General features: G+C 34.7%; 1 non-coding gene across 1 annotated transcript; it reads left to right on the top strand.

Moving 5' to 3' along the window:
* The first annotated feature begins 31,760 nt into the window (after nucleotides 1-31,760).
* LOC133827840 (small nucleolar RNA R71) lies at nucleotides 31,761-31,867 on the top strand. Its single transcript, XR_009890491.1, has one exon. It is a non-coding gene; the product is annotated as a small nucleolar RNA R71 (small nucleolar RNA).
* The last annotated feature ends 40,222 nt before the right edge of the window (nucleotides 31,868-72,089 follow it).

Raw genomic sequence — 72,089 nt, 5'->3', positions numbered from 1 at the left:
ATCATCACACTTGACCTTCCCCAGGCGGTGTGGGATTGCACAGCTTACCATGTCTTTCCCCTTACGGATCACGGGATTCCGACTGTCACAGTGAAGCAGTTGTCTGGAGAATTATTAAGCAATCCAATATAGCTTATTCAACCATGGAAGCTAAATACATAGTTGCTTGTGAAGCAGCTAAAGAAGCAATTTGGGTGAAAAGTTCTACACGGATCTGGAAGTGGTTCCAGAAGTGAAGAAACCACTTGTTCTTTTCTATGCCAACAGTGGAGCAGTGGCCAATTCTAAAGAACCAAGAAGCCACAAGAGGGGAAAGCATATAGAGCGCAAATACCACTTAGTCAGAGAAATCGTACATAGAGGAGATGTGTCCATTCTGAAAATCGCATTAGAACACAACCTGGCAGACTCGTTTACGAAGACGCTTCCTACAAAGCAATTTGAGGGTCCTGTACGTCATATGGGATTGAGAGAAATGTCGTACTTGCTTTAAGTACAAGTGGGAGATTGTTAGGAGTATGTCCTAAAAGTATGTAAAAGACATTTATTATTTCAATGAATAAATAAATACAATGGTCTATTATTGTTATATTTAGATTATTAAATTATTGTTTGACTAATTTTTGTAAATATAAAAAAAAATCCATATTCATTATTGAGGATGTGATCTTGTATTAGTACGATAGAATTAAGATCACATGAATGAATAAAAATAGTCAACAACAAATTGAAGTTATGGAATTCTTTAATTGAGGTTGTAAGTACGGTTTACTGAGTATCATGTTGATACAAATAATCTAGATTCAGATTATTGATGTAGTAAGACATCTTGGTAAAAGTGCTTTATATAATTCGATTATATATGACAGGGACCGATATGAATAAAAGTCTTTATCCAAAAACCATTTAATAATAAAGATTTGTAATTCATATCATAACTGATGATCATTTATAGATCAACCTAAATCTTGAGTGTTCATGAACTCCTATTTATGTTTATTAAATCTTTTGATTCATTCGTTAAGGTCTCTTGATAGAATGAGGCTAATGACTTTTGTTTTATAGATTTAATATCATGGATGGCTGGGAACATGTATCAACAATACGAAATCTAATCCTTCCTAACAGATCGTATATTGGTTCCCTTAAGGGTTAATTCTGCAGCTGAATGATTTTGAGCTCAAATCTATAATTAAATTATAGATTAATTGTTCACTAGTGAATTAATGGTACTTAAGGAATAAGAAGTAAATTAGAAAGGTAAAATGGTAATTCTTCCATTATAATTTATGAACTTATTAATTAGAGGGTTGAACTATTGTAAGATGGTTATATCAATGGACAGCTCAAAATAAGATTTCTGTATAAGTATATCTATAACATAAAGAGTTCAATTATGAATTTATAGTGGAGAAATATCAGAATTAATAAACTAACTATAATGATTAAAGATTTTAATTATTTAGTTTTAATTTATTGGAGCTTAATGTTATAGGTCCATGGTCCAAAATGGCTCAAACAAACACTGACAAAGATAAATACAAAAATGGGCAAAAATGACTTATTTGATAAGTAAAATATTTTTCTACGCACTAAACATAATTATTGTATAATTATGTGTAATTAATTAATTATTTGATTTAACAAAAATATAATTAATTTTGAATTAATTTATTGTTGGGATTTTTGTGGTATTTAAATAATGATGAAAATTGAGAAAAATCACATGCCCTCCCTCGCATGAGGTGGGCATGTAGCACAGTGCACAGTCACCGTGCTACACGCACAAGAAGGTTCTAGAAGGATCTTGGTTCAACAATTTTAGTTATTTAAATATTAAATAAATAATGAGAGATTTTAATATGATTAAAGTATTATTATTTAAACAAAAATATGATAACTGATTAGTTTTTTTTTTCAAAATTGTTTAAAATAACTAATATTATTTATTTTTAATATATTGGATATATTAAATATAGGAGATCAATTTTTCAGAGCGATACTTTTTAGTGATAGAAAATATATCGTGAAATCTCCTTGAGAGAAAGAGAACAGTGCTACAAGTATAGGTCACTATTCTTCACAAATTTAGGTCCAAACTCTATCATATCTCACGTGTTGGGAACATATGATAAATAGATCTTGCCTATTGTTTGGTATAACGAGCGCACACTCGTTCTTTGTGTGTTGAGAACATTTTGGAAGATCCTGGTGTGAGATCTCAAGAATTTTTTACGTACGAAAGATAGCAGCAAGGAAAGACTTGAGGTAATTTTCTATTCATCTCTTTGATTCAATATATATATGCATAGGTTGCTATTGGGTCAAAAATAAAATGTGGGAACGTGAACCGCTAAAAAATTTAAGTCAAATTTCACTTCCTATAGTGACGACATGTCGTCTCTGTCGAGTAGACGCGTAGCACACAAGGGGATTCGTGTACTATTCATTATCCTACAGCGACGACATGTCATCGCTGCAGGGTCTCACTGTTTGAGTGAAACTGTGCGTTCAACACTGGCGATGACATTGTATTCCCTATAGCGACGACATGTCATCGCGATAGGTCCCAACGATATAACCCATCAGGTAGAGCCTTTCTTCCTTATTTCTGCTGCAATTTTAAAAAACGGAGACATTTTCTCTGTTTTCCTCCGCCTCCCAACGCCGACCAACCCCTCCCAGCGCCGCCTAGAGCCATTTTTGGCCCCCTTTTGTTAAGGTTAGTATTATTAAACCATAATGCTTTAATTTTTTCTTTTAAATTTAGTGTTTTTATGATTTTTTTTTGTGTGTATTTTTTATGAGTTTGTTAAATTTTCTATTGTTTTTTTGTTTGTTATCAGATTGTATTAGAGCATCTCAAGCTTTTGGGTATTGTTTTTAATTTTTAATATTTTTTTTGTTTTGTGATTAATAGTGTGTAGATAATTTTTAAATTAAATTAAATTCTAGTAGTTTTTAAAATAAATTTGTATGTATTGTTAATTTTATTATATTTGTGATTTTTAATTTTGTTTTATGTTAATTTATTTTAATTAAATGTTATGTAATAAAAAAATGTATGATAGGTTAAGTATATGTATATAAATGTGAATATGTTTATATGTATATAAATGTGAATTTGAAATTTATTTTTAAATTGTATGGTAGGTTTGATTAATATGGTTAGATGTTTATTATAATTTTTTGTTTTCAATTAAATATTAGATGATATAAAAAAATGCATATGATAGGTTTAGATATTAGATGATATAATTTTATTTATTAATATATGTATGTTTATTTTTTTATGTGTATATGAATGTATGTATAAAAAATGTGAATATGTTTTAATGATTTAATGTGGATGTGAATATTAGAATTTAAATAATAATTCAATTATTATGTTAAATAAATATACACTACAAAAAAAAGGCCATTTGCGTCAGTTTAGCACTGCCACAGTTGAGTTTTTGCGTCAGTGTACTATGTGACGCAATTGCCCATGACGCAAACCAGAGTGTCATTTGCGTCAGTGGGGCACTACCACAAACTGGCATTTGTGGCAGTGCCCCACTGACGCAAATGCCAGGCGTTTGCGTCAGTGGGGCACTGTCACAAATCTGGCATTTGTGGCAGTGCCCCACTGACGCAAATGACACTCTGGTTTGCGTTAGTGGGGCACTGCCACAAATGTTAAAAACGAGTATTTTTTGCGTCAGTTGGGCACTGTCACATAAAGTATTAACTAGGGAAGTTGCAAATGTTTATGCCAATTTCCCTGGCCTGTTTTGATAAAAATAATCAGCAGCAGAAACAGAAAAAACTGCAGCAGAAACAGAAAAACAACTATATGAACAGAAAAACAACAATATAAGTTTTTATAAACATTTATCTAGAGTTAACATTTGTGATCAAAACTATAAAAGTAATTCAAATATCAAAGTTAATATATGTACTCTTGTGTTCTAAATCCTAAGTGTCAAACCTACTTAAACTAAAATTTCCTCACCCACTTGCTCATTTGCTAATTGAGATACGCCATAATTGATTCAGTCTACTCATCCCGTATCTCGTTGATTTCGTCAGCCGAATATGGACTTGTATTCGTAAACTAATTAGAAAATATTTAAAATAATAAGTTACAAATAATCATCCAAATAAAATCATGAACAATAGTTTAAATGAAAATTAAAAAGCAAAACAATACCTCATTTTTCAAGTAGGCCTTCGGTCTAGGCTGTGAAATCAAGTCTCTAGCAAATTTCATAACGTAAAAGCCACACTCGGTTGGCCCAGTCTGGTTTCGACACTATTACAACATAGTTATCCAAAGTTAAGAATTATATTTAGTAAGTTATTATAATAGAAATATGTCAAAAAGTTGAATACGATAAGTAATATAATTTACTTACCTTAGGAACACAAACTTTTAGATTGATTGACTCTTTTAGTCTTCGGTGTGTATCATATTGATCCAACGCCCTACACACAATATTAATATTTACCCATATACGAGTTTGAACTAAAATCATAAATTAATTAAGTAAAATGAAAAACTTACATGATAATTATTTCCTTGATTTCCGGACGGAAATGTGAGTTTACAGGATCCAAAAAAGCTACCGAATGACTGTGGGGCTGAATTAATACTAACATCCAATGAAAGCTGCAATAAAAAACCTTGTGTAAGATATTTATCAATAAACAAAATATATGAATATAAAATTAAGTTGACTTACTTGTTGTTCCAAGGACAAATTAGAAATTGTGTCTCTAGCTCTATCTGTAGAAACCGATCAAAGAGATTTTTAGCACGTATTTCACTGGTTCCTGCATTAGTGGACACTAAAGCGGGATGCATGAAAGTGTACATGTGGTTCAATCCCTTCGTTTGCACCAAATCATCGAGGAATCTACATATAATTAAAAAAGTTAATAAACTATTAAATTTCAAGTTAAACTAAATAAACTAAGATTATAAACACCATTGTACCTCATATATAATGCTAGCTCGGTCTGTCCAATCATCTCATAGTTGCACAAGTGGAGGATATCATCTTTCCCTAATAGAGCGATAGTTTCAAATCCAAATACCCTTTCAACAATTGGAATCTCTACCACGCGGTCAGCTTGCCATTTATCAATAAACTTCACCAAACACCTCAATATTTTTGAGAAAGGCACTTCTGTAGGCTCCTGTGTCAATGCCTCTATTCTTTTTTTTTATTGTCTTGGTTGTTGAGTAGAGGGCGCAAGTGGCTCTTTCGTTTGTTGATTAGTAAGAACCCAATGTTGTGGCCATCCAACATCATACCCGACTGCTTTTCCAACCAATGTATAACCTTCCATTGTAAGCGGATATGGTAAACTAGCGTTCTCTTGAATGGCTACCTCAACTCTGACACGATAATTTCCAGAAGGCAGTTGAACGCTATGTATTTCTGTGCAACAGGTACTTACAAGTTTCCCCTCTGCAACTATATTTTGTGTCGAACCAAGACACAACTTACAATTAATCTGTTACATTCCAATTAATCTGTTAGACTTTTCGATAAACTAGTTTATTTTTACTGTATCAAATATATGCAATAATGAATTAATAAGAAACTATTACCTCCTCAGGAAAATTTGACTGTGGTGGTGGGGGAGCACATGGTGCCTGCGTCGGTGGTGGAGGAGAAAGTGGTAGCTGTGAGGGTGGTCGGTGAGCATATGATGTCCATGTCGGTGGTGGCGGAGCCTGTTGTGCCTGTGTTGGTGGTGGAGGGGCATATGGTGCGTGTGGTGTGTTTGAGGCTCCTCCTACACCCAAACTAGATGCATTTGATGATCCAAATGCACCGCTCTGTTGAGATACAATATGCGCCATCAACTGGTTTAACTTTTCCTCCTGTTGACGTGCCCTTTCTTCAGATTGACGCCATTTCTCTTCAAGGTCTTTATAACGAGCATCTTCCACACCTTTTTGTTTGTGATTGAATCTTTTTGGTGGTGGGACATGAAAAAATTGACGGGGAGCGACATGTGCACCGACCCCCCTAACACGTCCCCCATGCTCTGGAGTGCCTAATGCCATTGTTAGTATATCGTTTGAACCTTCCTCCACCAACTCGCCTTCTGCTACTTTTTGTCTGTATTCCGCCTGTATACATAGTAAATTAATCGATTAGAATTTTAACACACAGATTAATCATTACAATTATTTTAAAAATTCGAAGAACACTTACAATCTTATTGACCACATCTCGAGCTTCTTCATCAATAACTTCTCGATTCTTGTTCATCCGTGCCCGTGTCCACATCTCAGCTCTGTCATATTCGGTCAACTCATGACCCAATTCCTCTTCCATTTTTTGCTCTACCAGTGCATAACCACCATGCACTGAGTGATGTGGATACTTGTTCTGAGCCCGAGCATTTTTTTTTTCTCATCTCTTCCTAGTCTGGGGTTAGTATTTTTGCAACAAAATTCTTCCAATCTTCTGGTTTGTAATACTCGATGTACTCTGATGGTGGCTTGGCAAGAAGCTCAGGAGCTACATTCTTATATACATATATAAGATCTTTTGTTAGTCTTGTTTTCCAATTTCTCCATGTTTTTCCTGCTTCTTTGAGGACGTCTGTTTTTGAAGAATTTGGAAGTTTGAACGTTTCCTGCACAAACGAACCCAAAAATATTAAACTTTTTTCAATATATTAATTCGTTAAGATAAATTTAATAGTCAATATTATAGGTTACCTGTATTTGACCCCATAAAGTCTCTTTTTTATCCTTTGGCATTTGTTTCCAATTGTCGATATCTAAAGGAAGGGTTGTGCGTGATAGAAGACCGATGGTGCTGTTCATCTTGATCCCCCCTTTTCCCATCGCTCGACCAAAACGATTGTACTCGACCTCATAATTGCGACCCTCACTTCTTGCTTTGAATACATCACTACAGTTTGATTTACCCCTATATTTCTTTTCTTGTGTATTTGTTGGTGCGGTAGGATTAATCCCCTCTAGACCATTACCATGATCATCAACAAACGGATCGCCATCTTCATCATATGTTGGATCCATAATCAATGTACTTGCAATTTAGTAAACACAAATATTATCTGGTATAAACTTCACAAAATACATAAAAAACAAATCATAAAATTAATATATATACCTTTAATTTTCTACCCACAACCCTTCACCATTCTCGCGTATATAGTCATCATCATTGTCAATGGTGACATCAATAGGCGGTGAATCAATGGTAAACGTTTCTTGTTCAAGCATAATGTCATCGCTCCCAGACTCTTTGATCAGATAATCTTTCAGTTGACTTGTTAGGACAACTGACCATCGAGCATCTACTGGATCACTCGCATAAAATACTTGCTTGGCTTGTGATGCCATTATAAAGCGGTCAGATTTATGTCCTATTCGATTTAAGTCCACTAGTGTGAATCCTAAGTCATCTGTTTTGACCCCATTATCACTTTCACCCAATCACACAAGAAGACTGGAATTCGAATAGTCACATAATCTAGTTCCCAAATTTCTTTGATCACCCCATAAAATGTCATATCACAATTTATGGGATTTTTATCTTTGGAACTAGATATTTGAAAAGTCTGGGCGATAATAGTAACACCACTATTTTGTGTCTTTCTAATGTTATCACGTTCTACGGTGTTGAATTGAATACCGTGAATATAATAGCATTGATACTTAATTACGCTCATTGAAGGACCTCGTGCTATCCATTTTAGTGTTTCAGACACTTTGTTTGTGGTGTTAATCAGAACCTAGAATACAATAAAATAAAACAAAGTATATTAAATTCTAACAAGCTAAAATACAATAACACTCAAACAAGAACAACACAAGTATTTTACCTCATTCTCGAACCAAGTGTTGAAATTTCGATAATGTTCATCTTGTACCCATTTTTTATTCCGAGACTTATTAGGATAAGTAGTCTTGATCCAATTGAAATGTCCTCTTGAAGAAATATCATTTATATCATTGTCAATATAATGAAAGAGAAAAATAAGATTGATCATGCATATGTATAAGAACTTACTCGATGTATCGTTGAACATCGTCAATATTTTGTAAGACTAGGCGATGTGCTTCATCTCGATCAGATTTATTTACTTCAGAAACAACACCACCTCTACCACCTTTACTTATTTCAAACTCAATTTTAGAAAAACATAGTCCAATGCTCGCAACACCTGATAAGTATTCTGAGCAGAACTCCATTGCTTCTTCAACGATGTATGATTCAACTATGCAACCCTCAGGTCTACTTCTATTTCTAACATAACCTTTTAAAACCTTCATATACCGTTCAAATGGGTACATCCATCTCAAGTATACTGGTCCACACAATTTTACTTCTCTCACCAAATGAACTATTAAATGAACCATTATGTCAAAAAATGAAGGTGGGAAATACTGCTCCAACTCACACATAGTTATCACAATATTTGTTTGAAGATTGTCCAACTTCGACACATCTACCACTTTACAACAAATAGATTTAAAGAAAAAGCATAGTTTGGTAATTGCATATCGAACTTTTTTGGGCAACACAGAGTGGAAAGCTACCGGTAGAAGATGTTCAAGTAGTGTATGATGGTCATGAGACTTCATTCCAACTAAATTCAAATTTTTCATATCTACCAGAGAAGAAATATTTGAAGAATAACCTTCCGCTACTTTCACATCCGACAAAGAATGACATACACTTTGTTTTTCTTCTTTAGACAGGGTATAACATGCAGGTGGTAAATAGGTTCGTCTCTCACCAACCTCTGGTTGTAACTTACTGCGTATAGCCATTACTTTTAAATCCAACCGAGCTTTGATTCCATCCTTACTCCGACCAGGAATATTCAGCAATGTACTAATTAAGCTATCTGACACGTTTTTCTCAATGTGCATTACATCCAAGTTGTGCCGCAAAACCAAATGCTCCCAATACTAAAGCTCAAAAAAATAGATTTCTTCTTCCAACAACCTGTCGCACCATCTACAACCTCCTTTGTTTTTTCACGTCTAACATTTTTTCTCTTATTTGTAAAATTTCTAGGTTTTTCGAACTTGCATTGGACTTTGTTCAACTTTGTTAACAATTGTCCTCCAAGTAAAGGTGGTGGAGCCTTTCCAAATTGAAGTTTACCATTAAAGGCATCTGTCAAACTTCGAAATTTATGTTTTTCGGATAAGAACTTTCGGTGTCCCATATAACAAATCTTTCTAGAATGTTTTAAATATTTAGAATGAGTCCCTTCTTCACAAATGGGATATGCCTTGTACCCTTTCACACTAAATCCAGAAAGATTACCTAAGGCTGGAAAATCATTAATAGTCCACAACAACACTGCTTTAAGATTAAAATTTTCTTTCTTATAAGCATCGTAAGCATTAACCCCCTCATACCACAATGTGCTCAAATCATCAATTAAAGGAGGTAGGTATACATCAATATCATTTCCAGGTTGTTTAGGACCAGATATCAACAAGGTCAACATGGTAAACTTCCTCTTCATACACAACCATGGTGGTAGATTATAGATGACTAGCATTACAGGCCAACAACTATATTTACTACTAAGGGAATTGTGTGGATTAATTCCGTCAGCAGAAAGACCCAAACGAATATTCCTCGGTTCATTCCCAAATTCCGGCCATTTAACATCTACTGTTTTCCAAGCTGGCGAGTCAGCTGGATGTCTTAGCTTGCCATCCTTTACTCTATCTTTAGCATGCCAAATTAAATTTTTAGCATGATCATCATTTCGGTACAACCTAACCAAACGAGGTATCGGTGGAAGATACCATAAAACATTTGCAGGGACACCTTTTCTAACTACATCTGAATTTTTTTTCTTTTGCCATCTAGACTCGCCACATGTCGGACATGCAATTGCATCAACAAATCTCTTTCGATATAAGATGCAATCATTAGGACAAGCATATATTTTTTCATATTGCATGCCTAACGAACGCAATGTCTTCTTCGCTTCATAAAATGAAGACGACACTTCATTACCTTCGGGTAATAATTCTCCTAAAAATGTTAACAACTCTGTCATTCCCTTATCACTCCACCCATGTTTGGCTTTTAAGTTATACAACCTAAGCAGTGTTGATAATTTAGTGAACCTTATACAATTAGGGAAAATGGGTTTCTCAGCATCTTCTAAGATTGACTGAAATTTAATTGGATCCACATGTGATTCATATTGTGCATCATCAATCATCTCTGCAACATCATCAACTTCATAATCAACATCAAAATACTTATTATTCTTAGATGGTCCCTCATCAGCTCCTTTCATTCTTTCACTGTGCAAAAACCATACTTTATAACTTTTGTCTATTCCATTCCTAAATAAGTGGTCTTTTATTTTAAAAATTGGCATCCTCACAACGTTACCACACTTAACACATGGACAAGGAATACTATTAGGAGATTGAGTATTTCTTGCACAAAATTCCAAGAAAAACTCAACTCCATTCCTATATTTCATAGATAACCTATCCGCTGACATCCAATCTCTATCCATTGTCAAACTTCACACAACAAAAAAAACAAACAAACAAAGAAATAAACATTAACAATTAAGTTCGTGGATTACTTAATTGAAAAGTAAATAAAGGAAACAATATGTCCAAAAAAAATTGGGCAGCATTTCCCCTATTTCTATCACATTTCCCAAATTTAAAATGTGCATTTATACAGCACATGGTATACACAAAAATATTCAACTAATCAATCAAACATGCATAATTCTAAAATTACTAAATCCTAAAAAAAATTGACCAGCATTTCCCCTATTTCTATCATATTTCCCAAAATTTAAATAAACATATTTCATCACATAAACACAACAAACCAATTACTAATCAATCAAACATGCATAATTCCAAAAATTACTAAATCTTAAAAAAAAATTGGACAACATTTCCCCTATTTCTATCATATTTCCCAAAATTTAAATAAACATATATTCATCACATAAATACAACAAATCAAGTAATCAATCAAACATGCACAATTACAGCCTTATATCACCGCAGCACACAGTCCCAGATCCTATCTCCACTATTTTATAATTCGTACATGCTACTAAGTTCAATATATTAATTATACATTAAGGTTTAAAATATTACCTCTAATATAAAATCCTCCAAAGCTTGATCTCACCAACAAAGTTGTCAACAAAATACCTACTCAAATATAACAATATACAAAAAAATAATAAAAAAGTTAACAAAATATAAAGAAAAATATCATAAAGCTATATTGTAACTAAATAAACAATAAAATGCTTAAAGAAAACAAATAATTTGTTATATGTACACATTTGTTTACTTAAACCCGAAATAATTTTTTTTTTAAAAAAAAGTTAACAACTCACATAAATAAAAATCGACTATAAATATCCTAACTAAATCAATAATAAAATATAACTTAAAAAAACAAACAATTTTAATATATACCTATTTAACCAATTAAACCCAAAATTTAAAAATAATTTTAAAAAGTTAACAAAATATAAACAAAAATTTACTAATAATAATCAAACTAAACATTTAATAAAATGAAACTTATACAAAATATATACATTAATCTATATATATACTCATTTACATAGTAAATTCGAAATTTAATTAAATTTAAAAAAAAAAGTTAATAAAACTATCTAAAAATTAAAAATATGAAATATAGTCAATTTATAAAAAAAAATTCACAAAAATTATATTTAAATCATAAAAATTAATAAAATTACACTTACTTGTGGTAATTGTGCAATGTGGGTTCTTGATGTAGAAAACCCCAAAAATCCAATGAAGATTATGGGTTTTCAAATTATATCTTCAAAAAAAACTATACAAAAAAATAAAAATAAAAACTATATATAAGTTTCATAAACATATATAAATCATTATTTTAACATTAAAATTGAAAAAAAATGGCTGAAAACGTACCTAAATGGGAAGAACCTTGGTTGGGCGCTGCTGGTTTGGGAGGAAAACGGTCTGAAATTATGGTAGGAGTGAAATGGGGCTCGGCTGGGACGATGAGGGTTTTATTATGGGAGACCCAGTTGCGTCAGTGGCCCACTGATGGTAATGGACGTTTGCGTCAGTGCCCCACTGACGCAAACGCTCATTACCGTCAGTGGGCCACTGACGCCGTTAACAGCTCGTTTGCGTCAGTGCCCCACTGACACAAACGGTTCCATTAAACAGCGTCAGTGTACGTTATGACGCAATTGGGCCCTCATTTGTGGCAGTGTCCAACTGCTACAAATGCTAATTCTTGGTCAACAGCGTCAGTCAACTGCGTTGACTGACGCGTTTGACTGACACAATTGCCCTTTTTTGTAGTAGTGTATAATTAAATGTTTATAATGAGATTCATGTTGTTGATTTGAGATATAAATCTTTGAAATCAATTATATGTATGTTTTGGGACTGGTTTTGTAGTTTTTATGCAGGTTTTAAATTTTGGGATAGGTTAGATTATAGTGGTTATATTGTCGAAATTTTAGTAGTTTTAGAAATATTAAACATTACAATTTAATTTTTAATTAATTTTAAAACAATTAATTATAAATAAAAAGTACAAATTTTAACAATGTAATTTTAAAATTAGTGTTATTAGAAATTTTAAGATTGTAAATTTTAAATCAATTAATTAAAAAATTATAAAGTGTAAATCAAAATAATAATATTAAATATAAAATTATAAATATATAATTAAAAATAAAAAGTCAAATTTTAACAATGTAATTTTAAAATTAGTGTTATTAGAATTTTAATGATTGTAAATTTTAAATTAATGAATTAAAAAATTATAAAGCGTAAATTAAAATAATAATATTAAATAGTAAGTTAATAAATATATAATTAAAAATAAGAAATAAAAATTTTAACAAAGTAATTTTAAAATTTGATAATATACTCATAAAATTTACTAATGTATTCATAAAATTCAATAAGATATTATAAGTTAATTAAAACAATTAATGCTTTGGTGATAAAACATTTATCACCAAATAAAGGTAGTTTTTTTATGATTATCACATTGTGATAATTTATTTTCCACTTGAATCAGTTATGATGATTGACAAGAGTTCGATAACTAATAAACGACATAACTCTGATGAGTTTTGGAATGGTCTTCAAGCATTTATACAAAATGGCCAAGAATCATGTGAATGCTTTAGGAGAAGTTAGATGCCCATGCGTTCAATGTGTCAATATGCTAAATCAGAAACTGGATGTGGTGGAGGCTCACATACATAGATATGGGTTTCTGCAGCGATATGTGAAGTGGACCTACCATGGTGAAGTTGAAATGCCTCCAATAGTGGATGACGGGGCTCCAGTGACTGATGAGATGATTGACATCATCAATGATGTTATTGGTGAACAAGACATTAACGAAGAAGGCGTAAATGAAGGAATTTCAGATGGTGGTGGCAATAGTGCGGAGAATCAATTTGATGATTTGTTTCATGAGGTCGAAGATGGGTTATACCCTGGTTGTACATGGTTGTCTTCCTTGAACTTCTTGGCGAAGATGATGCACATGAAGGTTGTGAATAAATGGACAAATAGTTCATTTGATGAACTTTTGAAGTTTATGAAATTTGCATTCCCGAAGGAGAATAAGATTCCGTCTTCATTCTAAGAGTCTAAGAAAAAAAATGAGGAAGTTAGGGTTAGGTTATCAATCAATTCATGCTTGCAAGTACGACTGTCATTTGTTCTGGAAGGAGAATTCCCAAAAACAGAGTTATCCTGTATGTGGTGAGAGTCGATGGGTTGATAAAGACACAAAGGGGAAAAAAGTCGCCCACCAAGTGTTGCGGTACTTCCGTTTGACTCCTAGGCTGAATCATCTTTATGGTTCAAGGCATACAGCAAATGATATGACCTGGCATAGTACGGGATGTTTGAAAGAAGATGGTGTGCTGCACCATCCTGTTGATCGGGGTGCTTAGAAAAAATTTGATTTTAGAAATCCTGATTTTTCCAAAGAACCCAGAAACGTTCGATTGGGTTTGGCTGCTGATTGTTTTAATCCATTTGGTAACATGAGTTTATCTTACAGCATGTTGCCAGTAATATTCTGCACGTACAATATGCCTCCTTGGCTATGCATGAAAGAGTCATCATTCATGCTGACCTTATTAATTCCCTGTCCGAAATCACCTGGGAAGGACATGGATGTCTTTTTGAGACCTGTGGTAGACGAATTGAAGGAGTTATGGGATGAGGGAGTTCAAACCAGAGACGCTACAACGAACAGTGTATTCAGAATGTGTGCAGCACTATTATGGACTATCAATGATTTTCTAGCTCGTAGTAGTTTGTCTGGTTGGAGTGGCCAAGGATATATGGCATGCCCTTTATCAACGAAGACACTCCTTCATGTCGGGTAATTGGGAAGACTGCTTATGTTGGTCATAGATGATTCTTATCTTCTACGCATAAGTGGAGGAAGAGTCGCTTGTTTGATGGGAATTATGAAAAAGGACGTCCTCCAAGAAAATTCAATAGTCATGTAATGACCCACTAATCTAGACTAATTGGACCATTATCGAAACTATACATAAAACTTACATTTTTACGAAAATACCATAATTTATTGAGTAACTTGAAAAATAAGAGTTATTTACAAATAAACAGAATACTAAGAAGGATTTTGGGATCCCATTGTCTTTAAAACAAAACATGGTTTAAAATAAAAGACATTACATCATAATGCGGAAAATACACATAAAAACCATAAAAACATAAAAGGAGACTATATCCTCGAATCGAATAACGCTCGGCCCCTTGACTCCATTCATCATCGATACACATTCTCCAAGCGTCACGAATCTTTCCGCCTCTAAACTTATTTTCCTGCACATAAACAGAAAGGAGTGAGCCTAATGCCCAGTAAGGAAAATCTAACACAAAGTCACATACATAATTTCATAAGAAACATAAAGACTTAACATAATACATATAACATACACTTATTATAATGGCCATTATTACTTGGGGTCCCATAGACTAAAAAAGCATATGCCCATGGGATTAGTGGGGTCCTACTAGCTAAGTAGGTCATATGCCCATAACCCATTTGGGGTCTTGTTAGTCATATGGGTCATATGCCCAAGCCTACAAACATACACATATATCATAACACTTTTAATAACATAAAACATATAGATAACATAATCACATAACATGTTGATTCTAGCCTATTTCCTTACCAAAGTTACCGAGATTATGGACTGAGTTGGGATTGTTGGAACACTCCTAAAACCATAAGAAAGAGTAAGTCTAAAGAAAGGAGATGAAATGAAAGAGATGGAAAGACTAAACCATAGAAAACATACTTACCGAGTTATATGCTTAAAAGCTTGGATTCCCTAACCAAAATAAGAATAAGGTTAGGGGACTGAGTAGAAGGTTTTGAGAAAGGAAATAACATAAAAATACAGAAAAGAACTAGAGTTTTGGGTTTACCTCAAAGATTGCAAGATCAATCTAACCTTCACCGAAATACTATAGAACTCACTTCCCAAAGTGTTTGATAAGCTTATGATGTTTAAGCTTATAGTTTTTCCCCAAACCAAGTGTTTACACTCTCACACTCACTTAACACTAGCAGCCTCTGAACTTAGAGCAAATGGTGAATAATGGCTGGGTACTAGGTCCTATTTATAGAGTTTGGGAAGGAAAATATCTTGATTTTACTTGAATAAAAATAATGGCTTTTTAGGTGAAAATCATTTGAATAATCGTTCAGCAGAGGCTGAAGACTCGTTCAGAAGATGCTGGACTGTTGAAGGAGTTTGAATGGCTGAAGGGAAAAGAATTCAAATGTATTTGAATTCATGCTGGTGGAGGCGATATATTGCCCCCTATAGGCGATATATCGCCTGGACCTTTGTTCCCGAGGTGACCGTGCATCGATTCGTGTTTTCCGTATCTACGTGCTGCGATATATCGCCCTCTATAGCTGCGATATATCGGCATACGCTGAATATTTAAACACGAATTTACACATTTTTAGCTGAGTTTGAATGGAGTAAACAGCCTTGACTAAGCCCTCAACGTGCTCAAAGCTGCTGACTGACCCTATACATTCAAACTTTTACCCTTATTTAATTTAATCCTCAAAAATACTTAATCCTTAATTACCATTCAAAACATGTGCTTAAAATCCTATTGGTTGATGTCTAAACCTTATAATATAATAATATAATCCTTAATATCAGACTCATTAATCAAACCTTAGGTTATACTTAATATTCTTAAACTATAGGTTAAACTTAGAAAATCTATAAGTACTACTATGAGTGTCCAAATAACTCCCGGTCTGAACCAAAAATCCAAAGTAACAATGATAACACTAAACATACTATAATACTACTAAACAATTAGCTAAGTAAAGTTCTTGGACTCTACAAGTCAAGACATACTCGAACAATTAGCGCATGTTCCAGATCGTCTTCTGGGTAAACATGTCAGTTTCAGGGGTGTGAAAAGAAAGCGAGATCCAAAAGAGCTTAATTTGAGTAAAAATAGTATTTCTTTGAACTTGATTACTGGTGCGAACTTGAACTGAAGCACAATTTGGATGTAATGCTTGTAGAGAAAAATGTTTGCGACAGTTTACTCGGTACTTTTCTTATGAATGAGAAATCTAAAGACACCACCAACGCACAAGTAGACTTGAAGAATTGGGGTATCCGAGAAGAGTTGACTCTTAAGGAAGACGGTACGAAGTTGATCAAACCACATCTTATGTACTATTTCACACTAGATGATAGACGGTTTTTTTGTCAGTTCGTAAAAGGAGTTAGACTTCCTGATGGCTTCAGTTCAAATTTCTCTAAGAAAGTAACTGACAATGATGGCAACATTGTTGGGTTGAAATCTCATGATTGTCACATTCTTATGCAACGCCTGTTGCTAGTAGGAGTTCGATGCTACTTGGATAAGTCTATTTTGAAGACAATCATTGAGCTTTGCAATTTCTTTAAGCAAATTTGTGCTCGTACATTGGTTGTTAAGGACATGGAGAATGCAGAAGATCAAGTGATACAAATTTTGTGCAAGTTGTAGTTAATTTTTCGTCCAGCCTTTTTTGACATAATGATTCATTTAATTCTTCATTTACTGCAAGAAGCTATCCTTGGAGGACCAGTTTACATGAGGTCGATGTATCCGTTTGAGCGATATATGAAGAAGTTGAAAAATTATGTCAGAAATAAGGCGTGCCCTGAAGGTTCTATAGCGGAGGGTTATGTTGCCGATGAAGCTTTGACTTTTTGTTCGCAATATCTTCAGGGTGTACAGACTAAATTTTCATCCGGAAAGAAATACAGATATTGTTATTCCTAAAAGATAGTTGTCAGTTTTTGAATCACAATGTCATCGAAGTAGCAAAAAGAAAATTATATCCCTTGACTATCTTCATCAGAAAGAAGCGGAGGAGTTTGTACTCAACAATTGCCCTGAAATCCAACCATATATGGAATAAGTAGCTTAACACATGAATTCATTAAATTCAATTCATGGCAAACTGTTATCTCACCTTAATTCTTGTGCTATACAGTGAATGCCTTCGAGAAAATTCAAACATAAATCTTCAAAAAGATTTCCCTATCTGGTTCAAATTGAAGGTAAATTATTATCTGTAGATTTCTTAAGAAATTTGTATCGATTAATACTCATCTCCTTGTGTTTTTTTTTTTGTGTCATACTCTATAGACGGGTCGTTTACAGCAAGTATAATCAACTGAGTGTACTGATGAATTATTTGCTTTAGCAAACAGGTCTAATCAAAATGCATACTCTTACACGGCTTGCATTGTTAACAGTGTGAAAGTTTTGGTCCGCCAACGTGATGAAAGACGTACCACTCAAAATAGTGGAGTTTCAGTGCCAAGAACCGATGGTTTCACTTTCTATGGAAAACTTGAGGAGATTGTAGAGTTATGTTATTCCCATGGTTACTTGGTAGTATTGTTTCAATGCAAATGGTTCAACACCGATGCAAGCAAGGGTCGAAATGTGACTGAGAATAACATAACTAGTATCATGATTAATTCTGAATGGTACAAGAACAATCAATTTATTCTCGCCACTCAAGCAAAACATGATTTCTACTTGGAAGATCCTTCAAGAAACAAAAATTGGAAGGTAGTACAAGAAGTCAATCATCGAAAGATCTGGGATCATCCAAGTATCGATGATGATAACAAGGTTGATGTCGTACACGATAGCACTTCATCAAATTTTGTACTCACTGTGGAATTAGGAGAGTTGGAGATTATGCATTTGGATCGACCTGGTCACACCAGCATAATTGGGGAAACATCTCAATCTGTTCCAGATGTGGATGATGATTTCATCAATGACGATGATGATGACGAAATTAATGAAGATGATTTAGAAAGTACAGATAATGATGTAGGAATCGACATTGATGAGGAATAATATTTTCTTATGCATATTCATATTTGTATGTTTAATGTGTATGTTTTAATTTGAAGACTTTTCAATCAATATATGACTTTTCTCAACAATGTTTGTTTTTCAATAGTTTCAACTACATTACCGAAATTATTTAAGTTATGTAATTAACCTCCAACTATAACTGAGTTTAAGTTAATAATTAACTGCAAAGATATGTCTACTACTGTTGCTCGTTCTCATGGCGGTGATGGAGCGTATGCTCCTCCTTCTTTTGATCCCAGGCGAGTTCCTACTTCTTGTGAGACAGGTAATATAATATGATTAGTCTATCTTTTATCAATAAATGAAAATTTTTTATTATTTTATTCAATTTAATTGTATTGTTTAATTAACATATGCAGCGGCTGCCGCAAAAAGAAGAGGTCAGTCTCGATCCAAAAATTTGCATCAGCTCGTCAACGACAATAAAGGTCTGTTGGCTCTATAATTTGATATGAAGGAGGGAACTTACAAAGCAGTTGGTGATATTGGGACGTTGTTCACAAGACTTATTGGCAACCTTATTGGTCACCATGTCTCGTTGGATTATGACTCGTGGCAGAGTGTTCCGGATGAGCACAAGATATGTCACCATTTCCGTCCAACACAGTTGGCCCTCCGACGATAACACCTGAGGCTTTCCAGTCCATGATTCAACACTTCAGTCAAGCCTTTATGACCCAGAACAACAACTTCCAGAAAATGCAACAATATTTGCAAACAACAAATCCAAGCATCCAACCTCCACAATTTTAGCCTGTCAACTTGGACATGAACATGATACATTCCATGATGGCAAACTTTCAACCACAACAACCACACTAGCCACAACCACCACAGCCACCACCACAACAGCCTGACGATAATGACTTTGGAATTGATTTCGATGACATTTAGTTTTATTAAATTACTATTTTTAAATTATTAATATTTTGTGTTGTTTTTTTTATTTTATTTTGGAGACAATACTACTTATGTTTTATTATCTTACATTTTGGAGACTATGAATATCGTTAAATTGGTTTTATTATTTAATTAATAAAGTTTTTTTATTATTTAATTAAATAAGTTTATTTTCTTTATTTTTTTAATTAATATTTTACTAAATAAACTTTAATCAATATAACTAATTAAATATATATATACTTTAAAAATTGTATACCTACAACGACGACATGTCGTCACCGTAGGGTGACGCTGAACACGTAAATCTGAGTTTTCGTGCCACTACAGCGATGCCATGTCGTCGCTGAAGGCATACAACCCCACACACTCTTCTGCGATGACATGGCGTCGCTGTAGATGGAGCGGCCGTTGGACCTACAGCGACCACATGTCGTCGTTGTAGAAGTTTTTTGAAATTCAAACTTTCAATTCTTGCACCACCAACTACGACGAAATGTCGTCTCAATATCCCAGTCCAACTGAAAAAAATTATTTCCTACTGTGACCGACATGTCATCGCTGTAGTAAAACCCTACTACGACGATTGTGTTTTGTCATCGCCACAGATTGCTACACATACGGAGCTACAACGACGCCGTTATTGCGACGACATGTCGTCATTGTAGAGCATTTTTCTTGTTGTGTTGACTCATCTATGCGGTCTTCCTCTTTACTAAAGTATGAACCTGATGTAATAATTCTTTTTGAGAACCCATGAATAACTTCCTAGCATGGTCAAGGGTAGACCTTAGAATCTTAGGTTCAAAAGTTGGCTAGGGAAATACCAGACTATGTATAGTTTAAATGAGGTTTGGGATGAGGTAGTCGTTCAGTATGGCACAAATGATTATAGGGACCTTTTGAGGATGTCCCCCACCTTTAGGTAGGGGACTCCAGTGGCCTCATCATAAGACAGGAGAATTTCCTAGTCCCCTAGTTCGAGCTCTAATGAGTCATCTAGTTAGGTTCCTGATACTTAGTCTTTTTTAATATTGATATGTGTATGATTTTTCCTTTCTCGACTTAATTGATCTTCTTTGTTCTTTTCACGTGACATGGAGTCAGATTTGGACAACCTCCTGGGGAAAACTCTCAAGGCCCGGGGGCCAAGCGAGGACGCGGCACCTCGGAAAAGGTTGCCCCTTCGAAGTCCGCGAAGGTTGTGATGGACCAAAAACGAGTATGTTTTAAAAAATTATAATAAGCAATCGCATGAATCGTATATGAAATATAGTGTTCGTGTAAGCATGAGATCAAACCCAAAGGAGTTGTCTAAAATAAAAAAGAAAACTATTTAAAACCAAAATTAATAAATTCTAACATAGCTCCAAAGATTGATGAGATTTAATGTCCCGAACATAAAATAAAAGATTTAAAATAAATCTATTTAAGAGAATAAAAAAAAAGCAATTATGATTTGAAAATAAGTGTTAAAAGGAAAGATTATTAAGATACTAAAATCTACAAAATGTAAGTTTAATAATACTTATTAGTATATTGATTTCCAAGTTTTAGTGATAGTTAAAATAAGTCAAACTATATCATTTTCCATATAGATTTATAATTTTAAGCACAAACTATTTCTAAAAAGATAGGATTTTTCTTCACTTTTCAAAAAAATATAATTTCAAAGTATTTAATGTGAATCAACCTAATGAAACAACAAAAAAATCAAATAACATTATTTATAAGGCAAAACATAGTATTTTTGTTCTAAGCATTGGATGTGTACAATTTAATGACACATCTTACACAAAGAATATTATATTTTGCAAAATGAAGAACAAAGTGCAATATTATCTAACAATCCAAAACATGAGATATTAAAGATGAAAGACATATATGAAGAAGAAAAATCCATAAACTTTGTTGCATAAGGGAAATAAACATATAACATAAATATTACCTAGTTACAAGTTGCTTCATCATGATCTTAATAATCTTATGAAAAAGATTAGAAGCACATAACTAGAATAGAAATTACAAAATAAATAAAATACATACTTGAAAATGCTCTTGAAAAACACCAAAATGGAATAGAGAATGGTAGAAAGAAGTGGTAACCAAAAATTAAGCACCCCAAAATGGACTTGAAATTCCATATTTATAGCGAAAATGAGATTATTAAAATAATCCATTTAAATTAATTAAATTGATTAGATTAATTAAATTAATACTAATATTGCAAGTAGGGGTAAATTGTAGGAGTGATGATGATTTTGGGTAAAATGGTGTAGAAAATTGGGTAAAAATTGACATTTTTGGACAAAGTAACAAGGGGACAATTTATGGGCTCAAGGAAAATTGTACACATTTTCTGGGCTAGCAACAAGGCTGCAGGCGACTGTTTGGGGCGGATTGGGCTGAGTGGCTGTGGAAGCTTCGGGCCCAGGGGTGCAGCAGAGGGCAGCTGGCGTGTGGGCTGAGCTTCGGGCCTGGGGTTGTGGGCTTCGGTCTGGCAGGTGGCTGGCGGCCCATATGCGTGAGGGGGGGATGTAACGACCCACTAATCTAGACTATTTGGACCATTAACGAAACTATACATAAAATCCTTAAAAGAACTTACATTTGTGAAAATACCATAATTTTATTAAGTAACTTAACAAAAATAAGAGTTACTTACAAAGTAAATACCAAAAAGGATATGGGATCCCATTGTCTTTAAAACAAAACATAATTTAAAATAATAAGACATTACATAATTAGTGCGGAAAATACATGTAAAAAGACAGAAAACCGAAACTACATCCTCGAATCGAATAACGCTCGGCCCCTTGACTCCATTCATCATCGATACACATCCTCCAAGCGTCACGAATCTTACCGCCTCTAAAGCTTATTTTCCTGCACATAAAACAGAAAGGAATGAGCCTAATGCCCAGCAAGGAAAATCTAACACATAGTCATACACATAATTTCATAAAAACATAAAGACTTAACATAATACATATAACATACACTTATTATAATGGCCATTATTACTTGGGGTCCCATAGACTAAACAAGCATATGCCCATGGAATTAGTGGGGTCCTACTAGCTAAGTAGGTCATATGCCCATAACCCATTTGGGGTCTTGTTAGCCATATGGGTCATATGCCCAAGCCTACAAACATACATACATATCATAACACTTTTAATAACATAAAACATATAGATAACATAAGCACATAACATATTGATTCTAGCCTATTTTCCTTACCAAAGTTACCGGGATAAAATGGACTGAGTTGGGACTTTTTGGAACACTCCTAAAACCATAAGAAAGAGTGAGTCTAAAGAAAGGAGATGAAATGAAAGAGAATAGGAAGCCTAAACCATTAAAAGAAAATATGCTTACCACAACTTAAGTGCTTAAGAACTTGGATTCCCTAACCAAAATGAGAATGAGGTTAGGAAATTGAGTAGAAGACTAAGAGAAAGGAAACATAACATAAATCAACTGAACTAGAGTTTTGGTTACCTCAAAGACTTGAAAGACCAATCTATACCTCCACCGAAATACTATAGAACTCACTTCCCAAAGTGTTTGATAAGCTTATGATGTTTAAGCTTATAGTTTTTCCCCAAACCAAGTGTTTACACTCTCACTCTCACTTAACACTAGCAGCTTCTGAACTTAGAGCAAATGGTGAATAATGGCTGGGTACTAGGTCCTATTTATAGAGTTTGGGAATGAAAATATCTTGATTTTACTTGAATAAAAATAATGGCTTTTTAGGTGAAAATCATTTGAATAATCGTTCAGCAGAGGCTGAAGACTCGTTCAAAAGATGCTGGACTGTTGGAGGAGTTTGAATGGCTGAAAGGAAATGAATTCGAAAACATTTGAAAACATACTGGAGGAGGCGATATATCGCCCCCTGTAGGAGATATATCGCCTGGGCCAGTATGCCCGAGGCGACCGTGCATCGTTTCGTGTTTTCCGTATTTACGTGCTGCGATATATCGCCCCCTATAGCTGCGATATATCGGCACATGCTGAATAATTAAACACGAAATTACACATTTTTAGCTAAGTTTGAATGGAGTAAACAGCCTTGACTAAGCCCTCAACGTATTCAAAGCTGCTGACTGACCCTATAACATTCAAACTTTACCCTTATTTAATTTAATCCTCCAAAATACTTAATCCTTAATTACCATTCATAACATGTGCTTAAAATCCTATTGGTTGATGTCTAAACCTTATAATATAATAAATATAATCCTTAATATCAGTCACATTAATCAAACCTTAGGTTATACTTAATATTCTTAAACTATAGGTTAAACTTAGAAAATCTATAAGTACTACTATGAGTGTCCAAATAATTCCCGGTCTGAACCAAAAATCCAAGGTAACAAAGATAACACTAAACATACTATAATACTACTAACAATTAGCTAAGTAAAGTTCTCGGACTCTACAGGGGACTTCGGTGGGCCTGGGAGAAATGAAGCAGGCGTGGAACTGTAGTGGCAGCTGGGGCATCGGGTGGGCCTGGAGCAAGGGCTGGGGAGGCAGGCCATTTTCTTTTGTTTTTTTTCACAACAATGCCACTTTTTTTCATCATTTTTCTTTCTTTTCAAGAGCAAATAAAATACAACAAATTCCCTATAAAACAAACATAAATTAAATTAAAACTAAATATTTTCAATAATAAAATATACAACATAAGTTCCATGAAAATATTAATTAAAACTTAATTTACTTAAACATTTAAGCTCAAAATTGCATCTTTTTAATTCTAACTTAACAATATTAATTATAAATAATTAAACTACAACATATTATAATAAAATATATCTAAAAAAATCTAAAAAATTACAATAAGATTAATAAATTAAAAATTACTTAAAAACTTAATAAGTTACTTAAAAACTTAAAGACTAAGCAACGATTAGCATAAAAAATGTGGTAAAATAGCTCTAATTTGTATAGTTATCACACCCCCAAACTTAAACTTTTGCTAATCCTAAAGCAAAGGAAAATTAAAATACACATTTTTTTATCTGTGATATAAAAATAATTTTCTCAAAAATTGCACAATGAAAATAATTCTAAAAAATTATTATGATAAAAGTTAAGCTTATGTAATTAATTAAATTGTCAATTTTGCTTTTAAAAAAAGGTTTTCATTAAAATTATTTTTTCACTTAAACTTATAGGAAATAAGAGTGTTCTTGTTATGAAAAATGTAATTTTTATTACAAGCAAAATTGACCCAATAATTAAAGTCAAAACTTAAAATTATTCATATTTTTAAGAGAATTAAACTCAAACTCAATCAAGATTTTTATCATTTAAAATGAAAAATATCACCAATTTTTTTTTTATATTTAGTTGTTCTTTTTACTTTTTATGAAAATGAATTTTTTTGATTTTTTTAACAAGATAACAAGACAGCAATATATATATATATAGATATAAATATATATTGAAATGAAACACTACAAAACAAAATAAAACATTATTTATATATATATATATTTTTCAAAACAAACTTGATACAATTCTACCTTCATATTAAACTCACTACCCCCAAACTTAATTTAAGCATTGTCCTCAATGTGTCAATATATAAATATAAATTAAAATTGACAAGATGTTAGAGTTTAGAATGGTCGTACCTCATCGTTGTGCAACGCCAAGAGAGCAAGAAACACTTAACAAAAAGTACAAGACACAAAAATAAACATGAAAACAAACACACAAAAATAACAAAACAGATAAACACAAGCTACCAAGAGTAATTTCAAGCAATCAAATAGCTTGGTAAATAGGATCCTCAAGGAGGAATTGATCAACTTCATCGGTTTTTAATTCTAAAAATGGCTTTAATTTTTGTCCATTAACTTTAAAAATATCACCATTGTTAGGATTTTCAATTTCGATAGCTCCATGTGAAAAAACAACTCGAACAATATAAGGACCAGTCCACCTAGAGCGTAATATTCCCAGGAATAAATGCAAACGGGAGTTGTATAAAAGGACTTTTTGACTAATCATATGCATCATTCCTAATTTCGTCTAGCTCATTCAATTGAAGTTTTCTTTTCTCACCTGCCTTGTCTAAAGAAAAGTTTAACTACTTAATTGCCCAAAAGGCTCTATGTTCTAACTCAACAGGTAAGTGACACGCCTTCCCATACACAATTCTGTAGGGTGACATGCCAATGGGCGTTTTGTACACGGTACGATACGCCCATAATGCATCAATGAGTCTTAAGGACCAATCTTTCCTAGTTTGATTCATAGTTTTTTCTAAAATGTGCTTAACTTCCCCATTAGACACTTCGACTTGACCACTAGTTTGTGGGTGATATGGTGTTGAGACTTTATGCATAATGTCATATTGTTTCATCAAATGTTCAAATGGCTTATTACAAAAGTGTGTACCGTTATCACTAATGATAGCACGTGGTGAACCAAAACGGGAAAATGTATTTTCTTTCAAAAATTGAAGCACAACTTTGTGGTCATTAGTGTGGCATGCAATAGCTTCAACCCATTTAGACACATAATCAACTCCAACATGAATATAAAGATTAAAAAAGAGTTAGGAAATTGTCCCACAAAATCAATGCCCCAAACATCAAATATGTCAATAATAAGAATATGATTTAAAGGCATCATGTTTCTTGTAGTTAAACTTCCTAACTTTTGGCAATGTTCACAAGCTTTACAATAAACATATGTATCATGAAAGATAGTAGGCCAATAAAAACCACATTGTAAAACTTTAGCATCTGTTTTCTTACCACTAAAATGTCCTCCACATGCATGATCGTGACAAAAAGATATAATTTTAGATTGGTCACAATTTGGAATGCATCTTCTAATTATTTGATAAGGGCAGTATTTAAATAAGTAAGGATCATCCCAAATAAAGTTTTTCACCTCAGAATAAAATTTAGATTTATCATGCTTAGACCAATGAGATGATATTTCTTTAGTGACCAAATAATTAACAATATCATCATACCAAGGAAATGAAGAAACATGCATCAATTGTTTATCAGGAAAAGTTTCAATGATAGGAGTGAAGTCATGTATAGTTTAACAACTAGTCTAGATAAATGATTAGCAACAACATTTTCAGATCCCTTTTTATCACGTATTTCTAAGTCAAATTCTTGTAAAAGTAGGATCCAACGAATCAAACGAGACTTAGCATCTTTTTTCGACAAGAGATATTTTAATGCAGCATGATCAGAATAGACAATAATTTTAGACCCTAACAAATAAGATCTAAATTTCTCCAATGCAAAAACAACAGCAGGCAATTCTTTCGCAGTTGTGGAATAATTTAATTGAGCATTATTTAAAGTTTTGCTAGCATAGTAAATTACATGAGGTGTTTTTTCAAGTCTTTGTCCTAAGGTAACACCTATAGCATAATCGGAAGCATCACACATTATTTCAAAAGGTATTTTCCAATCAGGGGGTCGAATAATGGGTGCCATAGTCAACAAAATTTTCAATTTCTCAAAGGAAATATGGCAATTATTATTAAAGACAAAAGCATTTTCTTTTCCAAGTAAATTTCATAAAGGCCAAGAGATTTTGCTAAAGTCTTTTATAAATCTTCTATAAAAACCGACATGGCCTAGGAATGATCTAATTTCTTTCACAGTTTTAGGTGGGGGAAGTTTTGAAATAAGATCAACTTTTGCTTTATCAATTTCCATTCCCTCATATGAGATTACATGACCTAAAAGAATTCCTTTTTTAACCATAAAATGACATTTTTCCCAATTGAGCACAAGGTTTTTCTCTTTGCAACGAATTAAAACAAGTGACAGATGGTGGAAACATTCATGAAAGGAAGAACCAAACACAGTAAAATCATCCATAAGCACTTCAAGAAATATTTCAACCATGTCAGAAAAAATTGAAATCATACACCTTTGAAAAGTCGCAGGTGCATTGCATAATCCAAAAGGCATTCGACGATATGCAAAAGTTCCGATAGGGCATGTAAATGTAATATTTTCTTGATCTTCTGGGGTAATGGGGATTTGGTTATATCCCAAATACCCATCAAGAAAACCATAATATGCATGGCCAGCTAAACATTCAAGCATTTGATCAATAAAGGGTAATGGAACATGATCTTTTCTAGTAACATTATTCCGCTTTCTATAGTCTATGCACAATTTCCACCCCGTTTGTAGTCTAGTAGGGATTGATTCATTTTTCTTGTTTTCAACAACTGTGATCCCAGATTTCTTAGGCACAACTTGAACTGGACTAACCCATTGACTATCAAAAATAGGGTAAATGTGTCACGACCCACTAATCTAGACTATTTGGACCATTAACGAATCTATACATAAAACTTACATTTTTGCGGAAATACCATAATTTATTGTAAACTTGTAGAAACAAAGGTTACTTTCATAAAATAAGTAGAATATGGGTACCCATTGTCTTTAAAACAAAAAATAACTTAAAGTAAAAAGGGTTACATAGAAAATGCGGAAAAATACATTTAAAAACCATAAAAACATAAACAAGACTACATCCTCGAATCGAATAACGCTCGGCCCCTTGACTCCATTCACCATCCATACACATCCTCTAAGCGTCACGAATCTTTCCACCTCTAAAGCTTATTTCCTGCACATAAACAGAAAGGAATGAGCCTAATGCCCAGCAAGGAAAATCTAACACATAGTCATACACATAAATTTCATAATAAACGTAAAGACATATCATAACACATAATACACTTATTATAATGGCCATTATTACTTGGGGTCCCATAGACTAAACAAGCATATGCCCATGGGATTAGTGGGGTCCTACTAGCTAAGTAGGTCATATGCCCATAAGCCATTTGGGGTCTTGTTAGTCATATGGGTCATATGCCCAAGCCTACAAACATACACATATACATATCATAACACTTTTAATAACATAAAACATATAGATAACATAAGCACATAACATATTGAGTCTAGCCTATTTTCCTTACCAAAGTTACCGAGATTATGGACTGAGTTGGGACTGTTGGAACACTCCTAAAACCATAAGAAAGAGTAAGTCTAAAGAAAGGAGATGAAATGAAAGAGATGGAAAGACTAAACCATAGAAAACATACTTACCGACTTATATGCTTAAAAGCTTGGATTCCCTAACCAAAATAAGAATAAGGTTAGGGGACTGAGTAGAAGGTTTTGAGAAAGGAAATAACATAAAATACAGAAAGGAACTAGAGTTTTGGGTTTACCTCAAAGATTGCAAGATCAATCTATCATCCACCGAAATACTATAGCACTCACTTCCCAAAGTGTTTGATAAGCTTATGATGTTGAAGCTTATAGTTTTTCCCCAAACCAAGTGTTTACACTCTCACACTCACTTAACACTAGCAGCCTCTGAACTTAGAGCAAATGGTGAATAATGGCTGGGTACTAGGTCCTATTTATAGAGTTTGGAGATGAAAAGATCTTGATTTTACTTGAATAAAAATAATGGCTTTTTAGGTGAAAATCATTTGAATAATCGTTCAGCAGAGGCTGAAGACTCGTTCAAAAGATGCTGGACTTATGGAGGAGTTTGAATGGCTGAAAGGAAAAGAATTAAAAAACAATTGAACATATGCTGAAGGAGGCGATATATCGCCCCCTGTAGGCGATATATCGCCTGGGCCAGTATGCCCGAGGCTCCCGTGCATCGTCTCGTGTTTTCCGTATCTACGTGCTGCGATATATCGCCCCCTATAGCTGCGATATATCGGCACACGCTGAATATTTAAACACGAAGTTACACATTTTTAGCTAAGTTTAAAAGGAGTAAACAGCCTTGACTAAGCCCTCAACGTACTCAAAGCTGCTGACTGACCCTATAACATTCAAACTTTACTCCTTATTATATTTAATCCTCAAAAATCTTTAATCCTTAATCACCATTCATAACATGTGCTTAAAATCCTATTGGTTGATGTCTAAACCTTATAATATAGTAAATATAATCCTTAATATCAGTCACATTAATCAAACCTTAGGTTACGCTTAATATTCTTAAACTATAGGTTAAACTTAGAAAATCTATAAGTACTACTATGAGTGTCCAAATAATTCCCGGTCTGAACCAAAAATCCATAGTAACAAAGATAACACTAAACATACTATAATACTACTAAACAATTAGCTAAGTAAAGTTTTTGGACTCTACAAAATGATACCTACGTCTAATAATTTTATGACCTCTTCTCTAACTACTTCTTTCATATTTGGATTTAGCCTTCTTTGACATTCCCAAGAGGCTTTAGCATTCTCTTCTAGATGGATTCTGTGCATACATATGGATGGGCTAATTCCTTTAATGTCTCCAATGGTCCAACCTATGGCTTCTTTATGTTTTCTAAGGACATCTAACAATTTATCTTCTTGTTCTTTATCTAAGGCGGATTCTATGATAACAGGTAAGGTTTCAGACTCTCCTAGAAAAACATATTTTAAATATTTTGGCAAAGGTTTAAGGTCTAACTTTGGACACTCGGAAATTGATTGAACATGATCTAAGGGTGAAAAAGGTTCCAACTTTGGTTTCATTTAAGGGTATAGACTCTAGCAAAGAATTCACATCATCATTATAGTCATCAACATGCAAGTTCATACCAAAGCATTTTTCATAAAAGTCAAGTAAGTCATTTCCATCATCTTCACAAATACTATATATCATGTTAACTTCATGCAGTTCCTCACACTAAACAGATTTAACAACATTAAAAACATTCAATTCAACAGCCATATTTCCAAAAGATAATTTCAAAATACCATTACGATAATTAATGATTGCATTAGATGTAGCTAAGAATGGTCTACCTAAAATGATAGAAATTTGAGCATGCACATTTTCCACAAGTTGAGTATCAAGAACAATGAAGTCAACAGGAAGATAAAATTTATCAACTTTTATTGAAACATCCTCTATAATGCCTCTAGGAATTTTTACAGAACGATCAGCTAATTGAAGAGTTATAGAAGTAGGTTTTAGTTCACCAAGACCAAGTTGCTTATAAACAGAATAAGGCAATAAATTCACACTGGCATCCAAATCAAGTAAAGCCTTGTTAATAAAATGATCACCAATAATGCATGAAATTGTGGGACCCCCATGATCTTTATATTTAACAAGACTCTTATATTGAATAATGGAACTAGCTTGTTCAGTTAAAAATGCCTTTTTAGGAACATTAGTGTTTCTTTTAATAATACAAAGATCCTTTACAAATTTAGAGTAGGAAGGAATTTGTTTAATGGCATCTAAGAAAGGAATATTGATACTAACTTGTTTGAAAATTTCTAAGATGTCATTATATTGGCCGCCTTTTTGAATTGGAAGTAATCTTTGTGGGAATGGGGCTTTTGGAATGAAATTATGGATTGAGGTTTCCTTGTTTGAAGAGTCATTAGAACTAGAAGGCTGACTCTTTTCTTTTTCTTTTTCTTTTTCAACCTCGGGTATGTAATCGGGTTTGACACTGTTCTTTCCGGACCTAAGAGTTGAAATTGATTTGACTTCTCCATAATGACTAGACTTTCCTATCTCATATTGACCTTTTGGATTAGGGATATGTTGACTAAGGACTGTACCTTTTTCTCTATCAGCTAAAGCAGTAGCGAGTTGTCCTACTTGTGTCTCGAGATTGGCAATTGAATGAGATTGATTTTGTAGGATTTGTTCAGTGGATTGCATAAATTTTTGTAAAGTATCTTTTAAGGAAGGTTACCTTTGTTGAGGATATGGTTGATTTTGTGGGGCATGAGTTTGGTTTTGCATGTTGTATTGGTGCCCTTGATTCATTTGAGGTTGGTTTTGTCTCCATGAAAAGTTCGGATGGTTTCTCCAATTTGGATTGTAGGTGGATGAAAATGGGCTATCATTTGGTTTCCCATAAGCATGAAGAGCATTGGCCTCCTCAGAAAATACTTCTTGGTAGGAAGGACATGATTGGACATTAGGGCAAGGACTAGAACATATAGAACAAACATCTGTTCTTGGTTGTATTGGAGAATTTATAGTTTGGCTTATGGCTAAAGCTTATACTTTTCTCGCTAATTTGTCTAAGGATGTTCTTAAGTCTAATTCATCTTTTACTTCATACCTTCCTCCTCTTTTTGGTGAATTAGTTGACCTATACCTAGGATCAAAATAATTCCATTGTTGTGAATTGACAGATAAATCTTCAAGGGCGTCCCAAGTCTCTTGTCCTTGAAATTTTAAAAAAAATTTGGTATGCATAGATTGAATCATTTAACGATTAGAAGGAGTCAAACCATCATAAAAATATTTTACAAGTCTCCATTTTTCAAAACCATGATGAGGACATTTTAATAATAAATCTTTAAATATTTCCCAACATTCATAAAACTCTTCATTATCTTTTTGAAAAAACTCAGAGATTTCTCTCCTTAGACTATCAGTTTTAGACATAGGAAAAAATTTCAGCAAGAATTTACACTACACCAAATGACATATTCCATAATACATGATTATAAGAGTATTTCAAAAGTATTATAATAAGTTAAAGTGTTCAGCCAAAAAATAAGTAGATAAATGTATTAAGGGCGAGGCCAAAAATTTAGTAAGTGGGTAAGTGAAAAATTGAAATGGGAGTGGTGAAAAAAATATCCCAAATTTCTCTCTCCTTTTTCTTTTGTTTCGCCAAATCATTCTCTACCCCATTGCTCCATCTTCGTCTGACAACAATTCTCCCACCTCTCTCTTACATTCACTTTTTGGTCATAATCGTAATAGATGAGGTGAGGGTTTTAGAAATATGTTTTTAATTTTTTGGAAAAGTCTTGGTCTTCTCTTGGTAAGTTTCATTATCTCTCTCTAATAAAGAGTATAGGGCAAGGTAAGTTTTCTTTCGTGTTTTGTTTAATGAATAAAGCTCTATGATTTTATTCTAAGTTTAAAATGTATGAATACAATTTATTAGATCTGAAAAAGTTTATTTTCATTTTTTATTAGGTTTGTCGTGAGTTCCTCTTTAATTTTTTAACATTGTATTTTTTGGGCATTTTTTGTATGATTTTTGGTTGATAGCACAAACAAAATCTAGGGAAGAATTCTTTGTGCCATTTTGATTTCTTTCTCTTTCTATTATATGGATATATATATATACTCTTGTTTTATTGGGTTCTTTTTAAGTGACCCATAATATTATTTTTTTGCTTTGTTGGAATGTAATCCAAAGTTGGCGAGTTATTGTAACAAAAAGTTATTAAAGTAAATGATATATAAAAAAAAGGTTTATGTTGATAACTAAATTACTCTGGTTATTAATATTTATGCTGGCTAAAATGATGAAGGGTAAATCATTTAGTGTATGCCCAAATATTTTCAAGGTGATATATTTTTTCTTGTTTTTTTCTTTTGAAAGGTTGGGTTTTGTTTCACTTATTTTTCTTCTCTTGTTTTTTTTTTCTTCTTCAGATTTCTCTATTTATTTTGAGTATGGAGCTGCTATGTTTCTTGTTCTTGTAATATTCTCTTATGTTGTTCAGTGAACTTGGTGAGGACAAAAGCTGATTTTGTTTGCTATAAGAATAACTTTGTTGATGACTATCGCTTTGCCTATTTTACAGTTGGGTTTGCATCTATGATACGGAACTTGAAAACAAAAATAGGGGTATAGTTTTTCTCTTATCACTTTACTCCGTTTTATATAAATAAACTTTAATTACTTTTGCTTTTATTAGTGCCTAAGTGTGGTCCACATTGAAGCAAGTTTTGCTAATACCATATGGTGGATAGAAACATCCTCATTCTTATTATGTTGGTGATCTAACAGAAGTAAAGAACTATTTTGGATATGTAAAGGTTTGTTATTGTTAATGAGACTAAATTTTTATTTGAGTGAATTTCCTCTGTATTTTCTACTACAATCTATTTTGTTTGTGGGTTTGTTAGGGTGCTGGGATATAGGATCACTATTGTGTTGTTAGTAGATAGCCTATTTTGACAACTTGGTTATATACACTTCAAAGCATCTATAATCGTGACCAAAGTCATTTTCTACTTCTCTGGCACAGTGACCTCACATTAATAATATATTTTTTTCATATCTTTAACTTTCATATAATGATTTAATATCTTTATCAATCTTTTAATCTGTTATGTTCTACTTTGGCAATGATACACTTTCATATCTCATTTTATTCTCGTGTGTTTCAATGTCGTAGTTTATAGTTTTTTCTTTGGAAACTTAAGTAGTTTATCTTTATTTCATATAAAACTGGTCGTTGCATACATTGAGAAGAATACTTAATGTTCTAAGGTCATGCTCAAAAATCCTGCCTTTGAAGAAATTAGTTTTCATGTCTTCCATTACTACAACTATTTGCACTGGAGAACCAGTGGCACCAGATGTGTTAGTTGAGGAGACATGGGAGCTTCATATCCTGTTTTTTTGTGAGAAATCAAAGGTGAGTACATGTATTTGACACTAGTACTATACACCAATATATAGGCATGTTAAACCGTGATTATGGACTATATTAATTTAGGCGTGTCAAATATAATAATTGCAATTCTTATGTGAGCTATAATATCAATTCTTATTATAGCCTTCGTTTTTTGAGAAAAGCTTTGAACAGGTAATAAAAAATTATTTGCAAAAAGCTCTCATGTGGAGAAGTGCTCTTCTTCCCTCCAAAGAAAGAACTAGCCCAGATAGTTAAACAACAAAAAACTATGCACTGCTTACTGTGTTTTCTATGTTCGATGTGATTATAATAAAAAAAGATCAAATAAATTATGTGCATATATGTTTTTGGTTAGATATATATATATGTGTGTTTTTAATTAGATATATATTTTCTACGTTAGAAAGTAGGAAAAAAAAGTTAAAACTTTGAAGAAAAGCTATTGAAAATCTCTATTAGCTATAGTATATAACTTTAGTGGGAAACGTATCAACACATACATCAGACCAAATAATCAATGCTCACAGGAACACATTGATATTTATGTATTAATTAAATAAAAAAATTTAATTTGCTTTTGGTTGGTTTTGTAGAATTACCAAATACTAATTATGTATTTTAAGTTTGGGTAATGAAAGTCAAATGTTGAAGTTGCATTGATGCTAAATGAATTGAGACAGTTGGCAAGGGCTATAATTTAATTATGCTTGTTCTCTTGCTTTTAATATAATTTCTTATCCTTTGTGGGTTTAGCTTCTATAAATATATATGTACATCTTTGTGCCTATTGATTGTCTATAGTCTGATTACTTTAAAGAAATAAGAATTTCTATTTAATGACACATTTGGTATATATATATTGTTATTAGCTTGTTGTTGTCTCGTCTGTTTGGGAGTATTTCATGGCATAAATTGCATGTATAGACACTGTGAGATTGATAGATTTAACTGGTTGTGAGTTTAGGCACCTAAGGGATGGCTTGTACTAGTTGGCTAAAAGCTAATTTAATCACAGTTATGCCCAGCTAGCTATTAGTTACCAATTCTCTTTTTTATTTTGTTTATGTTTTTCTATGTTTGTGTGAATATAGTGGTTTGATCTGAAAGATTTTTGATCTTATTTTGTGTTTGATTTTTAGTATCTAGCTTTTGATTATTCTTAGTTTGATTTTGACTTTGGTTCTGCTTTCTTTGTACGGAGTTTAAAAGGCTTTTAGAGCTCATTTAGAGCATTTACTAGTATTGAGGGGACCTATTTTATGCTTATACCACTTCTTCTGAGTGATTAAAAATATCTAGAAATGCATCACTCTTAAAAAGTAAGCAGTGCGAGTACAAGGTGTTTGGGACATAAAGTTATCGTATGTGTGATGGTTTTCTTGTGATGCCTTTTATTTTTTGGGACTTTAAATAGTCTTAAGACAACCTTTACCCTTGGACCTTCACGTCTTCTATAGATGGTTCAGTAACATAACTTCTAAATTGGGTCATTTAAACATGTTATTTCTGGAGTTGTACAAAAAAATTACTCAGATTGTACTTGATGACCATCCTTATGCTGAACTTTCAGGTAAATATCTCATTAAATATTAATATGTGTAGCATATCTATCATCTGCATTACATTTTGATCCATTTCTTAAGAAAAATTTCAGGTGTGTGCTTTTGTTCTTACTTGGACTATGTGACAATTGGAAGATTTTTCGGCTAGAAAAGCAAAGGTTTGAATTCAGTTTTCTTATGCTATTTTTCTGGCATGCATGTTAACTATCTTTTGGTTGAGACAATTTATTCTTCAAAAATAGAATTTGAGCAGAAACATTATGTTATTTTAACCATTGCAATTATACCAACTTAATTTACACTTTTAAGCAACAGACTTCCAGCTCAGATGCACCAAGAAATCACACCAAACATTATAAAGAAAGAAAGAAAATACAACTTAAAGTTGCTTCAATTTTACGATAAATATATAATCTATAATAGAGGTTCACCTTGGCTGCAGTGAGGATAGAGATCAATGATGGCTACTGCCTCATTTTTGGTTCCTTGACTAGAGTCACTCTTAGAATCATGTGATTGCGTCTCTCCAGAGTTAGTATTGGATACTAACAACATCTTTGGTTTGAAAGACCTATGCATAAAAAAAGTTGGTTTTGAGGGTACTGCAAGAGTACTGATAGAGTGGCTATTAAGCATGTGAATAATTGAATTCATAGATGGTCTATTAGCTACATTTTCTTGCACGCACAACAACCCAATATAAAGATTGTATACAGGAATGGTGTAACATGAAAGGGAATGCAATCTGTGAAATATGTCTTCATGTAAGAATTCAAATGATTTAGATTTCTCTGCTTTTGAAACTTCTTTTTTCGGGTCTTTTTTTCTGTACTTGTATTTCAGAAAACTGAACTGGGTCTATCTTCTATTCTAGTTTTGAATTGATCGAACCAAGATTTCATCGTTTTAAGTTTGTTCCTGATTTTGGATGCCTCAAAATTTATGTTTATGCTCAACTTTTCTTTTATGTTTACAAGAATTACTCTGTTTTTCAGTTTACAAGAATTACTTTATATGCTTTCTTTGGGGGCTGATTTTCCCATGACTTTTTTATAGTACTTACACATTATTCTTGGAATATTTTAAATTTCTAATATGAAAGTTTCTAATAATAACAATATTATATATGCAGAATTATGAACCAGGATACCCAACACCTCTAAAATTTCTCCTCTAATTGAAGCAGCAGTGACCATTAGGTACACAAATTTCAACTATTAAAAATGGTTTAGTCATTTTATTTTTCACTTTTTCGAGAAAAAGGGTAGCTTTAAATTTAAACATTAAGCTAAAAGAAGCTATTTGTTTTTCTTTCATAGTTTTGTTTTGGTTCTTGAATGGCTTATTAAATATGATCACTTTTCATTGGTTTTTTATGGTATTTTATTTGTTTGAATCTGGCATATGTGCCATTTATTTTTCTAGTTTCTTATTTCGTAAGATGCAATTACTTAGTTGGCTTCTCAAAATTGTAGGAACTTTAACTATTTTGCATGTGTAGTAAATGTCTGTTCATGTCAGTCTACCTATTTAAATAGCTAGAATAATCAAATTTGGATGTTGACCTGGAGTAGGTAAGGAATGAAATTACTGGTAGCATTCTTATTGAAATTTATTGACTATTTGTTAGGTGTCAAATGTTCATACGAAGTCTAACTATTTGTTAACTCTGTTTACAAAATGTGTAAGGAATTCATTTGTGGGTTTCACTATTTTATATGATTAATAATTCATTTGTCAAGAAAAGAGCGTTTCGTTACATGGCTTGTCAATGGTGCTTTAAATTTAAACATTAAGCTAAAAGAAGCTCTCATAGAAAGCATGTTGTAGAATAATTTGCAATGATTTTTTAGAATGATTTCTTTAGTTTCATTTTTGTTGTTAGAGTGCTCATATATGATATCATAATTTGGTTGAGTTATTTTGATTTCACTTGAATATTTTCCTTTAAAAACAAGACAGTACAATCTGATTTAACAACTCCTTTAGGTTTGGTCTTTGCTTTAGTTATTATTTTATGTACTTTGACAGAAAAGTTTAGATAATTAGATTGGTCATGTGTTCTACGTAGCACCCAACTCACAAGAGCATAAGGTGCTATTTGAGGTTTTGAGAGCTGTTGAAGAGACAAAGGTCTTCCTTGATAAGTAAAAGGATATTCTTGTGAACAAGGTGTCTCTATTAGTTTTTAATATATATTTATAGATATACATATATATTGTATTTCTTTATGCATAATGAATTTATGTTTTAAAATAATGGAGAATAACATGAAGCACTAGGGAAATGGGAGAGTGCTCTTATGCATGGAGTGATTTGAAAACAACTTCTTTTTTGATATTTCCTTTTGTGGTTTGGTTTAAGCTATTATGGTATGCATGTGGACGACTGATTATAGAGACTTGGGCATGTCTAGTTTCATCCTCTACTCATTTTAAGTTTATTTTTTTGATGAATTGATAACCCAATTGATATGTGATAGTGATTTCATGGTTCTTATTATGCTTAGATGACTTAATGTCATATATAAGAAATTTGTATCTTTTTTGCATTAAAGGAATTTTTTTCAATTCAAATTGAATGTTCAACTCTTTATTGAATATCCTGGTATTGCTTGAGTTTCTAGCTGAACTGATCTATGTGAATAATCAGTGCAAGGAGAGACAAAGCGAGAGGAAAACAGAGGAAGAAACTTGTTCATTGGTTCAACGAAGCTTGTTTTTTTTCTTTTTCTTTTTCATAGAATTACACTGTGGCTTTTTTTTCTTTTATTATATTATATTTGGATCATCATATGAAAATTTTGATCTATTGAGTTGTTACTTTTAGACATAAAATAATTGTTTTGCTTGTTGATTTTAGAAATTTGAGTCTTCAATAAAAGCCTAAGGTATACTTTCACTCATTGTTTTGCTTGCTAATTTTAGGAATTTGAGTCTTCAATAAAAGCCTAAGGTATACTTTCACTCAGATTTGCCTAAGGTATAAAAGGCACATACATATTTAGATGGATACTGTAATTTCACAAGCTTAAGTAACATTTGGTTCTCTGTTCTTTGGTTTTTCATGTATATGAGGATTTCTCTGATTTTTTATTTTATTTTGGTTTGATAGAACTACCTGGTGCAACATCAGTAGATGTTTAAGGTGAGGCCCAATATTTAACCAATGAGATGTTCAAGAAACCATTTCTGAGATTTTCAACAACTTTCTTTTGATTGGAAAATCGGAGGTCAGTATATTGAACTATGATTATCTTTCTATGATGGTTTAGGATTCTCTTAATGTATATAAGGTGAACATATGCATGTTCTCATCTGCATCTGTACAAGCCCACAGAGATAGTTTATGTTTGCTAGTGCTTTTCTTGGAATTTTCTTTGATAATGCAATCACGTGAACAAAATTCTGCTATGGTTCTAAACTTGATTCCAAATACAGTAGTTTTGTCTTGCATTATCTGTCCAGAACCAAGCTCAAGATAAGGATGAGAAACTTAATTGGTAGATACTCCAAATTTTCATTTTGACTGCAGATAATAGTACCATGATTTTAAATAAACTGCATATAAAATTGGTATAAGACCTTGTAATTTATATATTTGGTCTTTGATTATAAGCCCTGTTTATTTTATAAAACAATTTGCACCTTCTTGTTGATTAAGATTCTAGGTCCTGTATATGGAGGTTTCACTTAGCTCTCTTCCTAGATAAAAGAGCCTAAGTTGTGGAGTATTACTAACATATTGGATTTATTGCATTGCAATTTAATATTTTTATGATCATGATTTTTTGTAGCTTTTGTGTTGTAAAGACTATTGTTTCTCTGTTCTTCATCAATTAAATTGAATCCTTTAGTGTAGAAATTAGCTATAAATGATTTTATTACTACAAAATTTATCTATTAAGTGGTAGCTGATATATCTGATATGGTTTGTTATGAGTCTGTTAGTCTTGCTCTAATTTTTAGCTCATTACAAGTGTTGAATCACAAATATTCAACACTTGCATATATTTCGATAAACTTTAGTTCATTCATTCTCTATTCTCTCTGATGATATGTGCACACAAACATTTTACACATGACATGCCTTTTTAAACCAGTGAATAATTTTTTGGTTAGAAGTAGTAGATTCTTTCTTGACTGGTTATTTTTTTTACTAGTATAAATGTTTATTCAACATTAGCCGATATGCAATCCAAGATTATGATAGTATTATTGACTATTTTAGATGAATGGTATGATATTTCATGACCTCATTAGTTTTTCTTTTATGTTTTATTTACCAGATTCAACAAGTAAAGTGCAAAAGAAAATATGATTTGGAAGGCTTTGGTGTGCTGACATTTGGAAGATCATGAATTCCTACTTTTACTAGATAATAAAAATAAAATATTTCTTTGTTTATTTTGCAGATGTGACAAGCGAAATAGAAAAGGATACTTAATTTTGAAGGCTTTGTGTTGGGCAGATGTAGAATATTTTGTGTTGAAAGTAGTAACTTGTCAATATGTTGAATATTTAAGACTACTTGAATACTTAAAGAACATTTTGTTGTTGATGACAGTGTTGAATGTTTTAAACTAATTTGTGGATTGTTAATACAATGTTGATTGTTTTTACTTTTTGTTATTTGAAAATCAAGTTCATTTGATGATGCTAGTATATATTAGAAAGCTAATTTTAATTATATAAATAAAAAATAAAAATAGAATAGAATAAATTAGTGTTATATAAATGAATATATAATAAGAATTTAAACTTATCTAAATATTAAAATAATACGAAAAATGTGTTATAATATCTATTACAATAACACTTTTTATAAGTAAAGAATTTTGTCATGCAAACTTCATTATATAACACAAAAAATGTGTTATACTAAAGTGTAGTATAACACAAATTTATAAGTATTGAAATGTGTTATATAATCGACTATAAATAATATAATTAAACACTTATCTATTTATTAAAATAACACATCTGTATAACAATGATAAAGTGTTATGTAAAGTACCCTGACTGAAACGACCCAACTATCTATGAAACATAGGTCATTAAACCTACTAGACATAAACACAACTTTGAAAAGAACATACATAAGAAAATTCATAATTTTATTGAAAACTTTAAAGAAAAAATATTTGTAATACATAAATGAGCTCATTGTTTTAAAATAAAACATAACTTTAAATAAAATTATTTACAAAGCTACATGCGGAAAAATACATAAAAACATAATTTTAAAGAGACTAAAAAAAACGTTGTCCTCGAATCGACACGCAGCCCATCAACTCCATTCACTTCCATACACACACCAAGCTTCCAAGAATCCTTCCGCCTCTGCATCTATTTTCCTGCATCATACTAAAAGAAAAGGAGTGAGCCTAATGCCCAACAAGGAAAAACTACTAACAACATAAACATACACATAAAATCATATCATAACATATGCTATAAACATATCATAACATATACTAAAAACATATCATAACATATGCTATAAACATATTATAACATATACTATATAAGACTATACTAATAATGGCCATTATGACATGTGATAAACCATCTACATCCCCTGTCTAATATTTGAGGTAGGCTAGATCACATGTAGTGTATGATAACCCATCTACGTCCCCTGTCTAACATTTGAGGTAGGGTAAATCATAACATAACATATTAAAACATAACTTATCATAACATATTAAACATAACATAACATAAAAGCATAACATATCATACAAACATACAAGATCTAGCCTATTTTCCTTACCAAAACCGGGATATGAGAACAAATGCGGGATGTAGAACACTCCTAAAACCAGCAATACAATAGTGAGTATTTCTAAAGGAAAAATATGAAAATAATAGAATTAAACCACCAAGAGAAAACTTACCGAAAAGACACCTTAAGTTCAAAGAACTTAAAAACCTAACCACAAAACCATAACAAAAGTTAGAACCTGAATGAAAACTAAAGAAACGAAGGAATCAAAAGAATTAAACTTAAGAATAAGGGTACATTTGTTGATCTTAAGGATTGGCCTAACTCCAATACCAAAATACTCTAATCCTTACTTCCCAAGTGTTTGATAAAGCTTAAGAATGATAAAGCTTTTTCTTTCCTAACCCAAGTGTATAACTCTTATGTTCTCACTAGCACCTTGGAGTATGATCACAGCTGAAGAGTATGTGAAAGGGCTGGGTACTAGGTCCTATTTATAGAATTCTAGGAATAAAAATATTCTATTAAAAAAAATATTTACATCCTTAAATAAACATGATTATGACAAGTGTCATACTCTTAGTGGCTCTGGAAGGTTCTAGAGTTTCTAGATCTTTCTTCTATTTTTAAAAAAATATTTAATTTCATTCTAATTATAATCCAAATTTAAATTTAAATAAAATAGAATCCTAACTTCTAACTTTCTAAATCTCGTAACTCTAAACTCACCTATAGTAAAATCAACATAACTAGAGTTGTAGAACTCCGATTTAGACCATCTTTATACCGTTAGAAAGCTAATTCAATTATCTACAACTTTCTAGAAATACTAGTTTTCGAAATCCATAAAATAACTGAGTCAAAAATAGGTCGAAAGTTACAGTACCTTAAAGTTACGGAAAATCTATTTAATTATCTAATTAACAATCTAATCCACAAATAAACAAGTTTGTGACAAATGTCATGCTCCTAATGGTCTTGGAAGATTCTAGAGCTTTCTTAAACTTTCTTTTATTTAAACTATACTTAAATCCTTAAATGAACATGCACACGACAAGTGTTATGATCTTATTAATTCAATCTAAACCTTATAGTATAATAAATAACATCTTTATAATCAGCTATATTAATCAAACCTTATGTTATAATTAATATTCTTAAACTATAGGTTAAACTTATAAAATCTATAAGTGTTGCTACGAGTGTTCAACTAAAACCCGGTTTGAACCAAAATCAACGAAATTTAAAATACTACAACTACTACTAGCTAGCTAACTAAGTAAACATTCGGGGACTCTACACTGACCTACGATAACATAGTCAATCTTAACACGTTAAAAAGTGTTATGGTATGTTTTCATGACACGTTTTTGGTCCTATTAAAAGCATTTTTTCTTGTAGTGTTATTATAAAGTCGATCCCATGTAGTTATAGACCCCGTGGGAAGGGAGTTTAACCAAACTTTTGATTTGTCTTTTAATGAAAAAGGAAATAATCTTAGTTTGACCGACTCAACAGAAATTTTTTAAAATTTAAATGTTGAGCAAATTTCTAAGAAATCTTTGACATGCGTGTTAGGATCCTCTCTATCTAACCCATAGAAAGATGGCAACAATTGAATGATTGATGGTTTAAGCTCAAAATGGGTAGTAGAAGTGGTTGGAAGAACAATACATGAAGGAGCATTAGATGAAATAGGTGCAAAATATTCAAGCAAAGTTTTTTCAGGCACAACATTTTCATCAACATGATTAGCAATTGGTTCCATGATGCTCAAATTTTTACTAACACTTTCAATTTCAAACAAAGATAAACGTCTTTTTACTAATCAATTTTTAGAGTTGCGTTCCCAATGATGGATACAATTTTCACAAAGCAACAAAGATAATCTCAAACAAACAATTTTTTGATGTGGAAGATCAGTAAAAACTGCAACCACAGAGCATACTTAGAATTTTTAGAGATTTCACAACAACATATTTTTTATGGTTCACTTATCCCCAGGCCTATTTGATTCCATTTACTTGCACACTACAAACAACTCCCCGAGGTTAATTAGTAGAGGCGGATTGAGAATTTTTTTCAAATTTCCTTTAAGCAAAAATTGCTTATGGTGAAAGGACAAGATTTAGGTTTCTCTTTTTTTTTCAAGTATTTTTTATTCACAATTACACACTATTATGATAAAAGACAAAGAAAAATAAGGTAAAATTAAATAAGACTATAAAAATTAGGCAAGAGTAGGGAGGCATAGCATGCCATCAACCATAACAAAAATAAGGTAAAATTTAGGAGGCACAAGTGCCATCAACTAAAACATAAGCTAAAAGACTAGGAGGCAAAATTGTCATCAACTAGCTAGGAAGCAAAATTTCCATTAACTAGTAACAAAAAAATAATAATAAAAATAACAACAAGATAAATAATGAAAATTACAACAAAGGTTAGGAGGCACAAGTGTCGTCAACTAACAAAGAAATACAAGGAATAAAACAATAAAATTACAACAAAATTAGGAGGCACAAGTGTCATCAACTATAAAAATTAAAAGGATAGATTGATGGGAGGCACAAGTGCCGTCAACTAAAAAACAATAAATATAAATAGATAAGTAAACTTTTTTTTATGGGTCCGTCCCAAATTTTCTTTTTATCTCTTTTTTTGAGTTTTATATAAATATATATATTTTTGTATTTTTGTATATATAGTTTTTTTAAGTGCAAAAATTAAAATAACTAGTAGAAAAATTTACTAACCTTGAGATAAATTTCGTTTCTTTTCTTGCAACTCCCTGGCAACGGCGCCAAAAACTTGATGGACCCAAAACGGGTATCTTTTAAAAATTTATAATGCGCAAGCGCACGAATTGTATATGAAATATATTGTTCGTGTAAGCACGAGATCGAACTCAAAGGAGTTGTCTAAAATAAAAAATAAAACTATTTTAAACCAAAATTAATAAATTCTAACCTAGCTCCAAAGATTGATGAGATTTAATTTCGTGAACATAAAATAAAAGATTTAAAATAAAGCTATTTAAGAGAATAAAAATAAAGCAATTATGATGTGAAAATAAGTGTTAAAAGGAAATATTATTAAGATACTAGAATCCACAAAATGTAAGTTTAATAATACTTATTAGTATATTGATTCCCAAGTTTTAGTGATAATTAAAATAAGTCAAACTATCATTTTCCATATAGATTTATAATTTTAAGCATAATTTCAAAGTATTTAATGTGAATCAACCTAATGAAACAACAAAAAATCAAATAATATTATTTATAAGGAAAAACATAGTATTTTTGTTCTAAGCATTGGATGTGTACAATTTAATGACACATCTTACACAAAGAATATTATGTGTTGCAAAATGAAGAACAAAGTGCAATATTATCTAACAATCCAAAATATGAGATATTAAAGATGAAAGACATATATGAAGAAGAAAAATCCATAAACTTTGTTGCATTACAAGGGAAATAAACATACAACACAAATATTATCTAGTTACAAGTTTCTTCATCATGATCTTAATAATCTTATGAAAAATATTTGAAGCACATAACTAGAATAGAAATTACAAAATAAATAAAATACATACTTGAAAATGCTCTTGAAGAACACCAAAATGGTAGAGAGAAAATGGTCGAAAGAAGATGGTAACAAAAAATTAAGCACCCCAAAATGGTCTTGAAATTCCATATTTATAGCCAAAATGAGATTATTAAAATAATCACTCTAAATTAATTAAATTGATTATATTAAATAAATTAATACCAATATGGAAAGTAGGGGTAAATTGTAGGAGTGATGATGATTTTGGGTAAAATGTTGTACTAAAATTGGGTAAAAATTGGCATTTTTGGACAAAGTAACAAGGGGACAGTTTATGGGCTCAAGGAAAATTGTACACATTTTCTGGGATGGCAGCAAGGCTGCAGGCGGTTGTTTGGGGCGGCTTGGGCCGAGTGGCTGCTGAAGCTTCGGGCTTAGGGGTGCAGCTGGCGTGTGGGCCGAGCTTCAGGCCTGGGGTTGTTGGCTTCGGTCTGGCAGGTGGCTAGTGGCCCAGATGGCTGAGGGGGGGACTTCGGTGGGCCTGGGAGAAATGAAGCAAGTGTGGGCCTTTGGTGGCAGCTGGGGCATCAGGTGAGCCTGGAGCATGGGCTGGGGAGGCAGGCCATTTTCTTTTGTGTTTTTCACAACTATGCCACTTTTTTTCATCATTTTTCTTGCTTTTCAAGAGAAAATAAAATACAACAAATTCCCTATGAAACAAACATAAATTAAATTAAAACTAAATATTTTCAATAATAAAATATACAACATAAGTTCCATGAAAATATTAATTAAAACTTAATTTGCTTAAACATTTAAGCTCAAAATTGCATCTTTTTACTTCTAACTTAACAATATTAATTATAAATAATTAAACTACAGCATATTATAATAAAATATCTATAACAACAAATAAAAATCTAATAAATTAAAAATTACTTAAAAACTTAGTAAGTTACTTAAAACTCAAAGACTAAGCAACAATTAACATAAAAAAATGTGGTAAAATAACTCTAATTTGTAGAGTTATCAGGTTGCAGAAGGTTCTTCTCCCTCAAAGCCTACCTCCACGAGCCCTAGCTCCAGGCTCCGGACTCTACAAACATGGTCGATGGTCCTGCGACCTCGATATCAAGCACCACCAGGCCCCAGTTACCATGACACCTCCTAGTGTGAAGTCTCCTCCTTCTCCTCCTTGCCTGATCTCTGCTGAAGACAAAGTCAAAAAGGTTGCGTCTCCTTCGGCTCCTCAACTTGTAGGCCCCCCAACCATAACTCGGTAGTTTGTGGCCTTGTCTCACATGTGAGAATACCCATTGGAAAGCGTGGTCGGGACCCTATGGGCCAATCTCTGCTCAGACTTTCTGTCTTTGGTTGGCCAGTCGTGTAGCAACCTCGATGACGAGGTGTGGTGGTTCCTGAGGGGGGACAATCCCACTCGCCTCACTGACCAGACCATGGAGCTCGAGGTTTCAGTAACTTTGTGTCTTGTGATTTTTATTTTCTTGGCCACTTTGTTAATTTTCTAACCATGGTAATCTTTTCTTTCAGACTCTCCTCAGTATCCTTCACTAAAGCTCGCAGTTCTCCTCAAGACTGGCGGTGGCTGACACCCTGGTTTATGACATAAACCAAGCTCGAATCCGCATCGAGGATGATCTGAAAGAGGCTAAGGGGGCCCAGGCAAAGCTCGAGGACGCTTTCAAAATCTCTCAAGCCAAACTCTCCTCTTTCGAGACTGTCGTCGACAATCGGAAGGCAAAGCTTGACACAAAGACAGCTAATTTCGACGTCGCTAAGGCCGACATTGATCACATGAGGGTGGAGACTAGTGTTTCCAAGGCGAAGGCTGAATGTCTGAGGGAGGAGAAGAACTCTAGGATGAAAAGAAACACATGCTCGAGGAATTTAAGGCCAAAAAGGATTAGGCAACCGACCAGGCCATGTACCTGATGTGGTCCCTGAACCCCAAGATGGACACCTCATTTCTTGAGGATAAAGAAGAAGAATTCATCTCAAAGTGGAAGACTCGGTTGGCCAAGGAGGAGGTTATGGCCACCATACTGGATGGCGGAGCTGAAGAGGAGACGGGGGAGGAGGCCGAGTCCGCACCTGCTGGTCAAGACTAAATTTTACTAAGTAGGGATACGTCCCTTATCAATTTTTTTGTAATTATTCTTACACCCTTCAGACAAAGACAATTTGAAACATTTACTTATGTTTCTTATTTGTATGTTAATGTTAGTTTTTATTATCTATGCTTATATTCTTTTCTCAAAATATTTACGCATATTGTCTACCTTGGTCATATTCTTTGCGCCTTATAGTTGGGATTTTGCCTTCAATAGGCAACATGGCCTCGCATCCATAAGCTAGGGAGAAAGGGGTATGCCCTGTTGAGGTTCGTGTTGTCGTTTTGTACGCCCATATGACATGTGGTAGTTCCTCTGGCTATCTTCCTTTAGCCTTTTCTAGCATTTTCTTCATAGAACTCTTTCGGGTCTTATTTACTGCTTCGACCTGGCCATTTGACTATGGACCACAGAGGAGAAACTTTTAAATATCCAATTCTTTACACATAAATGTGTGAACATGTCACTGTCGAATTGGGTCCCATTATCTGATACAATCTTTCAAGGCATCCCGTACCTACAGAATATACTCATCACCACAAAATCCATAACTTTTTTCGAGGTGATGGTAGCTAGAGGTTCAACTTCGGTCCACTTTGTGAAATAATCAACTGTGACTACCGCATATTTTACTCCTCCTTTCCCAGTTGGCAAGGAGCATATGAGGGCGATTACCCATACCGTGAATGGTCATGGAGAGCTCGCGGTATCGAAAGGAATAATTGACACTTGTCACACCGCTTAACATATTCAAACGAGTTTGCTTTTAATTGCAGGCCATAAGTATCCTTGCCTAATCACATTTTTCGACAGACTATGCCCCCCGGTGTGGTCTCCACAAAATCCCTCATGGATTTCTTCTAAAATCTTTCTTTTCTCGGGCGAAGTTACACACCTAAGTAGTGGCATGGAATAACCTCTTCTGTACAATCTTCCTTCCAAAATGGTGTATCTTGGTATTTTGTCAAGTGTAATTAATAATATTAAAAAAACTTAAAAAGAGATATATAACTAAAATATATTATTGTCTATACTATAATATAATTTGATCAAATTTACAAAATAACTCACCATTAACTTTATTAAAAAAAACTACTATTTAAATCTTAGCCAAAAATAAAAATAAAAAACTAAATATATTCTCACTACAACATGATAATTTGATGAAATTTATTAAACTAACTCACTTTTAAATTTATTTAAAAAACTAAATTTTTAAATCTTAACCAAAATAAAAAGAAACACACTATTTTAAAAAATTGAAAAAATACAAATAATTATATTAAAAAGATATATATATATATATATATAATACAATATACTATCTAATATAAGATTATATAATTTGTTCAAATTTACTAAACTAACTTATTATTTAAATTTATTAGAAAACCACTTTTTAAATCTTTAAAAAGAAAAATCACTATTTTTTATATAAAAAAGAAAAATGTATTTTTTTTATAAAAAAAATATTTAATACATTACAAAGTAAAATATATTCTAAAAAAAATTAACTTTTTAAATCATAATTAAAATAAAAAGAACCGGACATTTTAAAAAAATAATATATATATATATACTACAAGACAAAATTTTGACCACTACAAGACAAAATAATTTAACAAAAACAATTAAATTCACTCACTCTTTTATAATACTCAGGGGCACTTGCTCTCTGCATGTGTGAATAATTTAGGTTTTTACACATTAAAATAAATTTTTTAATTAAAATATCATTTCATTGTAATAAAGAAGAGGTTCATTTTTTTTTCATACATTTGGAATTAAAATATTAAATTATGTGCAAATATTATATTTTAGGCACCACACATTGAAGGAAAAAAAATACTTAAAATTTCCTAATAACTTCAACAAAAAAGTTTTAATTTTTAAATTTAAAACTTTGAACAAAATAAAAATAAAATCCAATGCATTTTAAAAAACACACAATAAATTTCTTTAAATAAATACCAAAATTATATAGAAAAGATAAAATAGAGAAGTGATAATTGAAAGATAATGTATGAATGATATCATATAGTAATAATTGATTAAATAATTAATTAAGTTTTTTTTATCAAGTGTAATTAATAATATTAAAAAATATATTAAAAAGAGATATATAACTAAAATATATTCTCTACTATAGTTATACCCATTTTTTGGACATTTATGACATTTAAAAAATAACAATTATGAAGGGATTATGAATGGAACATTTTGCGTTCCTGTTCTCGCACAGTGCAAAATGGTTCTTCTTCTCATGTAGTGCAAAATGATTCGTGTTCTCACAAAGTGCAAAATGGTTCCTGTTCTCACACAGTGCAAAATGGTTCCTATTCTCATGTAGAGCAAATTGGTTCCTGTTCTCACGTAGGGAAAATTGGTTCATGTTCTCACGCAGTGCAAATTGGTTCTTGTTCTCACGCTGTGCAAAATGGTTCATGTTCTCATGGAGTACAAGGCAAACCATTACACGCGAACAGGAGGATCCTATTCATTCAACACACAACATCCACGCTAACATAGTTAGCAAAGGAGTACATAGTTGTCATTTATCAAAATATAACTGTATTTCTATTGTAATGTATTATTTGCAGGCCAAACCCAATACTTTAGGTCAATGATCTAATTGTAACCCTAAACTCCTTACTATAAATAAGAGGAGATGGGATAGAAATGAGAAAAATAAGGGAGAATGCCGAATGACCATTCTTGTATACATAGTCCTTATGTAATGTAAAGCAGAGGAGGACTATAGAACAACCGGCGATGCAAGTTCGCCGGAAACTATGGTTCTTCAAGCTTAAATATTAATAAAAGTGATTAAGTGGATGTAGGTCATCTTTTTGGGGTCGAACCACTATAAAATATGGTGTTATTTATTTGATTATATCTCTATTCTCGAATCCATGCTCCAATGTTCTCAAGTGGACGAAAAATAGCGTCAACAGTTTGGTGCTTTCATTGAGAGAGCATATTCAAAATAAAGAGGTTTGATCTAACGAAGTCTATGTATAAAGACTTTGATGAAATCATCCCTAGAAGACTCCACATGTCGTCAGGGCTAGATCAGTCACCTGTTCATTTTTACCCAGGCCATCTGCGGAGCAATTGCAAGTTGTAAGAGAACACCATATTTATTGAGACAAATCACAGATCTATGTGAAAATATAATTTCACTTAATTGTGTCCAAATTAGGACACAATGTTAAATTTAAAAATCCAGCAATTCCGAGTTACAAGGTGGAGAAATCACAACGGTTCAAGGAAAGATCCACCCATAGCGGCAGCATGTTCAAGTTGTTAACAGTGATAAAACCATTGCTTAGAACCCTTTGTGAATTTTATACATTTATGGAATCGATGGATACCACAACGAAGCTGGAAAACCTAGGAAAAATCTCATGTTTGTTCACTTGTATACAGCACATGAGAAAGAAGGTGCAATCTGATCGCCTATGAGTATAAACCACAAATCCTCAAAAAATAGTTGTGCACTCATGCATACATTTCGAAGCTAAACAAGGACTAGGTAATCTCATCTATCTGAAGAGGGAGATATGCCCCCCATAATGGAGTGGTGGGCGCAGGAAGTCAGGAGGGCTCAAAAACCTCATGAGGCTAGTGTGTGGAATTTTACTTGCTTCTATATTTTTATTAGGGACGAGAGAAACCACAGACGGATTGGAATAACACGCCAGAAGCATGTAAAGAACCTGTTCGTTTCTATGTTTCCACACGGAAAGAGAACCTGTTCGCCCATTGTAGCCTATACTAGGTGAACAGGAATGTAAAGATATGTTTCTTCCAATTTGTTAAGAGAATCCTGTCTCGCACCTAAGGGAGCTCTGTTCTCACGCTTAAGAGAATCTTGTTCTCGCACCTAAGGGAGCTCTGTTCTCACACTTTAGAGAATCTTGTTCTCGCACCTAAGGGAGTTCTATTCTCACGCTTAAGAGAATCCTGTTCTCGCATCTAAGGGAGCTTTGTTCTCACGCTTAAGAGAATCATGTTCTCGCACCTAAGGGAGCTCTGTTATCACCCTTAAGAGAATCTTGTTATCATGCCTAAGAGAATCATGTTCTCATGCCTATGTACAAGAATTAAGTTCACCCTATATTAGAGGCAATTCCTAGATGACGAATACGAGTTATCAAGGACATTAACTCGTAAGCTTCATTACACCCGATGTCAAATTCGCGCTCTCATGGCAAAGAAGGTCAATTAGCTCGCTTATAAGCCTTTAAAACTGTTAGGAGTGAACAGAGCTTCGAAATCATTAGTGAAAATTCCGAGGTCGGAGACATTCGAGCTATAGACATAATTTATCTTCGAAGCTGACTTATATGTACCCCTCGAGCCAACTCATATAAGTTGTCTAAGCTAATCACCCCTCTGTGCAAGCTATGTGAGCGGTATCCAGTACTCATACCCAAGCTGGTCATCACTCCACAAAAGTCATTCGAGCCATAAATAGAGTTCGTCTCCAAGCTAAACCACTGTTTGCAACCAAGTTGGGGACAAAGTTCATCTCCGAGACAGTAATCGCCCCAGCTGAAACTACAACATAAATTTCTGTGATCAATCGTACTTATTTTTTAGAGTGATTAGACTAGCAATTCCGTGGATTATTCGAGATGACTTGGATTTCAAGGTCCTATCTATTCATTAAAAGCTCATGCTGCGCGACCATAAGGGAACTGAGCTCGAAGTATAAGGCTTGAGACCATTTCAAAGTCACTACAAAACCATGCTCGTACACATAAGGGACAACTTGACATAACCCTTTTAATGAAACCTGTTTGCCCTTGCATTCTTAAAAGGGGCGAACAAGAATAAGGGAGCACATCTCGAAAGATTATGCTCGAACTAGTTCGGGTAAAAAAAGAGTTGGAGACATCTCAAAATTTTGCCTATTCATTTGATCCTTGAATGAAATCTGTTCGCCCATGCATCCACACATGGGGCGAACAGGATATATCGAAGGCATTCCGAGGAAAAGCATGTGATATTTTCTTATGAGTTTTTGAGCTTAGCGATACACATTATCAAGATAACTTCCGAGCTCACTTGAATAAGTTATATTCGAATAACATGTGCATGATGCTAAAATGTGGAACAAACAAGACTAGCCTGTTAGCACGAGCTTGACTATGTAACGAATCTGGATTAACCAACTAAAATAAATCGATATAAGGATAACGTTGGAATTCTAGATTAACCAACGATATTCATAAATCGATACTGTTGAAATTTTTTGCAAAATAGTTTCAACCTCGCAACCTTGAGAGCATACTCGAGGATGAGGAAAAGTTACTATCACTAAGTAAGAAATAACAAGATTAACGAGACTACACAAACAGAACACTAACGGTTCGCACACAAGTAGGTTGGAACAAGGAGAGGATTTTAGGGCTCACTTCGAAGTCATGACCACACTAACCTAAATATGATCCTGTTTGCCTAACTATGTATATATTCCATTTATGATATACATAGAGAACGAACAAGAATGGACGATAATCCTACTCGCTTATGGTATGGAGAATTTTGTTCGACAACCACAAACAGAGTTTGTTCGCTCGTGTGCCTTAGCAAGGAACCAACTGATACTCCAACCCTGTTCATTTACCTTTTGTGCTAACAAGCTAATGGAGTAAGTGCAATTAGTAACTTGTTCGCCCGAGATTACTTCCACGATATGAACGAGGATCAAAAATGGCAAAGCATGCTTTAAAAACTCGGTTAGCATTATCTCTATATACCTCAGTAAACCACGAGCTAGAGAAAGGTGCTGGGTGGGAAATGTTAAAGAGAATAAATGGAGATTTTCCTCAGAGATCAATTCGCGAGCCAAACATTCAAGATAGGCCTTAATCAGTATTTTAGTCACCTACCCAGTGTAACCAGACCTACTAGGATTTTGAACAAAGATTCTTCTTAGAGGAAACATTGTTAAAGGTTGCTTTATAAAGTGATTGCGATCAAGAAAGAAGATAACCTTGAATCCCGGTTGTAATCATGAAAAAGGACAACTTCAAATTCTTATTGTTATCATAAAGGAAAATAACCTCGAATTCGGATTAATCATGAGAGAGGAAATCTTCGAATTCTGATCGTTGAGAAAAGAAGATAACCTCGAAAGAGGATAACTTTGAATTTCGCACTATAAAATTAGCCCAAACCTAAGGTGAAAGTAATCCAAGACTTGTAACTTGGTTACTTGGGGGGCATATAGATGTTTGGACCTAACCCGACATAAATGCTAAAAGTGTATGGAATAATAACCAAACACATGAGCTAAATCTGTCTGGACTCAACCAAATTGCAAAAATTTACAAGTGGATGGATTACAAACAAAACGTGAGCCAAATAAGTTTGGAACAAACCAGCTAAAACTAATTGATGGAAACTTGGAATGTAAATAAACCTACTTCGAGTTAAGTCAAGTCCGAGGCTGGAATATTTTGCAAGAAGATAGTTTCAACCTCACAACCTCAGGGAACTACTCAAAGAAGAGGAAAAGTGACTAGAAAAGCAATATATAACTAAACTACTAAACTTACATGCCATATAAGTACTTTTGAGTGCATGGTGAAAGCAAGGCCCGACCTTGATAAATAACGAGATTAGACATGGATATATCAGGTAAACTGTGCATGAATGCATTGAAAATCGAGCTTAAATCCAATATATGTATTTGTACGGATAAACAAATATAAAAGCAAGTTCTTAATTTAACATGCTCAAAATATTTCGACCCCGAAATGTAAAGCATAATATTAAAACAAAAAGCTGAAAGTAAAATCAAATGCATAAGAGATTTTCGAGCCAACAGATTGTATGCATCAAAGATTACAATTGCTATATAAAAAATAGCTCTAAATTGAGCTGAAAATTGTTGGATATAACCATACCACGAGCTCAGAAGAAATCTATACATCTTTTAAATAAAAAAGTTGTCTCAAACTTTTGGAAAAAGGTTAAAGTATAGAGATGATCGAGCGTAAACGGAAAAATATTACAAATTTTTTGTGCAAGAAAATTTTGAGTAATATTCTAACCTATCATGCTTCTATGGATAAAGGAGTATGAGTTTCGAGCAGTTATAAGCTCATCGTACTTATATGTTTAAATAAGTATGCACAGTGATTGTGAGAATAAACAAAACAAGTAGACGTACTTGAAAGTTTAGATAACGCAATCAAAATTTGATGTTTCAGGTTAGTATAAAAGTGAAATTTGGAAACTAAAACTGTAATGACCCAACTATTCTAGACTTTGGACCATTAATAACTACTATACTAATCTTAAGAAAACAGACATATGAAATAACTATAACTTTATTATAAACTGTAAAGAAAATGTTGAATACATAAAAACGTGGTTAGGATATGGGATCCCATTGTTTTGAAAATAAAACATAATTTAAATAAATCGATTACAAAATTAAGTGCGGAAAATTACATAGAAAATATAATTAAAAGACTAAAAAGCAACTTCATCCTGAATCGTACGCACAGTCCTTCGATTCCATCTTGCCTCAATACACACCCCCAAGTTGCCAAGAACCTTCCCGCTGCCATAACTATTTTCCTGCACATATAAAACATAAAGGAATGAGCGTAATGCCCAGCAAGGAAAATCTACTACAAGTATGAAACACATACAAACACATAGACTATAAACTGTAAACTATAATCATATAACTATATAAATACAACATCTATTATAATGGCCATCATACTTCTTGGGACTTGCTAGCTAAGCAATCATATGCCCATAAATTTACGGGGCTAGTTATCTAAACAAGTCATATAAATTTATGGGGCTGTTATCTAAACAATCATATGCCCAAGGAATCTACTATTGGGACTTGTTATCTAAACAAGTTATGTATACTACAACAACTAAAAAAATGTCATATTTACAACATAAACATATATCAACAACATACAAGCATACAAATCTAGCCTATTTTCCTTACCAAAAACCGGGATGTGAGAACAAGATCGAGACTTTGGAACACTCCTAAACCATAATAGAGAGGTGAGTATACTAAAGAAAAGGGATGAAAAGAATGAACTACACCATCGAAAATATACTTACCAATAAGAACTTCAAGTTTAAGAACATAGATGCCTAACCAAGAATAGAGAAGACTGAGTTAGGATTTGAGTAAAGAAGAACTATAAGAACTTAAGGAAACAATACAAAAATGAACTAGAATTTGGATTACCTTGAATGCTTCTATGACCGAACTATACCTCGAAACCAAAATATACTATAAACCTTACTTCCCGAGTGTTTATTAGGCTTATAAGGATAAAGCTTATAACCCCAACCCAAGTGTTTATCACTCTAAAGTAATCCTAGCTGCTTGTAGGCTCTGAACTTAGCTTGATGAATAAAGAAATGGCTGGACACTAGGTCCTATTTATAGAGTTCAAGAATGAAATAATCTTCATTTATCTTGAATAAAATAATGGCTTTTGAATTGAAAAATATTTGAGTAATCGTTTAGCAGAGGCTGAAGACTCGGTCAAAAAGATTCTGGACTTATAAAGAGGTTGAGGATTAAAATGAGCTCGATTTCAAAATAGTTCAAAAATCATGCACCATAGTCAATATATCGCCCATGCTAGGTGATATATCGCCTGGGCTTATATACCCGAGGCTCGTCAAGGTTGTCGTGCGAAGCTACGTGTTTTTTGTATCCTTGTATGGCGATATATCGCCCCCTATAGCTGCGATATATCGGCATACGCTGAAATATTATACACGTAATTACACTTTTTCAGCCTAATTTGAATTGAGTAAACAACCTTAACTAAGTCCTTTAACGATTTCAAAGCTGCTGGCAGACTCTACGATTTCAAATATTACTCTTAATAAACTTATTCCTCAAAAATACTTAATTCTTCCTTAAACATACACATGAAAAGTGTTAATATCTTATTGGGTCTATCTAAACCTTATAGTATAATAAATATCATCTTCATAATCTGTCATATTAATCAAACCTTAGGTTATAATTAATAGTCTTAAACTATAGGTTAAACTTATAAAATCTACAAGTGTTGCTACGAGTGTCCAACTAAGTCCCGACTTGAACTAAAATCCACAGTAAAAACATACTACATCTATTACTAGCTATTACTACTACTACTACTATCTAACTAGCTAAGTAAAGTTCTTGGACTCTACAATTCTCCCCTACTAAAAAGAATTTCGTCCTCGCAATTTACTTACCAAATAATTCTGGATACCAGCCTTGCATGTCCTCCTCCAACTCCCACGTTGCCTCTCGTTCATCACTATTACTCCATAGGACTGTGACTATAGGAATACTCTTGGACCGTAACTGCTTCACCCCTCTATCTAGGATGCTAACCATTTGCTCCTTGTAACTCAAGGCTTTTTGGAGTGCTATCGTATCGTACTTGAGGACGTGAGATGGGTCTGACACAAACTTGCGTAGCATCAAGATGTGGAACACGTTATGGCTATCTGCTAGGGCTGGCGGTAGGGCTAGTCTATACGCAACTGCTCCCACTTTGTCCAACATCTCAAAAGGACCTATAAATTGGGGACTAAGTTTTCCTTTCTTCCCAAACCGGTTCACACCTTTCATAGGAGATATCTTCAGGAAGACTTAATCTCCGACTTTGAATTCCACATCGCGTCACTTGGTATCCTCATAGCTTTTCTGAATGCTTTGAGCAGCAAGCATGCGCTGTCTAATTAGAGTTACTACTCCTTGAGCTTTTCTAACAGCTTTGGGACTGAGAAGCTGCCTTTCTCCTACTTCGTCCCAATGCAATGGTGATTGACACCTTCTTCCATAAAGCAACTCGTAAGGTGCCATGCCGATCGTTGACTGGTAGCTATTTTTATAGGAGAATTCTATCAACGACAAGTACTTATTCCATGATCCCCTGAAATCAAGTACACAAGCGCGCAACATATCTTCTAAAATCTAAATCGTATTCTCGGATTGCCTATCTGTCTGAGGATGAAAAGCTGTACTAAGAATTAACTTAGGACCCATGGCTTGCTGTAAACTTCCCCAAAATCTCGATGTAAACACCAACCCTCTATCAGATACTATTGTTTTGGGGATTCCATGCAACCTTACTATCTCTTGGACATAGATGTCTGCGTACTGATCCGCTGTGTATGAAGTCTTAACAGGCAGGAAATGAGCGGACTTAGTTAGTCTATCTATCAATACACAAGCTGAATCATTTGCTTACTTGTTCATGGCAAACCTGTCACGAAGTCCATAGCTCCCACTTCCATTATAGTACACTAAGCAGTTGCAATAAGCCCGCAGGCCGCTGATGCTCTGCTTTCACTTGCTGGCATACTAGACACTTAGACACGAACTCCGCTATGTCCTTCTTCATCCCTAGCCACCAATAGATTGCCTTGATGTCATGAGTCATCTTGGTCGATCCTGGGTGAACTGAGTACGGGGTACTGTGCGCTTCTTCTAGAACCGTCCTCTTAATCCCTTGATTATCTGGCACGCATACCCGATCCTTATATCTCAATAATCCATTACTTGATATTGAGAAATATGTGGCCTTGCCTTCTCTGACTGCATCCATATGTGCCGCTAGTGTGTCGTCATGTTCTTGCCTAATCCATATATCTTCTAGAAGATTTGACCGAATGGACAAGTTAGCCAGCTTGCCTACAACTACCTCTATTCTGGCATTGATCAGCTCCTGCTGCAGCAACTTTTCTATTCTGGCTAGTGCTGCTATACTTCCATAACTTTTCCTACTTAGCGCATCAACAACTACGTTTGCCTTTCCTGGGTGGTATAGGATTTCGCAGTCGTAATCCTTCACTAGCTCTAACCACCTGCGCTGCCTCATGTTGAGCTCCTTCTGAGTGAAAAAGTACTTTAAACTTTTGTGGTCTGTATAAATCTCACACCATTCTTCGTAAAGATAATGGCGCCAGATTTTTAACGCAAAGACCACTGCTGCCAACTCCATATCGTGAGTTGGATAGCGTTGCTCGTACTCCTTCTGCTATCTTCAGGCATAGGCTATCACCTTGTCATTCTGCATGAGCACACTACCTAACCCTTTCTTCAACGCATCGCAGTAAACAACAAACTTGTTGTTGGGTGTTGGTACACAGAGTACTGGTGCTGAGCACAGCTTGTCCTTAAGCAACTGGAAGCTTTCTTCACATCTTTCATTGCAGTTGAATCTTTGCTGTTTCCGGGTCAGGTTGGTGAGCGGAGTGGCTATCTTAGAAAAGCCCTCTACGAACCTCCTATAATAACCTGCTAATCCCAGAAAGCTTCTTACTTTAGATGCGTTCTTTGGTCTTAGCCAATCTTTCACGGCCTTTACCTTTGATGGGTCTACTGCAACTCCATCCTTGCATATAATGTGCTCGAGAAACGCCATTTGCGAAAGCCAAAACTCGCATTTCTTGAACTTGGCGTAGAGTTGATGCTCCTTTAATCGTGACAAAATCAACCTCAAATGTTCCTCGTGCTCGACTTCGTCCTTGGAGTATACTAAGATGTCGTTGATGAACTGTAACGCCCTGGATAGCCAAGACCGCTACACTGTGTGTTTATAAAGTGCCGGACTTGCTAATCAAGTCATAAAAGTAAAAACGTGTTCTGAAACAGTAGAGGTTCTAGGGTTAAAAGCGTTTTGGCCTCAAAAGTTATACTCTCATTACTAAACATTGTTTATGTACATGGGATCCCAAAAATGACAGTTTAAAAGCCATTTACAAAAGTTACAAAGTTTAAGTACATTAACAGCCATACTAAGGCAAAATGAGCAGTTAGGTAATCTCTGTCCTGACACACTCCTCGACCATGGTGATCGAACGGCTGGCTATGTACATTTCACCTCGGAGCTCTCCACCTCAGGCCTGGTCCAGCTTGCCCTTGCCCTTACCTGCACCACGTAGCACTCGTGAGCCAAGGCCCAGCAAGAAAACACAACAATAATAGAGCATGCACATTTAGCTTTCAAGTCAATTACACATATAGCATCTCATAAACTCAAGCATAACAATAGTCAAGTATTTCATATACTAAGCATCTCATAAACTCATAATACACAATGCACAGACGATAACCAGGGCTAGCGCTCACAGGCTGCTCCCTCTGTTATCCTATTGTTTCTGGCTCCCAGTGGCCAATTCGCGCCCCATGCGCTAAATTCATGAACGGTACTCTTAGACCGCTTATACGTGTCCCTTGGCATAATACCAACGATGACACAATACACCTCTCGAGAGCACTTAGTCCCATTCACAATCATACATTCGGGTGCAGTGTTCTTACCTTTCAATTCACTGGTTTCGATGCCACGTAGCCGCAAGCACGGTCCTCTACCCCGAGCCTCTCCAAAGTCCTAATCACAACACAAATATAATATTCTTTGTCATTAACCAATCCAAGACTACCTTCCCGGAACCTAACCCACACTCTCGGAACCCCCAAAACCTTAGAACAATACCCCGGAGACATCCCCCGAACCCCCGGAGCAAAGGCCTAAAATTGTCAAAAGTAACATCCTGAAATTAGCCTTGTGCCGCGGCACCCAACATCAGAGACCCCCACGCCGCGGCACGCAAAAGCTGTGCCACGACACACCATCGCAGACCCAGAATTCTGGGTTTTCCTTCGCGTTTTTCCCGAGCCTAACTCACTCCAAATCATCCCAACTTCATACCCAAGCCCCAAAACTTATTTGAAACCCCACATAGACCAACCAACAACTTATAAACACTATAACCCAGCTTAACTACACAATCACCCATAGAATTCACACCTAAATTCAATCTCTAACACTTAAACTGAAACTTGAGAAAAGTACAAACCAGACCCCTAAATCCTTAAACCATAACAGCTATGAAATTGCAAACATACTTAATACCCTTACCTCAATCAGAAATTCGACTTGAGCTTCCTCCAATCCAAGCTTGAGCTAAATTCCACCCTAACAAACCAGCTGAATTCCATACAAGAAAAACCATGGCTATCTCTCAATTCTGTCAAAAGAAACCAAATTCAGAACTTAACAAAACAGAGACCAATCCCTTACCTCAGTATAAACCTTGATATATGCTTGATTCCACACCCTTAAGCCCTTCACTAGCCTCAAAGAACTCAGTTCAGTTCCTCTCCCACTTTACTTCTTAGGTTCTTGATTCTCCCTTTCCTTCTTGCCCTTTCTAGCCTTCCAAGACTTAACTTCAGTTATACTTAGCATAAATAAATCGTACATATCCTTTTCCCTCAGCCAAAGACTTCTATATCACTGCCAAAAGACCTTCTTAACCTTCCCCAAATATCCTTTTCTAACTAAACCTCAAGGGTACACTTGTCTTTTCACCAGCTTTGCAATTCTACCACTCTCCCCATAAAACTTGTTACTCTCTAAGGTTACTAATAATTACGCAGGTTACCAAATTACCAATTACCAATATCTAGCCTTCTAGGACCGTCTCGGCACGTGCATCACATTGGTATTACGGCACCCACGTGATACGATTCACACATCATAGTTATCACATAACATAATTCACACATTCATATAACATGCTTAAAATCATAATCATGCATCTTAATCATAATAATCACACATAATTCCCATCATGCCCTCCTGGCACACTAATCAAGGCCCTTAAGCCTTATTGGTGAATTTGGGTCGTTACATGAACACTACGACGAATTTATCTAAGTAGTCCTTGAAGACCCTATTCATCAAGTCCATAAACGCGGTTGGTGCGTTGGTAAGGCCGAAAGACATAACCAAGAACTCGTAATGCCCATAAAGAGTTCTAAAAGTTGTCTTAGGAATATCTTCTCCCCACACCTTGAGCTAATTGTACCCGGACCGTAAATCAATCTTTGAAAATATTGTCGCACCTTGGAGTTGATCAAACAAGTCGTCAATCCGGGGTAGCGGGTACTTATTCTTAATCGTTACCTTGTTCAGCTCGCGGTAGTCTATGCACATTCGCATACTTCCATCCTTTTTCTTCACAAATAGAACCAGAGCTCCCCATGGCGAATGGCTTGGCCTAATAAAACCCAAGTCTAGGAGTTCTTTTAGCTGCGTCTTTAACTCCTTGAGTTCTGTAGGTGACATTCGGTACGGTGCCTTGGAGATAGGCTCGGTTCCCAGTACTAATTATATTGTGAAGTCAATTTCGCGAGTCGAAGACAATCCTGGCAAGTCATCGGGAAATACCTTTGCGAATTCTCTTACAATACGGATGTCTCCAACTTTAAGCGGTGCTTCCTTTACAATATTTGTGATGCTGGATAAGAATGCTTGACACCCTTTTTCTATCATTCTTTGGGCTCTGAGAGATGATATTAGTGGAGTGCGTAGTCCTGAAACTTGTCCCATGAAACATAATCTCTGGTAGTCAGGAGTCTCGAACATCACCTTCTTGCGTTTGCAGTCGATGGTCGCACCACGCCGTGCTAGCCAGTCCATGCCTAGTATCACGTCGAAGTCCTTGATCTCCAGTTCTATCAGGTCTCCTTCTAGTTCTACGTCCTTAATCTTGATCGGTACGCCTCGTACTATCCGTGATGATAGAACTACTTTGCCCGAAGGCAACTTGGTTACAAACTTAGTTCTAAATCTTTCACAAGGTTTGTCTAGTTTTTCAATCATTCCTAACGAGATATACGAATGAGTGGCTCCCGAATCAAATAAGACAGAACATATATTATTGAGGATAAAAACCTGACCTGTGACCACCTTATTGTTAGCACCAGCCTCTCCTTGGGTTAAGGCGAATACCCTTGCAGGAACCATCTTGTCTTCCTTTTTCCCTTCTGGCTTAAGCTGGGGACACTGCCTCTTTTGATGACCTTCTTGACCACAGTTGAAGCATCCTTTAGTGTTTGCATGGCATTCACCAGGATGTTTCTTCTGACACTTAGCACATTGCAGGTATTCTACATAACCCGACCTACTACCTCCATTATTTGTCTGTGCCCTTTTATCGCTATCAGACTGCTTATTATCAGGATGCCTTCTTTTCTGACCGTTATTGCTGCTACCGGACTGATTATGGTTGTTGTGGATGGACTGATTGTTGCTGTTATGGTTGTTGTTCCGAATTGTCTGAGATTGACCCTGTTGTCTAGACTTAGGCTTACTGGCTTCTTCTTTACTAACATTAGCCTGCAGCCTTTCTACTTCTATTGCCGTCTCTAGAACGTCGGCATAAGTAGTATTTCCTGGGTATGCTAACTTAACCCCCAGCTCGATCTTCGGTCGAAGTCCTCTAACAAACTTAGACACCCTCAGATAGTTGGTTGGAACCATTTCCGGTGTGAACTTGGCTAGGCGGTCAAACTATCGAGCATACTCTGCCACTGATAAACTCCCTTGCTTCAAGCTGGCAAACTCCTCAACTCTTGAAGCGAGTACAGCCGAATTGTAATACGTCTTGTGGAACAGCTCCACAAATCGAGTCCATGTCAGGGTGGCAACATCATGTGTCTGCTGGAGTAAGTCCCACCATATCCTGGCATATTTCTTCAGCAGAGACGAAACGCAGGATATGCGATCCGCGTTACTGAGATTCATGTGCGTCAGGATTGGCTCCACGTTCCTTAGCCACTCTTCCGCCTCAAACAGGTATGTAGTCCCTTCGAAGTTTGGAGCGTGCTACTTACGGAACCTCTCATAAACTGGTTTCATGTGCTGTACTGGATACGACGCATAATTCGCCACTGGCTATCCCCCATATGGACCAAATTGTTGGGGTGCTGAGGCCATTTGCTATGGCTGCAGCTGCGGCGGAGGCTAAATCTGAGTCTGGGGATGAGCTTGTTGTCGCTGTTGCTGCAATAGTTCCTCGACTTTTTGTCGTAGTTTGGCGATCTCCGTAGCATTGTCAACTAGCAGTGTCAGCGTGTTGCGGGTGGCAGTAGCACGTACTCCCCTTCTGCAAACTAGAGGGGCTTCATTGTTCACTAAAGCAGCGTTTGAGGTGTTTTCGTTGGTGCGAGCAGATCTTCGGAGCGACATCACAGCAGAGTTCTAACAATTGAGAGAAACATGTTAGAACTTTAACCTAATAGGCTCTAAGGTAAAACTTATTCTAAAACAAACATAACTCGGACCTATTTATTTTGACCAGTTATGAAAATTCTATGCTTCTACTCATTTGTAAACTGAAATTCTATTTTTGAAGTGAACCTAATTAAGAGAAAATAGTATCTCATTGCTACCAGCAATTCCTCTTCATCATCCATTGTTTTCCATATCTCTTCTAAGGCTGCAATTAAAGTACGATAATCTCTAAATAATCTAATTACTAAAACGTATTGCTCCGTTGCTCTCATCATGATCTGCTTAGATTCTTGGAGATGACTTATTTCTCTGTGGAACAAAACCAACCTCCGAGTGATTCTTTCTAGCACTCCTACAGTGTTTCTCGGTTCTTTAATTCTTTTTAAAGCCTTAATGGGTCGAATATCCTCATAGGTTAATGCTCCATTCATTCTTAACTGAAACATAAAGACTAAAATCGTTAGCTATACATATAAACATAATAACTATAACTTATAAACTTACTTGGCGGTCAGATTCAGAGCTTTAAGTGTGTGTATCGAGGAGAACTTCATGCGAATGAACCATTGCTCTGATACCAACTGTAACGACCCAAATATTCTAGACTTTGGACCATTTTCTTAAGATTAGTATAGTAGTTATTAATGGCCCAAAGTCTAGAATAGTTGGGTCGTTACAAAAACCGAGCTGGAACATTAGCTCGTATTATCAAAGATGATTCCAAATAAAACTCTAACATGAAAAATCAAAGTTATAAAATCCTGGTCCTAACCAGGAATAAGGCCTGAATACTAACATGTAGCTATTAAGAAAATATTTAAATCTGGCTGAACCAAGTTCAAACCGAGTGATGCACGAACTCAGAAGCATTTTCAGAAGAGAAGATAACCTTGAACTTCGATCAAGGATAACTTCAAATTCTACTAGTTTGAAAGATAATCTCATAACATAATCATTGTTAGGAAAGATGACAACTTTTAAACCACGATCGATCACCATTAAAGGACAACCTCCAATTCTGGTCGCCTACCAGTTTAAGGTATACCCTTTAGTGACCTATTCACATAACATGGCGTGTTCGACTATGTTTATATACATGAAACAAATAGAATGATTATGTTTGCCTATGGCAACGAAAAATGGATTCTACTATCAAGTGATCAAGGACCAATACTCCTCAATCACTTGGGGGCATATGGGGTGTAAGAACACGCAAGGCAAAAATGTGCATGCTCATGTCTTGTTCGTTCTACCCAAAAAGGTGAATTGTGTCTACTCGCCTGCACCTAAATATGAGACAAACACAAGCCATGAAAAGAGAGAAAGCAGATATAAAAATGCACAAGCTGCTTGCACCATTTACAAAAGGCAAACTAGTCTGTTCGTATCATGCACTTATGGCAATTAATCTGTTTGCACTAAGAACAGAAAGGAAAAATGGTTTGCATGCAAGTACAGACTACAAAAGAAAACAAAGAGTTAAGAGTATGCAAGTGCAAAATACACCAACATAAGGCGCGTTAGAGACTAAGCTATCAGAACTCTGGCTCAAGGGTCCGGTCTCCCAAGGCAGCTAAGGGGTTAGTAGAAGTGTGGGTAGCGAGATTTTCAAGCCTTGAAACATCACCATTCCCCGGTTATGCTAAGGAGGTACGAACAGAGGAGTTTTCTTCATCAACAAGTCTCTATTCGCAAGCTGCTAGTAGAGACTTCTCTCCGCCATTGATAAATGTTAAATCAATACTGTGATTGTGTTTCCAGACCTGAAAAAACATGTTATTTAGGATCTCTCCTTCTGCTTCAAGGGCTTGCAGACGATCAATTTTCTCATCAGCTTTAAGTTGCTCAACCTCAATAACATGAGACTTCTGAAGACGGTCAATCTCGGCCTTTAGTTGATTGATCTCAGTATAAGAAGAACTTTTGAGTTGCTTGAGCTCTGTCGTACAACTGTTCCTCTCACCACAAACAGTGTCTATTTTAGACACGAGGGCACAACATGTATCTTCCTTATCCTTCTTCAACTGCTCGATATATTCAGATAGGTTGGTCAAGGTGATCATTGTCTGCGAAGGATAAAAATAGATCAATACAAAAAATCAAAAAGATAACAAGTATGATAATAAAAGAAGAACCATACCTGAACAGTGTTGGCAATAGAATGGCAAACGATCTCGTTGGGGATGCAAACTCCAGAGAAGGACCATTCTGCCCATATCTGGTCACTCTGGAGGACCTCTTCAAATCTAGGTACCACCATTTGAACACGAGAAAGTAAAATAGGTGATAAGGACCAGGTCGTGGGAACCAAACTAGCAGTCGAAGCAGGGGCCGGCGGTGTAACCCCAGTTGGAGGTCGACTTTGACCTGAACGAACAGAAGAAGACTCTGCAAGGGTCCCCTTTTTCTTATTTGCTAACTATTTCCTCCTCTTGTTAGCTTTTGCACCTACAACCTCAAGGCCACCGAACAAAAGCTCGAGCATTCATGTCTCCTGCCAAAAGAAAAATGGTCAAACAAGATACAAAAAATGTATATCTTACAATGCGGATAAGATATATATATATAGTATACCAGAAAGACTATCAGTACAAGTTTCTTCTGGAAAGTAATCATTTAACCAATGAGGGAGGGGTAGTTCCTCATTTCTAGGGGATAGACCTATACTTCCTACGTCACTAAAAGTTTCAGAAGGGACAGGCACTTGTGATAAGTCAAACTCTGAACAGTTGGGCAACCTAGAACAAAGACTGTTAAGGGAAGAGCAAGTAGATGAAACTTCAAAATGAACTGACTCAGGCTCGTCGCGAACAACAAAATCCTCTTATGATCACCTCTCGCTTATAGACTCTCGAACCTCAGAAAAGAGAATGTAGTCAAACTCCGAAGGCAATGATAGATGATCTATTGACTGGTGTGGTTCGAGTAGACTGACCAATCATAATTTGTTATCATTGAAAAGGAAGGATGAATTCCTATACTTGCCATCCAACCGACGTAATTGAGAAAGGCGCTCCCGCATCTCAGAGGTTGGAGTTGGTCACCTATAACGACCTAAAACAACAAGTTAGGTGAGCAGAATAAGCTTAACATGAAGGAAGCGAATAGAAAAATACTGAAAGGGAAACGATCAGATACATACCAATGTCCCATTTCTACTTTGGTTTTTAGGTAAAAGCCGAAGTGGAAAGTGCCCCTTTTACTTCGGTTTTTACCTAAAAACCGAAGTAGAAAGTGCCCAGGATGGATGCGTGCCCCACTTTCTACGGTTATTATGTAAAGACTGAAGTAGAAAGTGGGGATTCTACTTCAGTTTTTAACTACTTTTTACTTCGCTCTGAACTACTGCGGTTGCGAATTTTAGCGAAAACCGAAGTAAATCAAGCTTAAAAATCGAAGTAAAAGCCCTTTTTTCTTGTAGTGTCAAGTTGACAAAAAATAGCGTCAACAACTATAGTTTAATATAATTTGACCAAATTTACCAAACCAACTCACCATTTAAATTTATTTAAAATCAATTTTTAAATCTTAGCAAAAAAAAAAAAAGAAACTAAAATATATTCTCATGGCAACATAATATAGTTTGATGAAATTTATTAAACTAACTTCATTTTAAATTTATTTTTGAAAAATCTAAATTTTTAAATCATAATCAAAATAATAAACAGAAACAATTTTTTTTAAATAGAAATATATATATATATGTGACGCCGTTTTTCGTCAACTTAGAATAGAGTAGCACTAAACACAGATTGAAGAATATCAATGAAAAACACACGATATTTTACGTGATTTAGCAGTTAAAATTTTCCTAGTCCACGAGTCCATATTATTGAATGATAGAATTCTCTCAAAGCTTTTAGAAAGAAATTTTAGCAAAGTATTCCCAGTAACAACTTCAGCGTCTCTACAAATGAATTTCTCCAATCTATTTATAGACTAGTTTACAAAATATCTATCCTCTTATTTCGGGAAGTTATAATTCAAATTTCAAATAAATACAAATAAATGCATTAATTACATAATATCCCATGATAATCAGGATTTATTATCAAATTACAACAAATCCCCATGAAATAGGGATTTTCAAACAGTAACCATATTCAAACTAGATTATCGATCTCGAGATTACCGATCTCAAACATATAACGTACACACTTTCAAGATCAACCAATATCACGAGCTCGTCATTCTGGTCAACCTAGTCCTTAACTAGTAACTTTATCGAGATCATTCTCTTCGAGCTTGCAATGCCCCAGGCTCGAACCTCCCTGACTGCTGCTCAATCGCCAATACGAACAAATTAGGAAATTTATACAAGTGTTGAACCCTTGTAGTTGATCAATCGTGGCCTCGAGCTTGACTTGTAATCTCGATACCAAGCAAAACTGTCAAACTCAGTTCGTGCATATACTGATGTCGTGACATACTTGCTTATTTCAAGCTTACATTTTACGAGCCTATCTTTCGAGACCATAATTTCTATTCTCAAAACTTGGGTGTAACATTTTTCCACCTTAAAAGTGTTGGTTCGAATCTTAAGAGAAGGAAACTTTTGAACTTCTACTTTCAAAAAATCTGTCACCTACCATACTCGAGTATGGGCACGCGTCACTCAGGGATTGCACATGCAGAGTACTTGAGTACCCTCTTTTACCGTGCACGGCCATTCCACTTCTTTTTACCGCCAATGCCATGACAAAACCTTATCCATCAGATCAAGTCCCAATCCAAACCGAAGATCCAGATTTATTCAACCTTTGATATCCCATGGAGACTTATATATATTAGCCATTTCTTCTCTGTCATCACCATCATTCTAATTTTCCTTCTTTAGAAAGCACGAACGAGAGAAAAAAAAACCCAAATCTTTTATGTGCGTGTTTTCTAAACCAAAGAAACAAAACAACTCCAAATCTTTCAGCTCAGTGGAATCATTCCTACTTCCCATCTTTCAGTCGAAGATCTTCTCATTCCCGCAAACCAATTCATGTACGTGCTCTGATCCTCATTCACCATTTTTCATTTTTCCCTGTCTCTGTATTTCTTCTATTTTGTGAGAATATCTTCACTAGTTTTTACCAATTTTATAAAGCCTCATTATTTCATTAGGCAAGTTCTCTAATGTAAATAGCTGTAGTATGCCTAGAATCATGGTTTTAAGATCACATTCGAATTAATCTAGCCCTTTCGAGAATTTAGTCTCGATTGAGGCAATCTCATTATCTTGAGCTTTAGAGCACGAGTTATTGAAATTATGCTTTCCTTATTATTTCCAATATACTAGGCCCTCGCCTTTTTCTATCTTGTTAGATGTCGCAGTACTCTAAGAATCGGTTGGGGCCCGAGTTTGCTATCCCTTACCTCCCATCAACTCCCAGTTCCAAATCATCTTCACCCGAAACCAGCGACTCATACATGAGCACAGAGAAGGGTGTGAGCAAAAAGATATTCAAGATCGATTTCGACGTCAAATAGACGAGGTCGAGGAGAAAAAGAGAAGGATAATGTGAGTGGTAGTTTATCTCGATCCAGACCCCAAGATTAGGCTTATTCCGTTGGACCCCAAGCTCAAAGTCACCGTCGCCTTTGAGCCTGGTGTACTTTCATTCTCTCTAATGGTAGAATCTTCAACACGTCCTTTCACCTCCCTTTCAATCCCGACCTCGAAAGAGGAGTTTTTCGAGGCAGAGCACTATTGAGCTCAGTCACATCTACCAACCAGATATCCGAGCTGCTGGCATATCACAGCCTTAGGCTCTCTGGCACCCTGATGTGTCAGTCTGTGACTTCGAACAAACGGATCTGCTTCGCCCCGGGAGATGGCAATCCTGATAGTGAAATCAAGCTTGCTGCATGGATTCTCGAGCACATGATGGCAGAGGCTCTGCTACCCCTGAAGTCATATTTCAAAAACTTCTTGGATTTCATCAGGCTTGCCCCTTTCTAGCTCCAGACCAACTCCTTCAGGGTTTTGACAACCCTCAAGTCGCTATGCCACGAGCTGAAGTGGGAAGGGCCTTCGCCACAAGAGATATTATATCTATTTTGTCTCAAGAGAAACCTTTCTCGCGCTTGTGGAGGAGATGGATTTTTATTATCTATCAAGCTATCCAAAGGAGCATCTTTTCGAGGATATGCCAAATCACCCTCCAAATTTCAAGCTCGCAGTTTTTCTGGACAGACGGTCTTGCTCTTTCAAGAGTTTACTCCTTCAAAAGCATCCGTAAGTATTTCAACATACTTGTCCATTTTTCCATTGAGTATTTAGGCTCGAAATATATTCACACTTATTTGTTCTTTCTGCCAATTACCACCGCCTCACCCCATCAGAAATGATGGTGGAACATAGGACAGTCATGCTTCAACTTCCTTATGGTCGAAGGTCCTTGTCCTACCTCCTTCACGAAGATCGGCTTCGAGCTTGCAGCCTTTTAGGAGAAGGGCAATCGACAAATGACTCGACATACCAAAAATAATCAAGGTGGGACCACATGCCACTCCCCACTAACCGATTTCCCCCACTAGGAGATCTTTGAACTCGCAGTTTCATGACCCTGCTTCCCACTGCATGATCGTCCTATCTTGGGCAACGAAGCTCATGATGAAGCCTCACCAAGCTCGGGTGATGGAGGGAAAGTTGTGCTCGATTCCTCCATTTGGTCTCCTTCCTTTCTTAAGCTCAAACTCGACGTAATGATCCTCTTTAAGGATCCCAGGAATAATTTCCTTGTATGGTCATGGGTAGAATTTAGAGTTCGTAGGTTAGATAGCTGGCTAGGGCAATATCAAAGTATGTGTAGTTTAAACGAAGTCTACGATGCGGTGGTTGTTCAATACAGAACTAATATATAAGGATCTTTCGAGGCTATCTCCCACCTATAGAGATGGGACTCCCCTAGCGTCTTCAGAAGATAGGGGAATTTCCTGGTCCTCGAGCTCAAGCTCTGTCGTGAGTATCATGTAGGATTTTATTATCTTTAGTCTTGCTTATTTTAGTAACCTATGCTCGATCACTAAAATATGACCTTTATGTTTCTCAGGTGAAATGGACTCCGATATCGATAACCTGCTCAACTAACCATTGGCTGCGAAGGCGAGCAAGCGCTAACAGGCGTCCCAAAGAGGAGGTCGCCCCTCGAAGATGCCCAAAAGGCTCAAGGTGGCCCCTCCGGACTCAGTGGCTCAGAACTTGGATCAGGTTGTCGACCCTACTTCCGAGGTTGGAGTGAATAATGATATCAAGCCAGTGGCGCCTTCCATCACCCTGCCTCCTCCTGTTGCCCGAGCGACCCAACAAGCCCCTGCATCCTAGAAAAAAAAAAAGCTCCTACACGGGAACGCTTCTGGACGATTTCAACTCACAACCCGGAGTATGTGCTCGATAATGCAACAGGGTCGCATGGAGTCAATCTGGGCTCGGACGTCTTGTCACGAGTGGATCAAATTCTCAGCGGCCTCGACGCCCCATAATGGGAGTTCCTAACCTCTTGTCGCGATGCAAACACCATCTTTGACAAGGGTGGTGAACATCTCTCCTCAATAAGTCATTTTTACTTTAACCCTCTTGTATTGTACTGACTTATATTGTGCCTTTAGTAACTTTTATTTATTTTCATGTACAGGCATTTGCATTTTTTGTTCAACACAACTTCAAGCTAAATAGCGAGGTGGCCACGAGCAAGGCACATGCGCAAGAAGCCAAAGATGCCCAGCTGAAGCTTGCGAATGAGCTCAAAGCAGTGAAGTTGGAGGTGGCGGAAAGGGATGCAACCATTCTGAAGGTGTCCAAACTCGAGTTAAAGCTAGAGCTACCTTGGAGAATGCCCAGAAGGTGTCTGACCTCGAATCGACAATGACGGTGACCTTGAAAGAGGTCGAGGCTAAGAATTCCGAAATCAAGGAGAAAAACTCCGAGATCAAGGAATTTCGAGAACTGAATGCCAAGTTGGAGGAGGAAAAGAAGGTGACCTTCAAGGTAATCGAAGGCGCGAAAGCCCGTCTTCTGGGGGAGTTCAAATCCAAAAAGGATCGTGCCGTCGACATGGTGATGTACCAAATTTGGGTGAACAATCTCGACCTGGACACCAGTTCTTAGCCAACCTCGAGGCCAAATTTTTTGCCAAATGGCAAGCTCAACTTGAGGAAGAGGAGGCAAGACTCAAATCTGAGGAGGTAGCTGAGGTATCTAGCATTGTGGCTGGGGAGGCGTCTAACCCATGAGGCCGAGATCATGGGCTGTGTCATATTATGATATTTGTAATTATCACTTTTTTTATTATGCCCTTGGGGAAAATACAATTTATAGCTCGATTTAGAGCTATTTTTTATTATCATTAAATAGTAATTATAATCTTTATGCATACAATTTTCTAGCTCGAAAATCTTCATGCATTTGATTTTACTTTTAGCTTTTTGCCTTAATATTATGCTTTACATTTCTGGGTCAAAATATTTCGCGCATGTTAATATTAAAGACTTGCTTTTATATTTTTTTTATTCATACAAATACATCTATTGGATTTAAGTTCAAATTCAATGTATTTAAGTACAGTATATTCAAAGTATCCATGTTCGACTTCATTATTGTCAAGGTCGAACCTTACTTTTACCATGCACTTAAAAGTACTTAATTCGTATGTAATTTTAGTAGTTTAGTTATATTTTTCTTTTCTAGTCACTTTTTCTCATCCTCGATTATGTATTCGAGGTTGCGAGGTCGAAACTTATTTGCAAAATTTTCCAACCCCAGAGTCGGCTTAGTTTGTAGTTGGTTTATCTAGAACTCCAACTTTTTTATTGTTGGTTAAGGTTTTGCTGGTTTGTTCCAAACTCACTTAGCTTGCGTGTTTGGTATATAATCCATACACTTACAAATTTTCATGTCGGGTTAATAATCCAGACATTTTTAGCTCGTGTGTTTGGTTAATGATTCAGGCACTTATAAATTTTCATGTTGGGTTAATAATCCATACGTTTTTAGCTCGCGTGTTTGGTTAATGATCCATACTCTTATAAATTTCTACATGTCAAGTTAATAATCCAGACATTACGTTTCTTTTTTTTATGTTATATTTGTTTAAATATATGGTATGATTGTATACCACTTATGCCTCCTTAATATCCTATGA

The sequence above is a fragment of the Humulus lupulus genome, chromosome 3 (assembly GCF_963169125.1).
Source record: "Humulus lupulus chromosome 3, drHumLupu1.1, whole genome shotgun sequence".
Taxonomy (NCBI): Eukaryota; Viridiplantae; Streptophyta; class Magnoliopsida; order Rosales; family Cannabaceae; genus Humulus; species Humulus lupulus.
This window is presented reverse-complemented; position numbering and strand designations above follow the sequence as displayed.